The sequence below is a fragment of the Neodiprion pinetum genome, chromosome 7 (assembly GCF_021155775.2).
Source record: "Neodiprion pinetum isolate iyNeoPine1 chromosome 7, iyNeoPine1.2, whole genome shotgun sequence".
In the NCBI taxonomy this organism is placed as follows: Eukaryota; Metazoa; Arthropoda; class Insecta; order Hymenoptera; family Diprionidae; genus Neodiprion; species Neodiprion pinetum.
The window spans coordinates 15880637-15952725 of NC_060238.1; the positions used below are offsets into that span (position 1 = coordinate 15880637).

A 72089-nucleotide genomic window follows, 5' to 3' on the forward strand; every position below is an offset into this window, starting at 1 on the left:
TACATCTTACTCTATTTACTAAGGTTCGGTTCGTTCTTTCATTTAATCCATTTGAAAATGTACAGTTCACTGCTGTGAAAATTAGTGTCATATCTTGTTTTTTTGTGTATTGTTTGAATTGTGCAGAATTTATTCCTGCATATTGGTCTGTTAAAATGGTTGATACTTTGCCATCTTTCAGTACTTTTTTTTTACTAATTTAGCCTTTTGTAGATGATGTCATCGTTATTTTCACATGAGTCACCTATTTTAAGTAATTTTTGATTTTCTTTTATTTCCTCAATTTGTAAGAAGTTTGCTTCATTATCTGCATTCTCATGTGACTCTAGTACAGGATTTCTAGACGGACAATCCGCTTCTATATTTTCTTTTCCTGGGTTATAGACAGTATCAAACTCAAGCTGAGAAATATAGTTCAAAATGTCAATTAGTTCTTGATCATTACTTTTTTTTTATATTAAAGTTTTCTAGAGGCCTATGGTCTGTGAAGATTATAAATTTTTTTTCCGTTAAATAGTATTGCCAATATAGGATGGACTCTTTTATTGCTAGACACTCTATGTATATTGCTTTTTTTTGTCTTCTGCGTCTTTGTCAAATTTCTTGAGAAGAAGAATACTGGTTTCAGTGATGTATCTTCTTGCGGTTGTTTTAAGATTGCTCCCACTCCTTCCATACCGGCATCCGTATACAAGTATATAGGGGCATCTTGGTCAAATATTGCCAGAGCTGGAGCTGAATATGAGTATTCTTTTGTTCTTTCAAAGTTATCTTGACATTGTTTAGACCAGTGGAATTCTATTTTTTTTCTGAGCAAGTTGTGCAATGGGTCCAGTAAGATTGTATGTGTGGTATGTATTCTAAATAAAAATTTATTTTCCCTAGAAATTGTCTTACTAGTTTTCTTGTTTCGGGCACGGGAAAATTCTTTATTGCAATCAAATTATCGTTTATTGGTTTTATATAATTGTTGCCTATTTTGTGGCCTAGGTAGGTTATTTCTTTTAAACCAAATTGGCATTTTTGCTTATTTAACTTGAATCCGTTATCGCTTAGTGCTTTTGGTACTTGCTCCACATGATTCATATGTTCTTCATGAGTTTTGGAATATACTAGTGTATCGTCTATGTAATTTACTGCAAAATTATTCAGTTCATTTTTTCTTATGACACTAGATAAAACTCTCTGAAAAATTGCTGATGCTGACTTTAAAACATATGGTAGACAGTTCCATTGCCAATGGCCATGGTGGGTCACAAACGCTAGTTTGTGTCTGTCTTTTTCACGAACTGGTATCGACCAAAATGCTGAATTTATATCAAGTTTTGTAAAAAACTTGCAGTTTCTAACACGTAGAGTAAGATCCTCAATTCTGAGGAACGGTTTACTTTCTGGCGCCACTTACATATATGTATATATATATTAGGGGTGTGCAGGTACTGAAATTCTTCGGGTCGGATCGGGTCGGGTACGAAAATTTCGGATTACCCGAAAACTTGGGATTACCCGAAACTTTCGGATTACCCAAAGATCTCGATGGACCCGAAAATTCCGGGTTACCCGAAAAACTCGTATTACTAAAATTCCCGAGTTCCTCAGAAATGTTGGGTTTGCCGGAAATTGTGGAGTTTTCGAAAATTTTGCTCGTGGCTGTTTTCGCTTTTCCAAAAATATCGGGATTTCTAACGTGAATAGATTTTCGAAAATTTCGGACTGCTCACAGTTTTTCGATTACTCGAAGATTTCGGGTTTGCCAAAAAACCCTACCCGATGCAAACCCAACCCGAACCCGAGTTCGAGTACCCGAAATTTCGGGTACCCGCACACCCCTAATATATATACATATATATACATACACACACACATATATATATATATATATATATATATATATATATACATATTTTTGTTTATTTATGTCAATATACTGAAAACCCGATTATAGAGGTTAAAAATAAAAAATATCCGTATTCTTAAAGCAGGATTAGCTGAGATTTTAATTTAAAAGGATTTTTGATCTATAATCACCCGCAAATACAATGGCGTTTTCGGATTCCGTCGTCATTTTCATCCAACCTATCGATGTTTCAGACCCATTGTCACATGCGGAATGTCTCAATTTTACAACGACGCCGATATGTTACCAACGTTCTGCCTGCGATAGTTGTTAGCTACGAAGAATTTCTTTTACCGGCGTGGTCAGTTGCTTGGTTGATAATACGCGAAACTGCTAATACCCCCAAACCCGGCCAGACCCGGTAAACTGTTACGAAAAATAACCCAGGGTTGTAAGTCCTTATACATCCTCAGTCAACGTTGATTCTTTGTATGCATACATACGTCTCAGTTCATTTTCACAATTCAATTTTGAATGTAATGTGACGTCGGAACGGTACATGGTGGAAATTTCCAGATGTTAGACACCGGAGTGATTCACACAGCTACAGTTAGACTCACATCAGTAGTTTGGGTCACCAATTACCGATAAAGTATTGAAATACACCGGACAGCGGGCATTCTGTCGCTCTAATCGAACGAACCGAGGAAAGAGTAATTATTGGATAGAAGATTTAATTAATTGGCTTACCTCTTGAGAATACTCTGGATATGATGACTTGCAGCGTAGATTGGTGAGAGGATTTAACGGAATAACTGATTCTAGTATATTTAGATACTTTGATTAACTTGGATTTATTTTATAAGTTCAATATTTCAAGTCACAAAAATGGAATTACTTAGTGTGAGATCTTAAATTAATATGACAAAACGGAGCTGAAAACTCGCTGGACTTTTGGGCAGAGTAACGTTGTATGAAAAGTTTAAATGCAAAAGGCAAAAGGATTTTACCGCGAGACTGTACCGGAACAAGATGACGAATCTGGAGGTAGAAACCAAGAGGACGATCAGGTGATCGGTCGCCGTTTTTATAGGGGTCGATCGTTGCGCAGGACGATCCCCTTCTTTAGATTTTGTCACCTTTTGCGCACCTCCCCCTTTTCCTAGGAATTCTAATTAGGGCACGACATCTTCGCCGCATGCACGCCTGTGATCTTAGTTCTTGAGCTATTACTATATTGCAAGTTTTTACATATGGTATAACGCTGCACTGGTGCGGTGGTGTAGGTGCGGGGTGGTTGTTCTGTAATTTTCCATTCTGCGTGGGCTTTGTTGTTGGGGCGCAAGCCCCCCTTGGCCCCTCGGCTACTGTGCTTCTTTCCGCCGTCTCGTGCTTTCGGCAGCTATTTCCTAATATGGTAATCGCAGCGCGTATGCGCTAGTGGTGACTCATGTTTTATGTTAGTGCGGTGTGCATTTTCGGGGTCACGATGCTCTGAATTCTAGTTCCTGTTTACTTCTTAATATTCTTACTATCCTGTTCGTGACAAAGTCTATATGTCATATTGGTTACTCGTCGTTTGTTAGTTTTATAGCGTGTATCTATATAAAATTGCATATGTATTATAATTGATTACTGTCGTTATTCACCTGGAGTACAATAGCGATTGTTTATGAGACATAGTTGCTGTTTGCTTAACATTATTAGAATCGCGCTGCTGCGAATATTCTTAGGTGTTTGTGTTATAATTATCTTAACAGATTTAGGGTATTTAACAATTTGATAATCCATAGTTTTAGAGCAGGTTTACATGTGTGCTTTCGTATATAATTCTCTTCTGTAATTATTAATTTTTATATTGATATAAATCGGCTTGGAAGCTTCTAGAACGTTTTTCTTATGTTTGTTGGTTGCCTGTCATTGGGCGTTGCCACGTATGCATCTTTGAGTTTATTGCGAGTTGATTTACCTTTAATCGTTTCGTCGGTAAGTTTCCTAATGTGTTCTCTAGATGAAGCTCTGTATGGCTCCACATTGGAGATCTGCATTGCCTTCAAAACGTTGCGCGTGTTGCCTACAATACGGCGTTACGGAGGAAGGTATAGTTCATGCTGGATAATTAGTATTCACGGTTTTGATGGTTTTGCAGTCTCTGGTTTTATGGGTATTGCAGCAGTGCTATCTTTACATTACGTTGGTTATGCATTTATCTATGGTTTTACAGTCTTCTATACTCCAGACTATATGGTATAGCGTAAGTTGCTTATAGTATAGCTCTCAGCTCCGAATGCACAAATGGCATTGTCGAGTGCTATATAATAATTGGATATAATCGTGTTAGTTAATTATGGTGTTAATATGATAGTGATATATAATAACGTATAATAATATTATAGCTCTTTGTAGTGCGAAGATCTCGTAACATGGTTTTTAAGCTTTGTTTAGTGAATGTCATAGTTATTTCCATCTAGGGATATTCCAAATAGTTAGACAGTTGTTTTAATTTCTTATGGTTACAAGATTCTCGTACTTCGAGTTTGGTTAGTTGATAAAAGTAACATGCAGTAATAATAGTCGATAAAACATACGGGCGTTCCGGTCGGATGTTACACCTCCCCCCTTATGCAAGAATGGCGAGCCTCTGCTCGATCATTCTTCCTGACGGTCGTTGGGTGCTGTAGGTTTTTCAATCCATACGGTATTTTGATTGTCCTTGGGGTCCATGGTCGATGTCGAGACGTTTTTTGCAATTGGTGATTGGGTTGCTGGTTTCATGTTTAAATTGGGGTGTATGGGTATCGGCATTCCTTGGGGTGCTTTGTATTCTCCGTTTTCTTCTGTTGTTGGTTTGGTCTGGTTAACGTTTCTCGTGTTGTTTCCGATTGATTCATAATATCGCCTGACCGTAGGTTTTGGCGCTGGTGCTTCTTGCTTGAAGGATCCGGGTATCGGCATTCTTTGGGGTGTTTTGTATCCTCCGTTTCCTTCTGTTGTTGGTTCGGTCTGGTTAACGTTTCTCGCGTTGTTTCCCATTGATTCATAATATCGCCTGACCGTAGGTTTTGGCGCTGGTGCTTCTTGCTTGAAGGATCCGGGTATTGCGTATTCGTGTTTGATTGACATGTCCATGTGTATTTCAGGGATTCCGGAGCAGTGTTTCGGTTTTGGTTGTTCTTGGATCCAGGATATGTCTGAAGGTTTTGGTTGTGGCGGCGGTTTAGTTTGATTGTTAGATGGTCCTTTGGATTCCGTATCATTCTCTTGTTTTTGCCTGGCTAAATGTAAGAGCAGGTTGGTCAGGGAATTCCATATGGCTCCGAGCATGTGAAAGCTGCACCCGTAGGCATTTTTCAGAGCATATCCGTGGATTATTCTGTCGAGGATGAATTTGGTTATTTGGATGGTTACCCAAATTCCGATTCCTCCTGCGGTGAGAGTGCTGAAGCTTACGAACCAACCCCACATCTTTGTCCATGTGTTCTTGGCTATTTTTTGCATTGCTTCTTCAGTTAGGAATTGCATGATAGATAATTGTTGATTTGCTATGGTTTGTCCTGACATTCCTCTTGCCATGTCGTTTAGTATTCCAGATCTCTCTGCTGGGAACATGATATCTCTCAGTCGTTCCAGATCTTCCGAGGAGTAGATTCCGCTGGTTGCTAGGTTATTGGGGTTAATGCATTTCCATGTTGGTGTGGTCAAAGGTTCTATTGTGCCTGGTTTCACTGATTCAGTCAATTCTGGTAGTAGTTTATACCTTTTTTTATCGAGAATGGAACATTACTGGGATGAAAGGGTTACACTCTATCTGCACTCCGGTTTTTAACAACATGCGGCTCTTCGGTGATACAAACATGCTGGTGTTTCCTCTGAATACCGGTAATTCTTGGTAACAGTTCTTCGTCTTTCTAACTTTTACGTCGACTGGTATGCATTTGATTATGTGGATTACTTCTCCTGCTATTGTTGCCATGTAGCCTGGTCCTTTCATTGATTGGTGCGCGAAGTCGTCGGGCGTTAGGGCTGCGGTTGTCAATAAGTTCCGTAAAACTTGTTGTTCCAATTTGCATTTCTGCGAGAGTACGTCTCGGTATAATGCTGACATCTGCATTCTCATATGTCTTTCCACGTATACGAATTTCGAGTTTACATAGGTGAAAATGTCCAAGTTGCTGGTTGCTATGAGTTTTTTGTGAGTGAACGCGTTTTTAGTCGGTTCTTCGATGATGAGTAGTTTCGGGTGTCGGTCCGAATCAATTCGTACCCGCATAATTGTTGACGTCCTTTTTTCGAAAAGGCGAATGTTATGTCTTGAGTGGTAACTGTATATACTTCGTCATAGGTTTCGTCGCTGTTTTCGATTTTTATGGCTCTGCCTTCGTATAAGACGTCGTATCGGTCCAGTTGACAGGAATCCTTTGACAAGGTTTCCCAAACGTGTTTCCCCCTTTATTGTCTACGCAATTACCGTTGCTGAAGTCACATGTTGTTCCAGATCGAAATATGATTTTATTTGAATTTAGGTTTATTTTTTCAGTATATTCGGCTAGGCTGATCTTTACGTATCCTTGGACTATTACGTCGCTCCATGTTCCGTATTCGTCGGAGTATTGTATGCCTTCGCAGCAACTCATCACTGCGATTTCCTTTATCATGAAGATATGATTTTCCCGTGAAATCCTTGAAGGTCTATGATGTACTTCAATCACCATAGTTTCGCATCAGTTCGATTGTCGTTTATTTCGCATTGTGGTAGTTCCCTTGCACACAGGTTAAAGCGTCGTTCTCGTATGGCATCATTTCTTTTAAGGGACTTGTTCGATGTACTTTCTCGTCGTACATTAGCTGTCACTCCCGCATAAGGGTTGGGTGTTTCTTTATTCCTATCTTATTGTTAGATGTATGCTATATATATCCGATGTACTTAACTAAAGGTATCTATGCGCGGCATGATTAGTTATGATACTGGAATTAGTTGATAATGTACCCGACAGTGGGTCTCGTCATGGTTTTAGTTTATTAATTCATCGTCGCCGTTGTTAGGAATTTCGATTGCCAGATTGTCGATTATAAAGTGTTGCTTGACTTTGTAATCTTGATCATCAAAAACTATTGAAAATATATCGCCATCTACGTCTTTGATTATTACTATGCTATTTGGATAATTCCCGTAATGGAAAAGATTGACGGTGGTGTATATATCGCTAACGATGTAGTCGGTATATATGCTGTAATTATAGATTCTTGGTGGCAGGTCATCGTTCCATAACAACTGGCGGGTCCCGCTCTTTACCCAATTTGGCATGATTCTATTGCATATTACGGCAATAATATTACCAGCTCGCCTTATTTCTAAGGTTCGCATATCTGGCTGAAATCTATCGGCGAATATTATGACCAAATTTTCCTGGTTTGCCAAGAGCTTCATCTGCAAAATCGAAATGTTGATATAGTAGTTGAAATCATAGTGTTGATGAGGATTATTAATTGCGAGCGGTTGGGTTTTAGCGGGATTTGTGTGGTTGGGTATGTCTTCTTGGAGTAGGGGAAGCGTGAGTTTTAAAATTTTTGGAGTTTACTCCTTAAGAAACGATTTCAGTTATAAGGCCTGGTACGGAAATTTTGTGTGGGGTAAAATCAAGTGTAACGTTCGGAAGCTTGAGGCGTTAAGTAGAAAGAGACAAACATATATATCTGTAAGCTTGAACGTGCAAAAGAATGAGATGGGATATATTACAGAGCGTATCCTATACTCGGGGTCTCCTCTTTGTGCGATGCTTCGTAGTCTCACTGTATAGTTCACTACCTCTGGTCTGAGAGTTGAATGTGTGCGTACGTTTGTACGTGTGTTGTGTGCCTGCGCATTACGAAGTTCTGCCGCAACTTGTACGCTGCTGCTGAGTACAGGGTATGCATGCTTAGTGCATCCTAGATAATCGCCTGGTAGGTGAAATATATCTGCGCTTGCTCGGATTAAGTTATAGGTATTCTCTTTTTCCTCGGCATTTAAGTGTTCTAATCTCAATAAGGATTCCAAAAGCTCGACCCTGGCCTTGGCTAGGTTGTGGGAACTTTGAACCATAAATAATCGTTTTACAGTCCGACCTCCAAATAAGAAACCCGGCAATAAGAAACTTTCCCCAGTTCCTCACTCGAGCGCTTCCCCCACTCCGACTTGAACTCCGAGCTCGAGATTTTTGTGCGCGAAACCTCTGGTTAAGAAACCAGCCCGAAAGGGAATATTTTGGCGAAATCGAGTGAACGCTGTGGTGTCAATTGATGTGTGGATGCGTACGTGAGTATGTGTGTGTGCGTTTGTGAATGTAACACAAAATTTAAAAGTTTATTTGAATCTTTTTGTATTTATTTGACAGATATATGTGGACGTTGACAAGATTTCATGGAACATAAAAACAGAGAGTAACAAAGAGAGTAAAAGAAAGTTCAGAATCAAGTAAAAAGCTAAATTAAGTAAAAAGTAGAATAATGAAAATTCTATTTTGAATAACCCGAAAAACAATCATAGAATGAAACATATAAACCTCACAAAGGCCAGGTTTCTAATCTAAATGCAAGAGTCGCAATTTTTCGCAATACATTTCGAGTAAAACACAAAGATATTCCTTAATTACGAGGAAAAATGAGGAAATAAGGTAAAAGAGTGTTTTTTCACTAACACAAAACTATACATATTTTGTTAGGTGCTCCGATCTTTTTCCTCCCCTATATTTCCAATCACCTGTGACCTGTGATAATAGTTACCGGTGATTTTTAAATTTTTAATGTGGGTTCGTCTCTTCCATTTTTCTAGCCACCCGTGGCTTGCTTTGAAATTTTCTGGTCCGCCGATTCGAGAGTTTATCACGAGAGCTTGTCGGCATAGCATTGGTCCAGAAACTGCAATGCCTTTGCAACGACAATCAGAAAGCCACATGAATAATTTGGCGTCACGTTCATTTGTTTCTGAAACTTTTTTCAATGTTTTCGAATGGCTCGTTCTGACGGCATTCTTTATTATCTCCTCATTGGATCTCCATTTGCTGAGAACACTTTTATTCAAGCCGTATTTCGCACAGAGTTCTCGAGAGTTCAGGGTTTTACACTCTTCCAAAATTTTCTTCTTTTCTTCAAACGTATATCGATTACGTTTGGTCACAGCAACCTCTTTGTTTAAATTAATATCACTTTGTGGCGGAGATTCCGTAACATTCTCTTCGACTTGTACACTGCAGTCTGATCTCTTACGCTTTTTCAACGTTTCGGTCATTTTAAGACAGTTATGTGATCGAAATTCAGACGTGAAACAAAGATTCGCTAGATAAATGTCCACGCGCAGTCAAAAAAATTTTTGCATGAGCGATGGGAATAACAAGTAGGAATTTGTTCGAGCGTGTTTCCTATTGAGAGGATCGCATGCGGAAAAGAGTGAGAGAGACGGACAGTGTCACTGAGCGCGGAGCGCGCGCCAGGTGGGGGTATGCGATATATACGAAAAACTCTTCCCCTTGGGGGCTTTTGGTTTCTTATTGGGAGGTTGGACTGTATTTTCGGGATATTTATTTCATTAGATCGGTTTGTGTTTTGCGTAAAGATATTCCGTGGGATTGCGCACGTTGTCTTCCTCTTATACTTGTCTCCGACTGTTCTCGTATAGGGTATAAATTTGCGAATTCGCGTAGACTTCTTTATTTCTTGTCTTCTTTTATATTTACTTGTCTCTTGGTTTTTATTGTATTGATTTGCTTTTTCTTTAAATATCGACGTGCGTTCATTTATTACAGCCTTGTTTGCGTTGTCAGTAATATACTGTCCCATTAGTTTGATTTTATTTAATTCACTCGTTGTGGATTCACTCAGGTTTACTATAGAATTATCATTTCTTATGGATTCGTCGGAATATTTATTATTATTTTTCTCGGATTCGTCGGAATTACTTTTACACTTATTGTTCGTAGTTTTATCTTCGTACTTCGCGGGTTCATTGGATTCACTTGGTATTATCGTAGTTTCATTATTATTTTTCATGGATTTATCATTACTTTTTATGGATTCATTGGATTCACTTGGATTCTTCATGGATTTATTGGAATATTTCGTAGATTTATTATCGTTTTTCACAGATTCATTGGATTCACTTGGATTTATCGCATTTTCGTCATTATTTTTCATCGATTTATTGGAATGTTTCGTAGATTTATTATCGTTTTTCACAGATTCATTGGATTCACTTGGATTTATCGCATTTTCGTCATTATTCTTCATGGATTTATTGAAATATTTCGTAGATTTATTATGGTTTTTCACAGATTCATTGGATTCAATTGGATTTATCGCAGATTCGTCGTTATTTTTCATGGATTCATTGGAATATTTCGTAGATTCATTATCGTTTTTCGCGGATTCATTGGATTCATTTGGATTTATCGTGTTTTCGTCATTATTTTTCATCGATTTACTGGAATATTTCGTTGATTTATTATCGTTTTTCATAGATTTATTGGATTCGCTTAGTATTAACGTAGATTCATTATTATTTCTCATGGATTTATCATTATCTTTCGTAGATTCATTGAATTCAATTGGATTTATCGCATACTCATCATTATTTTTCATAGATTTATAGGAATATTTCGTAGATTCATTATCGTTTTTCGTAGATTCATTGGATTCATTTGGATTTATCGCATTTTCGTCATCATTTTTCATCGATTTACTGGAATATTTCGTTGATTTATTATCGTTTTTCATAGATTTATTGGATTCGCTTAGTATTAACGTAGATTCATTATTATTTCTCATGGATTTATTGGAATATTTCGTAGATTCATTATCGTTTTTCACAGATTCATTGTATTCACTTAGATTTGTCGCAGATTCGTCGTTATTTTTCATGGATTCATTGGAATATTTCGTAGATTTATTATCGTTTCTCATAGATTCATTGTATTCACTTAGATTTATCGCAGATTCGTCGTTATTTTTCATGGATTCATTGGAATATTTCGTAGATTTATTATCGTTTTTCATAGATTCATTGGATTCACTTTGTATTAACGTAGATTCATTATTATTTCTCATGGATTTATTGGAATATTTCGTAGATTCATTATCGTTTTTCACAGATTCATTGGGTTCACTTTGATTTATTGCATATTCGTCGTTATTTTTCGTAGATTCATTATCGTTTCTCACAGATTCATTGTATTCACTTAGATTTATCGCAGATTCGTCGTTATTTTTCATGGATTCATTGGAATATTTCGTAGATTTAGTATCGTTTTTCGCAGATTCGTTGGATTCATTGTCGTATTTCATGCATTCGTCGGGATATATTTGATATTTTATGAGTATATTCTTATAATTAACGGTTTCTTTTGCATTCTCACTTTTGATTTTAAAGTTTTGGGTATCTGATTCTAAGGAGTCCTCTGTTCCACTTATTTCTTCCAGGATTTGCGGTGGAATCCTCAGTCTTACTTCCGAGTCTGACGTATTAATTGCATAAAGGTACGCTTTATCATCTCGGTTTGTCACTAACGCGTTCCCTATGTAGACGTTGTCACCTGCGTCTATCAGAGGTACGTACCCTTCGGTTAACTCCGTTTTTTCGAGATCGATACGGATGCCAAGCCGTGTCCTCGATGGAATTACGATAACATCTTCCGGATTTTCGACCTTTTCCTTTCCTTTAAGAGGTTCAGAAATTTCCGTCGTTAAATCGGATTTTGTATAACCGAGACACCCATTAGATTCTACATCCAGGAGCGGTAAAACCTCGGTGCCTGGTTCGGTCTCCGCGAATTTGTCGCAGTTGCCAGTCTGCGCTCTATACGGAGTCGTTTTTTCCTGCCGGTTTGGAAATGGGATTTGTACGTTACCGAATTCTAATGTGCCTTTATCAAAATTTATCTGAGCTCGATTTTCGTTGAAGAACTGGGATCCTATTATTCCGTCCTGTGGGATTGGTAAATTTTCCGGAACTATATGGAATTGAGCTTCGGTTCCTATTACGTTTATGGGAACTTCTCCCATAGTTTCTACGCACGCGGGGACTATTCCGCTAAGATTGAATTTCTTTTGTTCGTTTATTTCGATTTCTGACCTCACACAGTTATTTTTTATAATGTTCAGGTCGGAGCCTGTATCTAACATGAAAGTACTCGGATTTTGTAATTCGCTCGCTTCTAATTTGATCGTAGGGATTATACTCTCTGGATTTATGATCGTGTTGATTGATTTGTTATCGGAATTTTGAGGTGGATCTATATTTATTTGTTCCATATCGCTTTTAGCCAACGTCACTAGTTTTCTATCGGTACGCCCTGTATAATAGATAAGGTGCGGTTGGGTATTTTGAGAGCCTCCGAGGTCGCACCGTCGTTCGGCAGGCTCTCCCCGTTTCCCGAAAATGAGACTCGATTTTCTCGCGGTATTTGATTTGATCTATCATTTTGCTGTTTAATTGGGCATTCGCTGATTAAGTGACCGTAGTTTCTGCAATATCGACAGTGTTCGCGTGGTTGTTCTGTCTGGTATTCGTCAGGTCGGTTCGAATTGTAGGGCTGATAATTTGTTTGCGGAGTATAACGCGTTTGTCTAATTATTTGATTATCGTCGTACTGATTTGGACGCTGGTTTCCCTGCCTGAAATTTGGTTGTGACCTCTGCGGGCTAGGGTCCCTTGAATAAGTTCTTTCACGGTACGAGTTATTGCTGGGGTAAATGTTTCCGCGGTATTGATTGTTCCCTTGATAGCGATTTTCGCGATATTGATTGTTTCTAGGATAACCTTGTTGATTAGGGGAATTCGACCTTCGATTACTGTAATTGTCTCGGTTACTAAAATTCGAAAGTCCCTGTTGCCGATTGGGACGATTTTCTCTTGAATCGTAACCGGGTTGCGGTTGGTAATTTATTTGACGATTTTGATGCTTCGGAAATTGATTTCTCGAGTTAGTATTATTTTGAAGTTGGTGGGTGTTCGAGTTACGTCGAGGATCCGAATAAGCGTCTCTCGAATTATAATTATTCCGATAGTCTGCTCGATTACCTTGGATAACATAAGTTTGATTCCGAGGTTTATGGTGGTCGTAATAGCTTTTATCTGAATTGTATTTATCGTGGTCGTTTGCTCCACATACAACGCAATTATATGGTTGAAACATCGCGTAATTTATTGTAGCGTCCTGAATTGTGCTAGGTTGATCTCCTCGTCTAAGTTGGATTTTAATTTTCTCCTGTTTTTCTATTTTCATCGCCGCGTCGACCAGTTCTTTCAGAGTACCGGGTATTGTGGGGATTTTTCCGTCGATTTCAGGTCTTAATCCGCGCAGAAAAGCGGCTTTGCCGTCGGCTTCGGTATTTCGCGTAAAAATTTCGAAATCATCTTTACGTTGTTCTTGCAGGAATGCCTGTCTTATATTTTCCATCGCTTCGCGTACCCTTGATGCGTACGTCACGACGTCTTCATTCTGTCTTTGGAAAATTTTCCCTAGTTCACCCTGACACAGATTAACGGATTTGGCTGGTCCATAAAGCTCATTTATTCGCGCGGTTAATTCGTCTACGGTATCGAACCGTTCGTTCTCGATCACACGTCGAGCTACTCCCTTGATTTTATTACGTATTATTCGCGCGAGGCTTAATTCAACTTGAGGCGGGACCATTTCGCGTGCATCCTTGCATCCCTGCACAAAACTTCTAACCTGGGACGGATTGCCGTCAAACACCGGGACTGCCTCTAAGGCATCCTTAATTGAGATATAGTGATAAGTCGGTGCGGGTAAGGCGGTTGCGCCTGTACTTGCAACGGGTTCGCTCACCATTTTAAATTCCTGAGGAATCTTAATATGTGTTTGGGATTGGTTTTCCGAATCGGGCGTTTGAATAAGTATTTGAGTGGGTTTTTCTGTTTTTCTCGAGTTCTCCAGAGAATTTTTATTCGTTGCATTAGAATTTTGGCTGGAGATTTGCGGCTGTTCAGGAGTTAGACTTGAGTTTCCCGACGCGTTCGTCTCCTCTAAATTTTCTAATTGTCCTTCAAATAATTGGGTGCCCTGCGTACTAACTTGTGATCTGAGTCGTCGGTCTGAAGGCGGACTATGTACTACGGCTGTGCGTTTTTTATCGGTAGGAGGGTCTTCCTTTCCCATTTAATGTTGGGATTGCACAATCTTTTGTTAATAAGGTTTATTTTAAATTTTAGATCCCGTGTCGGAGAAAAAGGAGGTAGAAATCGTTGGAAGTTTGAACGGGAGGTATTTAGAAATAATCTTTGCCTTTTTCCTAATCTTTGCGTCTTCTTCGCTAATCGTTCTGGGTCGCGTTGGGGGCTCGAACAGCTTATTTCTTTCTTTTATTCGTTCTTCTGTATCTCCCTCGTAATAGCAAATATCTTCAGAAGTTCCGATGGTGTGGTTAGAATTCTGCGGTTTATTGAGATAAGGCTCCTTTACAGAGTCCGGGATTTCGTGCGGATCGCTTAATATAATCGGCTGAGTATATTGTTCCCAAAGCTTCGCTATGGTTCCGCGTTTTCCTCCGTTTATTTCGTTCGATTTTGGGAGCATTCGTTATGAGAACAAAGGGTATTTGTCAGAGGTTTCGATTAAAGGTTGGAATCTTGGTTTGACAGAGTATTTCGATGAAAGCGAGGGATCTCGGTGATACAAGATCCCAGTAGTTGCGATATTGAAGAAATATTTGAATGGGAAATTTCCAGAGCGGATGGAAAAATTCTTGATTGACTCATTGATTTTTAGAATTTTGGCGAGTTAACGGGTATTAAAATTCGGGTTTGTTTAGTCATTTTATTAAATCGAGCGAGATTAGGATGATTTTCAGTTCGTGTCGGTAGCGCGCAAAAATTCCGCCGTCCGTCGGTCGCTACTCGCGTCACAAAAAGTTTTTCGCGATTATAACGTTTGGTTTCCCGGCCGATGCACCAGAAAATTTATTATAATATGTGACGTCGGAACGGTACCTAGTGGAAATCTCCAGATGTTAGACACCGGAAACATTCACACGCAGCTACAGCTAGACTCACATCAGTAGTTTGGGTCACCAATTACCGATTAAGTATTGAAATACACCGGACAACGGGCATTCAGTCGCTCTAATCGAACGAACCGAAGAGGGAGTAATTGTTGGATAAAAGATTTAATTTGGCTTACCTTTTTGAGAATATTCTGGATGTGATAACTTGCAGCGTAGATTGGTGAGAGGTTTTAGCGGAATAACTGACTCTAATATATTTGGATACTTTGATTAACTTTGGTTTATTTTATAAGTTCGATATTTAAAAGTCACAAAGACGGAGTTACACAGTGTAAGATCTTAAACTTAATATGACACAATGGAGTTTAAGCTCGCTGGACTTTTGGGCAGAATAACGTTGTATGAAAGTTTAAATGCAAAAGGCTAAAGGATTTTACCGCGAGACTGTACCGGAACAAGATGACGAATCTGGAGGTAGAAACCAAGAGGACGATCGAGTGATCGGTCGCCGTTTTTATAGGGGTCGATCGTTGCGCAGAACGATCCCCCTCTTTAGTTTCTTGGTCACCTTTGCGCACCTCCCTCTTTTTTCTAGGAACTAATTAGGGCACGACATCCTCGCGCATGCACGCCTGTTATCTTAGTCCATTAGCTATTACTATATTGTAGCTTTTTACGTATGGAATAACGCTGCTTGGTGCGGTGGTGTAGGTGCGTGGACTTTGTTCCGTAATTCTCCAACCTGCGTGAGCTTCTTGTTGAGGCGCCAGCCCCCCTTTGGCCCTCCTCAGTCACTTAACTTCTTCCTGTTTACTTCTTAATGCTTTTTGCTATCTTGCTCGTTACAAAGTCCATATGTCATATTGGTTACCCGTCGTTTGTTAGTTTTATAGCTGTATCTATATAGAATTACATATGTATTATGATCGACTACTGTCGTTATTAACCTGGAGTACAATAGCGATTGTTTATGAAACATAATTTGTTATTTGCTTAACATTATTAGAATCGCGCTGCTGCGAATATCCTTAGTTGTTTGTGTTATAACTATCTTAACAGATTTAGAGTATTTAGTAATTTGATAATTCATAGCTTTAGAGCAGATTTACATGTGTGCTTTTTGTATATAATTCTCTTCTGTAATTGTTAATTCTTATATTGATATAAATCGGCTTGGAAGCTTCTAGAACGTTTTCGTTTCGTCGGTAAGTTTCCTAATGTATTCTCTAGGTAAAGCTCTGTATGGCTCCACATTGGAGATCTGCATTGCCTTCAAAACGTTGCGCGTGTTGCCTACATTACGGCGTTGCGGAAGAAGGTATAGTTCATGCTGGGTAATTAGTATTCACGGTTTTGATGGTTTTGCAGTCTCTGGTTTTATGGGTATTGCAGCAGTGCTATCTTTACATTACGTTGGTTATGCATTTATCTATGGTTTTACAGTCTTCTATACTCCAGGCCATATAGTAAAGCGTATGTTGCTTATAGTATAGCTCTCAGCTCCGAATGCACAAATGGCATTGTCGAGTGTTATATAATAATTGGGTATAATCGTGTTAGTTAATTATGGTGTTAATATGATAGTGATATACAGTAACGTATAATAATATTATAGCTCTCTGTAGTACGAAGATCTCGTAACATGATTTTTAAGCCTTGGCTAGCGAATTTCATAGTTATTTCCATCTAGGGATATTCCAAATAGTTAGACAGTTGGTTTAATTTCTTATGGTTACAAGATTCTCGTACTTCGAGTTTGGTTAGTTGATAAAAGTAACATGCAGTAATAATAGTCGATAAAACATACGGGCGTTCCGGTCGGATGTTACAAAAGTAACATGCAGTAATAATAGACGATAAAACATACGGACGTTCCTGCCGGATGTTACAGTAACTTGATTTGTCCGGATTTCACCCTTATGACGTCACAGGATGTTACACAGGGACGTCACCATCTGGAAATTTGCTCAATGAATTTCCACTGTTGAGCGGAATTCGGTAAGTTTAGGAACGCTTTGCAGTTGAGCGTGCCGCAAAATTTTGCGTAGAGAATAATTTTTAGGTTATCTTAACCGATTGACTGCGAATCAAATCTTCGTGGCCGTAGGGCTTGAGTGGATCCATGTTAATGGTTGGAGAGCAACAGCCGGCTTTATCCCGTTGAATGTAATGAACGGCCATAAAAATCTTCAGTTTTAACACCTGTTATCAATGGTAACGAATAATAATGTTCGTGATTCGCAAGTGCGTGTGATTATCTTGTTTCTCAGAGACAAGTTAATTTTTGAAAATCTTCCAAGAAGTCGACGACGATTTGGTCGCTTGTACAAATAGAATTATACATCAAAGTGGTTGAATAATTTTCTTTTATTATGATATTAACAGTATTTGTTACTTATACAATCTAATTGTACAATTATAATTGTGATGATATGTCACCGTTGTAAAGGCTCTTCCAATATCGATCAAAGTAAGTGATCATTCGTATCTGTTATTTGCATCGTATAAACTCACATAATTGCTCAAATCAAATGTATTTGTTTTGTAACGATGTAGTTTAATCGCAGCACTTGACTTATTCTACAAAACGATCGACCTCTGTTCACACGCTATACATCTTTTCTTCTTCACCCTTTCCTTAGTTTAATATGGCGCCAGGATATCGCTTTAAAATACCAATTGTGCGGAAGTCCTATTTGAAAAAATCCTGCACGGATGATCAGCTATTTGTACATATCAAATTTTCTAGGAAGAGCATAAAAAGGTATAGAACTTAATGAAACTTGATACAGTCTGTGAAGTAGGTCATCTGAAATTATTCACGTACCTTTCTTATACGCATGTATGACAATAATTGCCCTTATTTTATTCTTAGATTTTCCACGAGGCATAAATTTTAAATCACCTGAGATGAGTAAAGAAGTTAACTTGGATAATATGTCGTATTTACGATGTGAAATAAATGGCACCCAATTTCTTCTACAAGCAATACCAAACTACGATAACAGTGTTGCCAATTCAATGCCGCAGGAGAAGGCTGCCAACGGGTACTCAGATGTTTCCCCTTACGAGAATGACGAACATTCAGTTCCGCTAGTCTATTTGGATCGACAAATTTATACCTTTCAAGACGGAGAGTTGAAGGAATTCGATTTTAATAAATATGTCGATCAGTCCAGCAACGCTGAGTCCGTGACAACAGAAAAAGAAGACGAACATGAAAATGCGGATTCAGTTAGATCGCCTGAATATTTGAGGGAAGATGATATTTTGGTTGAACAAATTGATGATGCTGATAATGGCGACAGACAAAATTCTTCGACTAACCATGTCGCTGTTCTTGACGATAAAAAATTCGTTATCGGACTGGACAGTTTGAACGCTAGTGATTTTGCTGAAGTTGTTACTGCTTTCAAGTGTAAAATATGTCCGTATACCACTCAGGATAAAATACAGTTGTTAGAACACTTCGAAAATGTACATATAAATCCAGGAGGACAGGTAAGGAAAACATCTATGGATTTCAGTAAGAATTATAACTTTTCTATCTGGGTTTGTTTTTGAATACTTGTAACTACTCCAATTGCTCAGAATTCACTATTATCTTGGTAACATTTTTAGGTTAACCGTAAGTATAAATTGTGTTTCACATTATTCAGGCACTAACATTTCTTCATTTACAAGCTGTAGCTTTTCTTAATTGAAAAACAAAAACACATATCAATTTTTGCATATTTTGTAGGAAAAGGAACGAAATGAGTTTAAAAATTACGATGATATAAAACTTGTCTATATGTGTGGTGAATGTTCAAGTTGTTTTGAAACAATTGACGAGTGTCGGAATCACATGATACAAGTAATTTTTCATTGAAGTACATTTTTCATCCCATAATAATTATGTTATAGTTTAATTTAAATTTATTCTGTCAATTATATAGTGAACTTTATTTATTTGCAAATCTGTAAATTTGTAATAATCTAGTTTCAGATTTGATAGAAATATTTTATATTCAGGATCACCAACTGATGGATGACGGATCTGATACAGCTGTGAACAACGGTTCTCTCAGTTATCCTCAACAACCTTACTTGGTAAATGGTTACTCAGACGAATGTGGGGAGAATAATGATGGCAAACACAACATTAAAGTATCTAAAATGCTTGGTTCGAGAAAAATCATTGGTAAAAATATGCAAAGGCTCGAAATGAAGGAAAAAAACGTTAAGTAAGTCTGTTAGTTTTTTTTCCGTGTGCAAGAGTTCGTGTAAGATACAAGTCTTAAAGCTTGTAAATTCCATTTGATGCATCGTTAGATTGTCAGTAAATCCAAACGCCATTATATTTTTTTTCCAGATGCATGCACCAAGGCTGCTTATACAAGTTCAGCAACAAAGAACTGATGCATCAACACGCCAACTGCCATATGGATTCACAGCACGCCCATGCATTCAAATGCAATATTTGTAAAGACGTCAAATTTTCTAAATGGAAACCATGCAGCTTGCATTTGTGGAAAGAGCATAAGATTGGTGAGTCGACTTCATTGCACGCTCTTCAGCTTTAGTGCTCATAAAAAATTGAACCATTGTTATTCAGATTACACGCATGTTACCAGGATTATCATCTCAACTGTTACGCTGTTTTTTTTTTTCTTAAAAAAAAAAAAATAACTTTGGACCTTTGTTTCCAGATATTGACCTTCTGTCATGTAAAATGTGTGAAACATACAAAAGTGCAACTATGGTGAAACTTGTCACTCACATGAGAGTACACAGTGAGAATCGTGAATATGAATGTCCAGTATGTGGCAAGTGTTTCAAGCAATCAAGCCAATTACGTAATCATCGCGTAATGCATTTAAATAGAAAATCTAACGAAGCACCTAGGTGGTACACGTCAAAGACTTGCGAATTATGTGGTAAGACATATGCCGATTCAAAATGTCTCAAGAATCACATGCAAGCTGTTCACTCCAAGCTGAGACCTTACGTTTGCAATGTCTGCGGACATTCGAGTGCGCGAAAAGCTATGCTTCAAATGCATTTACGTCAACACACTGGCGACAAACCTTACAGCTGCGACATTTGCGACTATAAAACTGGTGATCATAATTCATTGCGACGACACATAATGCGTCACACAGGTAGTTATTGTATTTGATTATTTATCCATATTTATTATTTACGGTTTTTTTCTGATGTATTCTTGTGTGACCAGAAGCACATTATCTCCCGAACTTTCATAAATTAAATATCATTTCGTGTCTAAATTAATTGCTTGCAAAATATTTAAGATAGATTCTTTATAATGTTCATATTTATTTCTCTACTTATTTATTAATATTTTTTGAATTAAATGTAAAAGTTTTCGATTCTTAACCGGCAATAAAACTGTGGAGTTGAATATAATGTATCGGTCTCAGAAAATTCATTAATTAGTAAAAACTAATCAACTTGATCATCTGATCTCTTTTTTCTCTACCCTTCTTTGACTTCTTATTAAGAAAGTTTCATTTGTTGCAGGTGTAAGACCTTACAAATGTCCCCATTGTTCTTATTCCGCGATTCAGAGCAACAGCTATAAAAACCACCTAAGATCTAAACATCCTTTGCTGGCTGGTGTCTATACTTGCGACTTGTGTCCATTCAAAACGGTGAATAAGGAAAGTTACGTACAGCACGTTGGAAACCACGAAAAGGGACTCATAAAGGCTGCCACTCAAAAAAAAGGTAAGGCGAATTTCAAGGTATCCATTTTAAGGGAATATACCGTTTTCCTCCGAGTATAAGCCGAGGTTTTTAGTCGTTGAGAGCACCTGCCGACACTATTTTCTTCTTATACGCGACCCCGTTTTATTAGTCCAGGAGCCGACCGCACCATATCCTCCCTCATCGAACATACGGCCAAAATGCATATGAATCGATGGGGAATATAGTGGTCAATAGGGTGCCAGGCTTTATAGAGAATTGATCCTGTCCGGAGTGTCAAAAAAATGTCACTTCCGGTCAGTTTTGTGGAGGTTATCTTCCCTCATCGAACATACGATTGAAACTAGTACCAATCGATAGGGGAGGACGAGTACTTGGAGAAAAAACCGGGGTGCCAACCTCCACCCTGTCCGGGGGGGCGGCAGCCACCCCTAAGTGTAGTCGTAAGTAAAGTCGTTCGACTTTTGGGGGTGGCTGCCGCCCTTCCGGACAGGGTGGGGGGTGGCACCCCGGATTTTTCAGGTTCGGGGAGGTTCAACCTTCAATTAAAAAAAAAAAAAAACTCGTATGTTCGATGAGGGAAGTTAAGGACCAAAAAAGCCTACACTTAGGGGTGGCTGCCGCTCCCCCCTGACAGGGTGGGGGTTGGCACCCCGGTTTTTTCTTCAAGTATTCGACCTCCCCTATCGATTGGTACTAGTTTCAATCATATGTTCGATGAGGAAAGATAACCTCGAAAAAACTGACCGGAAGTGACATTTTTTTGACACTCCGGACAGGATCCATTGTCTATAAAGTCTGGCACCCTATTGACCACTATATCGATTCATATGCATTTTGACCGTATGTTCGATGAGGGAAGATATGGTGCAGTCGGCTCCCCGACTATATGTGCGTAATTAAGAAAAACACTGAAATACTGTCTCCGAATTAAGGGTTGTCTTACATGCGAGATCAGCTTATACTCTGAACAATACGCTATTGACGAACAGATACCTGTAATCGTCGGTGATTTTCTAAAATTTATATTTCATCAACCAATCGATTCGGGTTTGTTTTATTCAACTTTACGCAGACTGAGCTTCACTTACATATTTTTTTTTTATTAGAATGAATTAATATAAAGTACTGTTACTGAAAATAACTGGTTAACTATTTTACTCCATAAAATGTTTTTCGGTGCCCAAGATATCACAAAAACGGTTTAGCCAACTTAGTTTAAATTCGAAGACCGTATTCTTGGATAGTTTATCTTTTTTGATGCAGTACGAAAAAAAAAAAATATCAACGAAACCGCAGCTATCTGAAGCTGAAATTTCAGTTCAAGTCCAAAATTTATAACTTTTTTTATTCAACTGAAAAGAAAGATAGGTAATTTAAAAAGAAGATCGTTTACCCAAAAATACTGTTTTCAAAAGCCATAACTTTATAACCATTCGAAAATTGCCTCATTTAACCTCAAATAACCTCAAATAACCTCATTTACATATGTTATGTGCTCATACATTAGTAAGATTTCAGTACTTTTTCAATTAAAAATATTCATTCATTCACGAGATATTGTCAGGAAACGTAGCACAACTGTAAATAAAAATCAGATTTTTCGGAAAGGATTAAAGTATTTAAGAAAATTTGACACATTCAAAAAAATTTCTTTCGCTTTCTCAAAAAAAGACTCCTACTTTTTTTTTATGTAGCTCTCCTGTCACTGAACGACAATATTTTACTTCTTGAAAATTTTCTAATTGTGAGCGCTAGAACAGGGTGAAAAAAAATCAATGAAAATAGAATTGAATATTTCCCCGTTCATTAACCCCTCGTCCGCAGGTGGGTCTTTTAGGGTACAGTTTTCCATGTTAATTGCGGCCACCTTGTTGTCAACGATGTTATGGGAACCATGCAAGCGAAATTCAAGCTCCATCACATACCTAGATGTGTATTGGATGGGTACTGATTTTTTTTTTTTTGCATAAAATTATTTTTGTTAATTTTCAGTATCGTTTTCGGAGTTATTATATTCGAACGAAACTGCTTTTTGCAGAATATTTATGTGCGGTTGATAGAAATACACTGTGATATGTGTACAAAAATCGGGGAATCGTAATATCAAGTGCTTTTTGCACCGACAGGCTGCTCAGTCTCAAGTGTTATAACTTTCACTGTGGTAGGATGTACAGGTTAGTAGTGATCATAAAGTCAAAAGTAATCTTGAATGTCAATAAAAGAGTATAATGTGTTAAGAGTGCGGAAAGTAGGCGATTTCCGATGAGTGTGAAGTTAGGGAAGGGTGGGAAGAGGAATCAGTGCCGTCCCCTATTTTCTATTTTGATGAGATAAACATATATATTTGTCGATGACGAATGAACGGAGTTGACATTGCTTTCTTCTTTTGTTCTGAAGAGTTGGTATTACAACAAGAAGAGGATCTGTCTCTCTTTAGGATTCTCTCGTTAGAGAATCTGATTGCATTGACGTGTCTTTTCCAAATTGAGTATTCTCAATCTCTTTTTAAATGTTTTGTTAATCAAAGTTCGGAGTTTTTTTGTTTATTGATAGCAAATAAAAGGTTTAATATGCGTCCCACATGCAAAACACAAACTTTGCGAGTGATATCTGTACATTCTCATATATATTTATACTTTCGCGTTTACAGCGCGCACGACAGCACACAATGGGCTGAAACGTCAAATTTGAGGACATATTCCTATATCTCATTTTAATTACGGGAAAAAACCTGAAAATCTATTCACGTGTGTTTTCGAGGGTGTAATTAGGCATCTGGAGTTATAATTTTAAAATTCATAATGATGGATTTAATATGGTGGACCAAAGTTTAAGAAGTTACTCGATTTGAATGAAGCTCGGTATTCAGAAGTTTTCGAGGTCGCTGATTACTAATCCAAACTCTAAATTTCAAAATTAAAAATGGCGGATCCAATATGTTGGACCAGAATCTAATCATCACTCGATTTGGATGAAACTTGGTGCTCTTGGGTTTTTTGGGTTGCTGATTACGAATTTCACATCGAATTTCAAGAATTAGAACTTTTCATACCGAATTGTCTGAATTCGACGTTCGAAACGTAATCAACGATCCAAAAAAAATGAAATGAGTACTATTCCAAAATAATTCTTGCTGTACGATGAATTCATATAACAACTCGAGTAAATTTTTTTTTATATAATTATATATAATGTTATACAATCTCATAACGGTCAAGCGATATTAGTGTTTCACCACCCTGAAATCTGGGGTATTTAACTACTGACTGTTCTAGAAACTTGACTATTTTACCAGGGTTGGCATCCGCTATTTAAGTTACTTCCACAACAACATGGAGTTAAGCGCAAAGGGTCGCGCAGAAAACAGAGCAAAAGCATGAGCTGTGCGTATGCCCCTCCGTTACCTGCCTGAAGTATAGTCCATCTCGGCAAAAATTTCATGTTATGTAACCATTAGGAGAAACATAAATGTCTCAATATTAATATTCCAACGCTTTGTTATTAATCAATGCGAAAGCACAGTAGTTTTTTGTATAGGTGACCACAGGGTGATCACCAAAAAGCTTTAATACTTTTGAACGTGAGCCTTAAAGACTCCAATAGTCTTACACCACAAACAGAGCCATATGAAATGACAAACATTAAGTTATTTTCTCGTATATCTTAAGACTATACCAAAACGATACCAGGTTTTGTAAAGAAAAGAATTTTATTGCCGATAAAGTTACTATAAGGAAAATCATCTTATATTGATTTCCTATTTTGTGAGATTTACCTTCACGGATCTGGCGCACGTATTTTTTCACATTAAGGGCGTTGCCTAGCTGGAAAGCGCGGGCTACTCCGCTTCCCACGTTAACCGTGGCGAGAGAGAGAGTAAAGAAACGAGTGAGACGGAGCAGCCGAGCTGTCGCCGAAGTGGGGCGGGTGACGCGGGTTAGCCTCCACCAGCCCTCACAGGCATTCGGTTTCAAATACTTTTAAACAGCCCAGTATGCCGCGCTTGGCACGACGCAGCACCTGATGAATAATAGAAAAAAAAGTAGACTCCTTTCAGATTCCACTTGAAAAACTTACTAGTAATACAGAATTTAATAAGGAACACGAAACTTTTTTTTTTATAATTCGAAAACTTGTCATTAATGAGGTAAAAATCGTCAAACATTTGAATTGTTTATAAAAATTGGGATTTTCAATAATGTTCAACATTGCATTTTTTTTATAGAAGCTTATTCGTTTACCTCCCGAGTGCACTGTAAATGATGTCTTTACGTGGAATAGAACCGGATGTATGCGCGCTCCTTTTGCATCAAAATTGAATGATTGTCTTGTAACTTTCGAAAACAAACATAATTCGGACGAACACCAAAATGCGTATCGATTCTTTGTACCTTTATTTCGTGTGAAAAAAAGTATGAATAGATTGAAAAAATACGAGGTCATTTTTTGATTCACGTGACGTAGAATTCCTTATACGTATGTTGATATAGATATATATTCTTAATATTTGAACGAAAATTATATACACCGGCGTCCGTATTTCTACGCAATGCGATCACGTGACTGGTAATAGTCTAATAGCCGGTATTCATAGTCAGGTTCGATTTGCAGGACTGTCTTGAGCCAGCTCAAAGCATAGCTTGATCGGCTGAGAGCTGTTCCTAATACAGTCTCGAAAATAATACGTAACTATTTATGAATACCGGCCAGACGTCGTCACAGGTCATTTTAAATTGAAAATTGCAAGAATAATTGTTAGCAAATTCATGATATAACAACGAAAATATCATCAATCTCCCAGGTCTCACCACGTGGAGGTCGCTATCAAACAGAGACCCACCTAACCCGTCCGTACCTCCCAACCATGATCGGGTTTGCACCAAACAAATTCAAAATGATAAAAAATAATATAAAATGGTAAAAGTAAAATTAAACTCGTTTAAACTTAATAAACATAATCACGAAATCTGTATGAAAAGGATCTCATAGAAATTAAATTGAAACAGTCTAAGTGAAACATTACAGTAATCTTGATAGAGAAAATTGATATCATAACAAGGCATCGAGCATTGTATACATTATATGGCTAAATAAATTCTATAGGAAGCGCAAACTATGGAAAGTAGTACGTCACGAGTGCAGGTCACAGATAGTAATGAAAAAACAGGCTATAGAATATTTACATAATATATAGGTATACACGCAGTTTGGTCAGACTGCAGAAAGTATTCCTGGAATGAATAATCAGATATATAATTATAACGATATGACTAGCAAATTTTTGGCACAGTAATACACATAACCAACTAAACATAAATCACAGAAATATTGCACGTAAACTATATACAAAGCTATTATATTTATGTACATATGTACAGATATTTATATTACAGTTTTTTGTCGTCTGTCGGTCGTGAATTTACTGTTTCTTACGCGCGGCCTTATCTGGGCTTCGATGATTTGAGGGGGTTCGCGGATTGAGAGTTGTCGGGCGCGTCTAGAATCTACGATCTCGGGTAACAAACAAAAGCGAAAGAAATCTGCTAATTTATTCTCCATTTTTTCGGTCCAGAATTTATCGTCACGTTTTATTTTATCAAAAATCAATCCCTTTGGCGTCCAAACTATAAAATACCACCACTTCCTATTCGTAATATGTAGAAGATCTTGGACCTGATACATGTAATTATGAGAAAGCTCTAACTTGGCTTTTCCTCAATATTAAAATTAATTCTGTATTTATTGAAAAAAAAAAAAAATTAGACGTAGTGGTACATGGCGGGCCTTTTTAAAACAAGCACAAGAAAATACAAGTCGAGCTATATCAATGTTGTAATGGCAATATAAACATGGGCCCGCCAAGTACCACGTACTCCAATTTTTTTTTTTTAATCAAAATTTTTGTTTTTTTTTCTTTGAATTTCAATTTTGATTTCAATTTTTTTTTTGTCATCATTAGTTATAGTATACCAAAATCATCATTAGTTTCTAAATAAATTATACTTGGCAGGAGTATCTGATTTGATAACAGTTTTGTAGGTGGCTCTTTTGTAGGTAATGTATGATTACCCCAGAATTACGACAAGTTTATTTCTAAAAACAAAACACGCATATTTTAGTGGCCTAATACGTACGCGCCGTATTTACTTTGTATGGAAAATTCTGCCAGATACCTTGTAATTTTACCTTGGATACTTAGGTAGTCACAATAAGTGATGAGAATATTCCTTATGATCGACAAAGTGTAAACACTAATACAAATTGCCGAATAGTGATTTCGATCATTTAACCTGAACACGTAACAAATTGATGACATATTTTAGCGACTAATGCAAACCGGGCTAGTACCACACGTCACAATGCATTCTAGTTTATATTTTCGTATGTATAAAAAACTTGGGAATGAATTTATATTGCTATTATGAACAGCAATATCGGCTCTTGAAAGTACCTTCTTACAATTAGATTAAAGCCCTGCGATTGTTCGTACTCAAGTGTTTGAATCTCGAAGTCGGAGAGGATGCGACATCAATCATGTGAATAATTTGATTTACCTAATTTTTTCCTGAAATTTGCCAAAATCTTTATGCCGGGTCGTTTCTCCTTCTTCAAAGACAGGTTCCTTTTCTTCTCAGCCATCGCGGGAATAAATACTGACTCGAAATAATAAAAAACACGGTAGAAAAACACAAGCAAAAATAAAAGCGCGGAACAGTATCCACGTGCCGAGCGACGAGGATTCGAAGGAGGGGAATTGTAGTGGGGGGGTTTGAGTCTACTCTCCTCGCCTGTAATTCGCATGGTCGCCAGCCAACGCGGTCGTGGCGCTAGCAGCCGCCCGCCTTTTGCGCGAAAAATTTGCTGTTTTATGCTTCGTGATTTTCCTTCTCATTTCCTCATTTTTGAAGATAATTAGGTTCTTAGGGAGTCATTTTGAAGATAAAGAATAGATCTGTGTCGCCTGTTTTGCCGAATTTCAAAAAAAAATTCACTGTCCGCTGTGTCTCACTTCAAAGATAACGTAATTTCAAGTACGTTTTTCGCAAATCTGAAAGCGAAATCGAAAATTCGGCAAAATAGGCGACACAGATCTATTCTTTATCTTCAAAATGACCCCCTAAGAACCTGATTATCTTCAAAAATGAGGAAATGAGAAGGGAAATCGTGAGTCTCTGTTCGCGCGCGCTCTTCGAGGCATAGGCAACGCCCTTAAACTCCGCGTGGCAAAGGAATGACGTATCAGTTGTACATAACTGTGATCGATTGGCTTCTTAAACCACTTACATATTCTATTACCTAGAACAGATATAACAGTAACATCATAAACGTTTGCATGTATTTTAATACAGACTCACGTCTATTAGGTCCTCGTTAGCAAAGCTTATCATGGTCACTTCATCAGAACATTAAAGCAGTGTTCACGCGTTTAATATTTTGATTCCTTACATCAATATGGGTTGGACAATGAAATAACATACTGATTGTGAGTATACGACGCAAGGCATATGTGAGGTGTTCTCCGCCAACTCACAATCAGCTACTTTTTTTTACTCTCTCGGATCTGTTCCACAATTGGTTACATAGTAGTACTTCTTAAAGGTACTCTCTGTAAATTTTTTAAGATTTTTTAACTTACTCGTTTCGGAAATGGTTTTTCTTTTATTATGGAAGATTGAAAAAAGTTATGTTTTTCCATGAACTATGGGCTACTCCGCGTCAACCGGATCGGTCATCTCTCAGATATTTTTTTAATTTGGCATGTGGATTGTGTAGAGGGAGTTAGATTTTTTTGCCAAAGCGCGAATCTCATAATGCAAAATTTGATTTTTTATTAACAATAACAAATTAGATTCCCATTTTTTTCAAAAATTCATAACTTCGGCAAAAAATTAGATACAATATTTTTTTTTCAAATTACGGGGGAAGCTCCATAGAATTTAAAAAAAAAATACGAAAAGGTAAAAAAAAGTTTTTATCAATTGTTTATTTAACAATTAATTTTTCAAAGATTTTTAAAACAGTGACTGAGAAGACCAAAAAATTTTTTTAAAATTCTGACATGTTCCTTAAACTGTACTACAACCTGTGAATTAATTCCAGAGGGGTGTTTTTCTTCGTTTTCGAGTAAAAAATCATTAAAGGTGTCGATGCGCATGAAATTGCGGCGCGCCGAATCTCTACGTAATGGCGGGCGGCCAGTTGCCGTCCACCGCTACCCCGCGGTGGCGTCGCAGCGTTATTTTAGAATCATTTTCACGATGTAGGACATGATTGAAGAATCTGAAAAAAATACTGTACCTTCACAAGGCCTGCTCAAAGCGATAAGTGAAGTTTCAAGAATGTGTTTTTCACCGTTTTTTTATTACAGAGATTCAAAATAACGGTTACACACCATGAGAGTGCACATAAATGATAATAATTACATAACTTGCTACTTATTTAAGTACTTATAATCACCCCCGAAGATATGTGGAAGCTGCGAAATGAACGCACTTACAATTATATATTTCATACAAATAAATCGCTTCTTCTATGGATACAATCTATTAATCTTTGATCAAACTGGGCATTAAACTTAGAAATGTGAGCAAAAGTTTTCGTCATAACTTACATGGCTATCTTAGCGCATAGATTTACGGGTGAATGACTCATCAGAGGAAGAGTAAACCCTACATTCTACAGTTTTTATCGACAGAGGTAAAAATGAATGGAATCGTCGAGTGCCTTCGACCGTTATTGCTTGGTTCAATCGCGGCTTCAATAATTTTTCATGTTCTTCATGTTCGCTGTTGCTGCAGAAGTCAAATGTGATATTTTTCAATGCACTCACACTCTATTCGAATAATTGCCTTGGAATCAAAATATGATATTCATCATGATAACCGTCTTCCCAAAAGCGGCCAACGAGGAGAATTTTGCATCCGTCGCTTCACCCTTTTAAGTATACATTTTTTCTTTCAGTCAAATCCCTTGAAACTGGATATGTTAAGGTTTTCGAAGTCATTGATTTCAAAAATGGGGTCAGATTTGAGATATCTTCAAAATTCGAGATCGCAAATCTAATATGTGAGAATAGAATTAATTTTTATGTTAAAACGCAAACAATATGGCGCTCATGGCGCATCAAATTAAGAAACCGCCTGATAAATCGGATTATTTAATTTGCCACCCACGCGTTAAAAATCAAATAGTGATCTGTGTGATTTGTGAAGATGCATATCACATTTCTGAATACGATGAAAAAACAAGACATGTCGGGAAGTTTTTAATAATCTGCTCGAAACATGCACATGTGAATCTAACCTCAAAAGTGAGTGAGAAAACATTGAATGAAAATGCAAAAACAATTATCGCGCAAGTGAAACTACATGAGAAAAAGAAACTACAGGATGAAATGCTTGAAAACATCTCCAGTAACCTTTCAAAAGGTGAGACTAGCAAGCATGACAAAACTCTCCTCGGAGAAGACGAGGGCGTGATATATGCTCTCAAAAATGAAAATGCTCTCCTGAAACAGTTGAACTGTGAGTTACAGGAAAAATGCAAACTCCTGAAAGAATTGAAAGAAGTAAACACAGAAAAAGCAGGAAAATCATACGCAAGCATACTCATTGAAAAAACAAGCATAAATCAACAAGTATCTGACATCATAGTAAAAGCCAAACAATCAGACGAGAATGGACAAACCTACGACACAGTTGTTCAAACTATTTGTGAAGAAACAGCCTTACCAGTGAAACGAGTTTTCAATAAAAAAGACGGCACTACCATTATTAAATGCCAATTTAAAAAGCATACACAAGAAATGCAAGATATTTTGATAGAAAAAATTGGAACAAACTTCGAAATTGAACAAGACAAGCTAAAAAACCCAAGAATGAAACTGGTGGGTATCGAAAATTACATGAACAAGGAAGATCTAGAATTTGACATCAACGAGAGGAATTTTAGTACGCTTGAAACAAAATGCACTGTTCTGGACACATACAAAACAGAAAACACGCAGAAAGCGGCAATAATTGAGGTTACGGCTGAAATCTACACTCTCATCAGGAAGAACAATTACAAGATCTATGTGGGACACCAGTGCTGTAGGGCTTATGATGATCTCAACATGAAACCGTGCATAAAATGCGGAAGGTACGGACATAGCTGGAAAAAATGCGAACTTGAAGTTTACTTGAAATGTGCAGGAAACCATACATTTAGCGCATGCGACCAGGAAACTGTGAAGTGTACGAACTGTATTTACGGGAACTTTAAATACTCAAAACATTGTGACGTCAACCACATGGCGACAGACACTAGTAAATGCGAATATTTGAGATATAAGATCTCGAAGTATATTGGAACCACAGATTACCCAACTAAACCCGACATTCCGAGATATATCGACAACATAGGACCAGACAAACACAAGAGGGCGAGCCAAGCAGCTTCACCAGCAGTGATACGTCACCAGAAGGCGCGGGCAACGTAAATATCAGAAGTAGCGTAGCAGAAGGAAATTTTGTCCCCGGCGGGGACTATCACACAACAGAAGATGAAACGAATGGTGAAGAATACACAGGCACAACATTAGAAGAAGAAATTCCTGATTAATACACACTCAACAAATGCCTTAGAAATAAAAATAACATCATATTTTTATTATTGAACGTAAGAAGCTTGAAATGCAATTTAGAACTATTAGAGACTTTTGTTGAGAGTGTCAAAACCAAGCCTGATATAATAGTTTGCACGGAGTCTTGGAATTTACCACATATTGATAGTAATAACCTGAAAGGGTATAACTTGTACTATAACTATGGTCTGATAAACAAGTCAGATGGAGTGGTTATGTACGTAAAAACAGAGCTACAGCAGGAAAGTATGGTAGAAGTGTTTGGAAATTTAAAAATAATAACAACTACAATAGTAGTGAAAAAAAGAAAGCTCAAGGTATCGGGTATATATAGATGTCACGACTGTGACAAAAGTTTTTTCGTTAATGTAATGAAACAATTTTTAAAAATGCATGCAAAAAATAAAAATTACATAATCCTAGGTGATTTTAATATCGACATTCTAAAATTGGATGACATAGACACAGAAAATTACCTCAACAATTACTTAGGAAATGGGTATACGCCATGCTTCAACAAAATAACAAAGCCCAGTAGATGTGATCCAAATAAGGGGTCATGTATTGATAATATTTTCGTCAAAACCGAAAAAACGTTCATGAGATCTCTAAAACTAACTACCCCATACCCAGACCACTATCCTCTGCTCTTGCAACTCGGGAACGAGGAAGTTCAGGAAGAAAGCAGGGAAACTGAATATACTAACTATAAAAAGTTGAAACTCACTTGTGAAAAGACAGATTGGCGTGAAATAATGAACATCCCTGATCCAAATATGGCTACTAACCATTTGATTTCGTTAATTCAAACAGTCATTCGAGAATCTAGTTTTAAAAAAAAGGGAAATAAACTAAATCCTAGAAAAAGTTGGATCACTCCAGCAATAATACAATCTACTCAAAACAAAATGAAACTATATAAATTATGGAAAGACGAACCAGAGAATATAGATTTGAAATTACAATATACAAATTATGAAAAAAGGTTGAAAAAAATTATACAAACTGCTAAGAACTCTCACGACAACCAAGAGCTGTACGCTAAATTGGGGGACAATAAAAAACTATGGAAATTCATCAATGCAAAAATAAATGGCAGTAAGAAACGAAAGAATAATATTGATTTTTTGAATGTAAATGGGGTAAAAGTAGGGTCAGAAAAAGAAATGGCAAATAGTTTCAACAATTTTTTCAGTACGGTGGGAACATCCCTTGCAAAAAAAATAGTAGCACCAGAAAATCAGATCAGAATGCCTAAATACAACTCGAAAACAGCTTATATAAAACCCACAAGTTGTGGAGAAATTTTCAACACCATCCATGCCCTGAAGCCTAAGGCTGGGGGCGTAGATTGCATAAAAATTACTGTTTTGCAACACATATCCTGGTTCATAAGCCAACCGCTAGAGCACATTTTTAACTTGTGTATCCTGCATTCTGTCTGGCCGAAAGCACTCAAAAAAGCTGAAATCATCCCCATACATAAGGCTGGGGATAAACATCTTGTGCAAAACTATAGACCAATCTCACTTCTGTCTAATATTGCCAAGGTTTTCGAAAAGTTGCTGCACAAAAGACTTTCCAACTTCATCAAGGAAAATGAATTGATCGCTAGCATGCAATACGGTTTTAGACAAGGCAAGGGCACAAAAAATGCGCTGGCTTTCGTCACAAATACACTATCAAAATATAGACAAAACGAATGCCACCATTGTCACTTTCCTGGATTTGGCAAAGGCTTTCGACACCGTAAACTTTGAAATTTTGTTCAGGAAATTATACAGATACGGTATTAGGGGAAAGGCATTGGACATTATCAAAAGCTATCTGACAGATAGAACGCAGGTTGTAAATTTAAATAGCACCAAAAGCAAAGAAACAAAGGTTGAAATGGGAGTGCCGCAAGGTTCAATTTTAGGGCCACTGCTTTTTGTTATATACATAAATGATATTTTCGATGAATTGCCACAAGGGTGTATTGTTTCTTTTGCTGATGATACTTCGATAATTAGCACCGACTCAACTTGGGAGCAAGCAAGACTCAAAATGGTGAATTATTTAGATAAAATTGGAGACTGGCTCAAACATAACAAATTAACTTTAAATGTAGAAAAAACTGTGTTCATCCCTTTTGGGGCTTATCAAGTCAGCATTCCGACAGAGTTCACAATTACCATTAACGGTATGGAAATAAAGAGAGTACAGAGTACAAAGTACTTAGGAGTTATCTTTGATAGTCATCTCAGGTGGAATTTTCAAATAGACCACATTATTAAAAAACCCAGATATTTGCTCTACGTTTTCTGGAGACTATCGCATTTCGCTCATAAAAAAATTCTGGTAATGATGTACCATGCACTTTTTGGAAGTGTAGCTCACTACGGTATAATAGCATGGGGTGGAGCATACGGAAATGTAATGGACTCTCTTGAGAGGGTCCAGCACAGACTATGGAAGATAATTGCACGAACCTCTAAACATCCGCGAGACTTACACATTGGAGTCACTGCTATATCATTATGACGACTTGAAAACCAAATACACCCAATCGGGAAGCAATACTAGAAACAAAACCATTGCTATACCAAAGACCTCCAAAACCATAGGCTTTAAAAATCATGTGATTCAGGGAATAAAGAGCTATAACAGACTCACGCATGAGCTGAAAATATTAGAATGTAGTAAAAAAAATATAAAGAGGCAAATAAAGAGCTACCAAATATCACAAAGAAACTACTCAAGCACCGAAAAACTACAACAAAAATGATCATTTTATTTTATATTCACATTATATTTTATTATATTATTATTGATAAACTTTCTTAGTTATATCTTAAATAACTATTTTGTTATTTTTTTCTACATCTACTTTCGCCAGTCCTGCGCACAGATATGCTAAATGTCTCTGCAGGGTATATATTATTGTCCTTGGGACTATTAGTCTTAAGTCAAGTATGTATATGATGTAAATTGCTGGTTTAAATATATTGGTTTAAATATTAGGCCGTTGTAGGCTTGCACGTGCAGCAAATCTTTTCACAGTTCCACCAATGCCATCACATGGACTTTTTCCATGTGACGTTGCAAAGAAATGCCATTCAGCCTCGACATTAAAGTCGTCAAAATGATGAGTCAAATTAATGAAGTTACTTTTATTTTTATATTGTGCACTAGCACCGTCAGTAAAATAAATCATTTTCTTGATGACTTCACTACCGAAGAACTCAAAAAGCCTGCTGATTAGTTTCTTCTGAAACAGTTGGACCGCGACTGTATTATGTTGTAGATTTTCTGAGATAATAACGAAGCTCTTACGCTTTAAGTCCTCATTTTCAACATAATACACAACAAAAGGATGGATGGTAGCTTGATTGTTATTCCATTGGAAGCTTTGAATTTCATCTTGAACAACAAATGCATAGTTTTCAGCAAAGTCAGCCAAAACTAAGAACTCCCCTGGTTGTAGACGACTTTTTCTGTCTTTCAAATATGCACTTTGCTGTTTAGCGATGAAATCATGTTTCTTGAGGGCTGTCGTCTGTTCCTTTAGTGTCTCGAGGAACGTTTCCGTTTCTTGCGTGATCGTTTCTAAAACAGATCGATCCGTATGAGTCCACCGTTTGTAGCTGATACTTTCTACGAAATTATCGTCGAATAAACTTTCCATTTCATGTGTAACCATATCAAAACTTGGACAACTGCTACAATCACCGAGATAGCACAAAGGATTGGGAGAGTCACACGATATCTGTTTTATCAAATCGTGGTACGTTCTTTTGAATGTCTGACAAATTGAGCTAACCGCCATCAACATAAGTTTCACATTCTGGTGTATTTTGCAAAAACAAACTGTATGTGTTCCTGTTGGTCCAGCTAAAATACACTGCTTTGGGCGGAGTTCCGCGAATTTTGTGAAACCAATTTCATCATTCGGATGCTGTTGCTTGAACGCGGCGTAAGCTTCCTTCAGATCACACAAGCAAGTCGTTTTTGAACCTGATGTTTTGAACCATCCACATCGCGAAGATTGACAAAATATTTCTGACCAGGCATGATCCGACTTATCTCATCAGAACAGTAAAATTCCACTACATGAGAGATAACATCATCACAAAGAGTGCGAGATGGTCTTGGATCTGGGGAGGATCCAAATCCACGCTCACTTTGCAATATTTTAGCTTTACGAGCCATTCTATATGAACAATCAAATTGTAACTCCAATTCTCTGATGGACCAACTACGACGAGTCATTGTGAGATATTTAATTTTGTCCGCGACACAATTCGCGTTGATAAACAATTCATTCATATCACACAACAATTCTTGCCCGATATCATTCTCAAGAAACATTTTCACACTGCTCTGTTCGCTAATTTGTGAAGGTGAATCAAGATCGTCACCACTCGCATAATTATGATTCATATCAATCACCTCGTTTTTATCAGATGGAGTAATTGTGTTGCATTTGTACAATTTTATTCGACAATCCATGCACACACATTCTCCTAGGTCCGGAAACTTTTTCCGTAATGCTGGTGTCACTGACTCTACCAAATTTCACACCCAATTATGGCCAACCCTTTGGAAAGAATTACAGCACCGTTTCACAACTATTGTAGACATTGCTTTCAGATATGAATTACTTGTGTGAAGAATGAGACGATATATTGCACTGATCGATACACTGGTATTCGATTGAATGTTATGCATTTTGAAATGCTCGAAATTTATATTCGTTCAAAATAGTGCTTCACCCACCCAACAACCCTTCTGATTGGTTGAATTCCACCAATGGGGCTAACATAATGCAGGTGCAATTAAATGTACCTGATTTTAGTGAATCTATTTGCCTGAATTCTATTATTTGACATTTGGTGACGTGTCTTCAACTGATTGAAGAATAGAATGACCAAATGACCCCTTCGCGGAATCGAGGTGGTGACCCGAATTACCTGGGTAATAAAGGATTTAGGTGTCGCATGCACAGGTGCAGGTATTCCATATCCTGGAACAACCCTTGACCTGTATCCGTAATTCATGCGTGAATCATAATGCGTCATAACAGATTTTGAATCTCTGTAATAAAAAAACGGTGAAAAACACATTCTTGAAACTTCACTTATCGCTTTGAGCAGGCCTTGTGAAGGCAGAGTATTTTTTTCAGATTCTTCAATCATGTCCTACATCATGAAAATGACTCTAAAATAACGCTGCGACGCCACCGCGGGGTAGTTGAGTCATTACGTTGAGACTCGGCGCGCCGCAATTTCATGCGCATCGATACCTTTAATGATTTTTTACTCGAAAACGAAGAAAAACACCCCTCTGGAATTAATTCACAGGTTGTAGTACAGTTTAAGGAACATGTCAGAATTTTAAAAAAATTTTTTGGTCTTCTCAGTCACTGTTTTAAAAATCTTTAAAAAATTAATTGTTAAATAAACAATTGATAAAAACTTTTTTTTACCTTTTCGTATTTTTTTTTTAAATTCTATGGAGCTTTCCGCGTGATTTGAAAAAAAAAATATTGTATCTAATTTTTTGCCGAAGTTATGAATTTTTGAAAAAAATGGGAGTCTAATTTGTGATTGTTAATAAAAAATGGAATTTTGCATTATGAGATTCGCGCTTTGGCACAAAAATCTAACTCCCCCTACACAATCCACATGCCAAATTAAAAAAATATCTGAGAGATGACTGATCCGGTTGACGCGGAATAGCCCCTATTCAACCTTTAGCTGGCACTATACCTATATTAGTCTAGTCGATAAGCTCAAAATGGTCTAAAATAGAGATATTGCTCTTAAAATTATGTGCGATAGCTCATTGGATTCGGAATGTCGCCTATACAAATGTGCTAAAAAAGTTTATGAGCACATAAAAAATCGCAAAAGTGATAAACAATTAAAGATGAAAAAAAAAGGCATTTCGTTTCTCACCAATATCTCATAGACTATTCATATTTCTGAAATTTTAAAAAAAGATTCTTAAAGAGGAGGAGATTTCCAATAAAAAACTTCTAGCTTCCGGAACTCTATCTCCATTATTTATAATTTTAATTTAACGCTGAAAATGGGTCTCCGCGCTTCGTTTTTAGGTCACGCCCGCAGCGTCAAAAGCGAGTACGACACGTTGATTAATTTTTTTAAGGTATTGAATATTTTTTGAAAATTTGAAAAAATTATGGTGTATTTTGAACACTTCAAAAAATTTATCCTCGTTGGAAATTTTACTTAAAGTTAATTTTTCAACACGTTAAACGATTGTTAAGTAACAAAATTTTTTCCAATTTCCGTGTTCATTGTAAATGAAAAAAAAATGTTTAAATAATTGTCGCAAAAATATTTCGCTTCGTGGAGGCTTTCTTATATACATACTCAACAATATTTTGTTATTTAGTTTTTTATTGGAAATTTCCTCCTCTTTAAGAATCTTATTTTGAAATTTCAGAAGTATGAATAGTCTACGAGATATTGGCGAAAAACGAAATGACGTTTTTTTCATTTCTAATTGTTTATAACTTTTGCAATTTTTTATGTGCTGATAAAATTTTTTAGTACATTTGTCTAGGCGTCATTCCGAATCCAATGAGCTTTCACACATCATTTTAAGAGCAGTATCTCTATTTTAGACCATTTTGAGCATATCGACTAGACTAGATCGTGGACACGTATTTATTTGACATACGAAATAAGAATAAGTTCAACAGACTTGTTTTTGACATTTTCTTATTGCATGTTTTGAAAAATTGTATTCATGTTTACTCGCAAACTGTTTTCGATTCTGAACATTTCGAAAATGATGAAATATTCCCAGTTTTCGACTACCTGTTAATGATGCCACAATGCTACATATTGGCGTAACAATGAAACTTAAAGTACTAGTAACCTTTATATTTTAGAGTGTTTGTTGAGAAGATGAAAAACTACTATGCATATTGCATATTATCTGTCAATTTCAATGGTAAATCAGACAAATAATTTATTCTGGACTACCTCATTAGAAGGGGTTTCAAAAATGTATACATGCACTGTGCTTAATGAATGAGAAAGTTTCAAATACAACGACCTTGTTGGTAATTGGATTATTAATTTATTTCCACAAGTCACTACTATTTTAACGGTTAGATTTGGATAGCCGAGAACTTTCTACCCATCGCTTATGGAACCTGGGGCAGGCTGAGAGAATCCGCCTTTTCTAATATAAATACGAGTATATGAGGTATTCCATGCCAACTCAACCAATGATTGTCCCTCACCATTTTTGATTTTGTTCATAATTTTTCGTATGGTTATCTTAACTTTAAATAGCATTAACTCTGAATCACTTTATTTTTCCCTAGCGGTTATTTTTTTTAATAACTTTCCTAACCTCAAAACGAATACATTCTCCAAAATTCTTCATATGTTCGTTTTTTTGTTTTTAATTTTGTTATTCAGTTGCCATTCCAAGTAAACATGTGATGAATTTATGTACGACCGTGCGAACGACTCCTCCAGCGCTTAGCGGCCAGTACAGAGATTGTACGGCCCCCAACGTAGCCTGAAGGCCCGCGTGAAGCGATTTCCGATGCTCATGCTCGATGATGAGCTGAGTGAATCGATTGCGAGCCGACAAAACCAACTGATGTTTGGCTGCATAGGATAGATTCGAGTTTTTTAGACGGCTACCTACCCGTAATAGTCCCTCGCGATCCAAGAACGGATTTAAGCCGAGTAGACGACTTTCCCGTCCGATTGATCGTTGATCTTCGATATCCGCGGCTTCCTTATGGAAAGTCACGCGTTTAACTCTCTTAACAGTAGTCTTTCTGGACGTTTCTAGCTCTCGTGCCGAAATGGGACCCGACCTTCTTCGATCTGATTCAGACCGTGCATTATGCGCGAAACGAAGACACATTGCAACCGTCTTTAATAGTCGAGCGTAGGATGAGAATCGTTCGGTCATGTCAAACTCCTGTAATACAGTGGCTGCGACAACCGCCTTACGCCGTTCGGGTAATTCTTCGATATTCGCGACTGCCCGGACTACTCTAGGCCACGAAGATTTGTCCTTGTTTAGCCACTGTGGACCGCTCCACCATAGAGCTGAACACCTGAGTGCCTCGCGATTAGTACCACGAGATAGAATGTCCGCAGGGTTATCGTTCGTTTCCACGTGATGCCAACTTTCTATTGTTGTAAGCTCTTGAATTTCTCCAACGCGATTTGCGACGAACGTGTTGAAACTGCGGCTTGGTGATCTGATCCAATCGATGACTATTGTGGCATCGGTCCAACAGTATGTCGCGTGTATCTTTAGCTCCAATATCGGGACAACGTTGTCGATTAATTGTGCCGATAGCTGAACGCCAGACAACTCCAATCTAGGCAAAGATACCGCCTTTAACCCTTATGTTAGTAACCGGGTACCCAGGTACCCACCGCGGTGTATCTGTGTGAATAGCTTAAAGAAAGTTCAATATTTCATTTTAAGCTCTCAAATCGTCGTTTTTTAACTTAAAAGAAAGCTAGTTGTGAGTTCATTTAATTGATTTATTTTTTATTTTTTTTTTTAAATAAGCTTAAACTCCAGACATCGCCCCATTAGCAACCGGGTACCTGGGTACCCACAGTGGAAAGCATAGGAAATAAATTGAATTTAATTTCTATAAATGCATGCAACTAAATTTTATTAAAAAATATTACATTTTTTTTATAATTAATGACATTGAAGGCATTGTACACGATTAACTGAGTGCTCGTCACATACAGGTTGGTGACAATTGGCACAAGCCTTACGTGTCTTTCGCCGTCTTCTTATTGGCAAAGCATTGCAGACATGGCAAGATCCTGTAACCATTTTCCTTCCGGTTTTATCTTTTGGAGTCTCTGGACCAGGATTTACCACGACTGTTTCTGTCAGTGCATGGCCTAAAATACTTTGAATGGCAATCTTTGTTGAGAAATGGCGCATTATTTGTGGATTTGCGGTACGATGTTCAATCATCGGCAATGCTAGTTCTTCACTTAGCTTACGCATAAATTGACGACGTTCTGTCGTTTTTTTGGCAATCATTTTATTATTTTCATAATAAATTATATATGCCGCAAATGAAGAAATGTCTAGCATGTTGAAAAACATTGCCATTGGCCATCTCGAAGATCGTCGTTGGCTGGTGTATCTCCGTAACATTTGGTCCATTGTGTCGACGTCAGCTTTATATTTATTATAAAAATTTATTATTTCTGGTTTTTTTTTTAGCGTCATCACCAACTGATGCATCTGAATGCATTGTAGACATCAGAATGACAGCTTTATTTTTTTTTAGGAACGTAAGAACACATGGTAACCTTTTCGTGAAATCCAAAAACTGTCGAATACTGCTCCCGTGTCTTATTTGCTCCCATAACACTAGGGATGTAAGGTTTATTTTTTTTTACCGTGCCAACAACAGTCATATTCCACGATAACAAATGTTTAGCAACTGGCAGAGTAGTAAAGAAGTTATCCATGCAGATATTTCTACCACTACCTCGGTACGGAGCCGCCAATTCTTTCACTACTCTTTCACCCTGATTCTTTTCTCGAGTGTTATCTGTTTTACCAGTGTACATAATCCCTTTCAAAGGATATGCGTTCTCTGCATCACAAATCCACCAGATCTTTATACCATATTTAGCTGGTTTCGATGGTATATATTGAGTAAACTCAGTACGGCCACGGTATGGATATAGTTGTTCATCAATCGTCAAGTTTGCGGTTGGTTTGTACATCTGAGCTAAATTGGAATTCAACATTGTCCACACATCACGAATTGGAGCTGCCTTGTCTTTTTTTTTACGTTCACTTCGAGTATTACTCTCATCGAATCTCAAAAAACGCAGAATATTATGGAATCTCGCCAATCCCATCGTCGCGCGATACAGTGGATAAGAATTGGAGTGCCACATGTCAAAAGTATGGTCTGTATTTGAATTATTTGCGCCAGCACAAATCAAGATACCGAAGAACGAATAAATTTCGGGTATTGTAACGGGCTTCCATTGATGCTGTGAGTTTGGATGGTCAGCGTTATATTCTTGGAAAATGGTTTCAGCTTTCTTGTTAGTGTGACGGACGATTATATCAACCATTTCGTGAGTAAAAATTTTTTTGAAAGTCTCACTAATTGACAACGTTTCCGTACTGCGATGAGGCCCACTCCGCTGGCGTACAACATTATGAGCTGCGGTCTGATGCTGAGTTGGTGGAGTTTTGTTCCACACTGTCTTATCTTTCGCAAAAAAACTTCCAGATGGTTCTTGAGCTCGTCCTAAAATAATAATAACAACATAAATTAATTATTTAAGAAAAAAAATTAGTATTCCAATCATTGTTACAAACGAATATTTTATTACCTTCAGGCTCAGCAGTTTCTACTTCATTGTCGTCATCCTCACTCTCGCTATTCTCAACCTCTTCTTCTACTGCTGAATTCCCTTCAGCGATTTCTCCTGTATCTTCAGAATCTTCTGATTCGTCATGCCCTGAATTAGCTTTTTGATTTAAAATTTGACGTCTAGCTATATTTGCTGGAATCCAGTCTTCGTCATCACTGTCAGAAACCCCGCTCGAATCACTGTCATGTTCTCCAAGTAGTTTTTTCAAATATTCATTTCTTTCGGTTGCACTTAATCTAATAAATTAAATATTATATGATATAAGTCGTAAATAATTTTATTACACGAAATTGTAATTAAAATATTTATAAATGTTAAATATATGTAACGTTTATTTACCTAGCATATTCAGCTCTCGATAGTTGTTCCATAACTTTATTTTTCACTGTGAAGAGAACACCATAAATTAAACACGTCTGATCTCACCAAAAATCTGTTGCGTACTAAGAAATGCTCGAATCTAGTGCGCGATAGAAAACGAAGAAATAACCTTCAGTTTTTCTCTCTCTCCAACGGCATCTGCTCGGCTCCGAACAATAAAAACCGGCCGACTACCTGGAGTGCCCCAAATACGTTTCAGATGTGATTCACAACTCTACGTTGTTATTATTTTTTTTTTTGTTTACATTGTCACTTACTATTAATATTTCAAGAAAAAAATATTTTGGAAAAAATTTTTTTAATAAAATAAACAAAATTTTTAATACTCAGAATTGTGGGTACCCGGGTACCCGGTTGCTAAAAGACGTCGGTAAAGTTGGTTACTAACATAAGAGTTAAGGGAGCTACCCGAGACTTCGAGCACAATAAACTCGTGCGATGCACACCATTGCGATCGGTAACACGCATGTATACGTATGCTGCGTATGCGCTCTCACAAGCGTCACAGAACCCATGCAGTTCAACGTGACTGCCGGCGTTGGCCTCTACCGCGTTGGGTGGAATTCGAAGTTGATTGAGTTGCTCGATCTGCGATTTGTAAATTTTCCATTCCGTGTGCAATTCCGACGGCAGTGACTCATCCCAGCATAGCTGCAATATCCACAACCTTTGGATAATAATCTTCGCCAGCAAGATGACCGGACCGATGAGACCCAATGAGTCGAAGATTTGTGCGACGCATGACAAGATTGTTCTTTTAGTCACGCGTTGAGTATGACTCGTGTCCATTGATATAATATATTGAAATGCATCGTCGCTCGGGTTCCACTGAATGCCAAGAGTTTTGAAGACAGCTCCCTTATGCAATGAGCGTATCGAACTCATTGTCAACGACTCGGGAATATTGTCGAGCAGCTCCAAGTCATTTGAGGCCCATTTTCGCAGTACGAACCCGCCTTTAACGAGAAGTTTCGTCGTTTCGTTACGAATTTGTATGGCCTCCGGTTTCGAGTTTGCCCCAGTGATTAAATCATCGACATAAAAATCACGCAAAACGATTTTCGATCCAACGGGATAATTTTTTGCTTCTATTTCGGCGAGAGTTCTGAGTGATTTGATCGCCAAAAACGACGTTGGACCCGTTCCATACGTGAGCGTCAACAATTCAAATTCTCTGATTTTCTCGTCCGGGTGATCGCGCCAGACGATCCGCTGCAAAGCCACTTGTCATTCGTCGACGAGTACTTGACGGTACAACTTGGCAATATCGGCGATCATAACATATTTGAACGTCCGAAACCTCACGACGATTGAGAACAAATCTTACTGTAATGCAGTACCGATCATAAGAGCGTCATTGAGCGAAATACCTGAAGTCGTCTTACATGAGGCATCGAAAACAACCCTCAATTTGGTTGTAGAGTTTTCTACCTTAGTTACACAGTGGTGCGGCAGATAGTATTTAGGCATCGTAGCTGAATCATCGCCCTGGACCTCCCTCATGTGTCCCAAGGATTCGTATTCGTGTATGAATTCAGCGTATTCTCTTTTCGATTGAGACGCCTTTTGAGATTTTTGAATCGACCTATTGCCGTGTCCTTGGATAGACCGAGACGAGAAAATTCTTCGGCTTTAATCGGAAGATCATCGTATATGATATTTTATATCAACAAATATTAATAGCCACATACAAACGTCACATGTGTGCATATGTCAACAAGTTTCACACACAAAGTCAAAATATGTGCTATCGCGACGAACTTGAAAATATGTAAATATATTCAAAGGCACACGAAAACAAACAATTCTCGAAATACAGGTGATGAGAAAAATTAATGACATGTAGTCAGGGCGGCTAGGTGGTCTAGTGGAGAAAGTCTCCGGTAAAGCATCTCTAAATACCAGGTTCAATTCCTGGCTCCGTCGTTAATTTTTCAACTCGCCTGAAAATTTCGAAATTGTTCTCTTCAATTTAATCGGAAGCTTGACAATAAATCGTCCTTCTGTATTTCGAATTTTTGCTAGTCGAATCGAAATGCTCCTCACACTTGCGTTCGTCGAGGGACATCTCGCTCTTCCGCGCACCATGCTCGATTTCCCAAAACCGCATCATCATATTGTTTAACTCGTCATTTATATTACTATGCTCAGATTGCACACCGTCGATCCCATGCGAGATTCCGTGCCAACTCCGCCTGCCGCGATCCACCCCAAGTGCGTTTTCTGCCAACATGGCTGAGTTTCCGTAGCCTGTATTTGACCTATACACGTGATTTCCCAAAAAGCCTCTACGCCTATAAGCATATCTATTCTTGATGACTTCAGAAAAACTGGATCAGCTAGCGCGATTCCCGGTGGAATGCGAATGTCAGATTGACTGATAGGGACTGTTGAAATGTCTTGCGTGATCTTACGCAATACGAGGCAATTGAGTTCTGAGTTAAAACCGTTAAAACGAGATTGTAGAATCACCTTAACGGAGCTATGCGTCTCGGCCCTCGGATCTCCCACACCGTTAATCGGTACGCAGGTGGGAAACTGCCTAAGCCCGAGTTTTTTCACGAGATCTGCGATTACAAAGTTCGATTGCGAACCATTATCGAGAAGCACGCGACAAGAATGTATGCCACCCTTGACGTCTCGGATGTGAACCATCGCTGTTGACAATAAAACGTGATGTCCTGCTGAGCTTGCTGCGTGATTTGCGCTTGTTGGCGATGATTGGGCGAGAGCGCGGGACTTCGACGAGCTCGTCTCGGTGCCCTTCGAATGCTGCTTTGTTTCCATGTGAAGCAGAGTATTGTGCTTTTTATTGCATTTTTTGCACGAACCGGCGTTGCACTGTTTAGCTTGATATTCGGTAGAATTCAGGCAATTTGAGCATAGTCTTAGCCCCTTTATTTCCTGAAAGCGCTGATCGACCGAAATCCCGCAAAAATTGCTGCAACGAAATAGTGGGTGATCGCCCTTACAGAAACTGCATGCTACCTTTTCGGTTACTACGTTCGATGACGTAGATCTTTTCGAGACTGTTTTGTCAGTATTATTTGACGACGCTGTACCCGGTGGCCTTCTGTCGACCGCTTCGAGAGCGCGACAACGATGAGAAAGAAAATCGGTTAATTCACTCAGAGTTGGCAAATTCGAGTTCTTTAGACTAGTTTCCCATTCTTTATTCGTGGCCGGTGCCAACTTGCTCGTGATTAAATGAATGATGAGGTCATCCCATGTGTCAGTACAACGCTTCAAGACCTTAAGAGCCCGCAAATGTTTCAGAATCGTATCTAAAAGCTGTCGAAGCTCCACGTGATTTTCTTTGTGCAAAACCGGCTGATCAAAAATGGCCTTGATGTGCTTTTGCACGATCACGCGTTGATTATCGTATCGTTCGTTCAACATTGCCCATGCCTCTACGTAATTCTCAACCGTTAGTTCGAGAGAGCCAATGCCGTCAGCTGCTTCGCCCTTGAGAGCCGCCTTGAAATAATACAGTTTTTGAATCGCTGGTAAAGCCGCATTCTCTTATATCATGGAACAGAATATGTTCGAAAGTTTGACGCTCGACATTGTGCGCAATTTGTTGTTCGTTTGCTGTTTCAAAAAGCTCGATCTCCGATTGAGAGTCCTCGAATGCTTGCCAACATTCGCGAAATTTTGTTTGTCGTTGCCGCAGCTCGACAACCGAAACTTGCCTCTCGCCCAACTCGTCTACAAAAGTTTTTCCACGCGTGCATGCCGATTTTGCTTGAGTTCTTTCCGCCTTTGCAAGACGCTGTGCGGCCTCACCTTCGGCCATGTTAATACGCCCGCTTTTTTTTTTTTTTTTACTGAAGCGATATAAATTTATGGGAGTTGAATGGACTATATTTTTTAGAGAATGGACTGTATTTTTAAGGAATGGGCAACGGAGACTCACCTGACAACCTTTTGATTGTTGTCATTTGCCGTCGCCGTACATCTCGTTTCGTCCTTGGATGAACAACGATGCCCTGCTTCTTTGCTGTCTTATTTCGCACGGTCTTCGAATTACGAGCGTACCTCGTGGTGTTGACGCGAACGAAATTTTCTTCGCTCTCGATAAACAACGCTATAGACATGCAATATTCTTGAATATTTTTTGTTTGAATTGATTCATTTACACGCTTGTACGTGTCACGATGATCGTGTTTGGTACGATCGAAAAATATCCGTTGTCGCACGCACAAGTCACACACACACAAACACGCGTATTTAGCGATAACAGTTCGTTTTATCCGGCTCGAAGGACCAATGTTACGAGCAGCTTTTGTTTAGCCGTGTGCTTGGCACGTTTTTTCTCTTTTATTTGTTACTTTTTTTTTGTAGGTTAATCAAACTCAGTGTTATTGGTTTTGGGTTTCTTTATTTTTTTCTCGCACGTCCATGTGATCAGGCGTCGTGAGATCTCTGGCTGCTGTTACGGCGTAGCAACGGTTTTCGCGAGAGGGGAGAGACCCCAAGCGCGCCTCTGGCGGCTGACAAGTCGTACGAGCGGCAACTTTGAATATCTATACTGGCCAACGGCCTGAACAGAAATGAAGAGGCTTCTAGATAGAAGGGACGAAAAATGAGGTGTGAGTGCGAAGAGGAACTGAGTACGCAACAACAGCAACATGGTACCATGTTTTCCAGTAAATGATTTAGGATCGATTAAAAAATTCGAAAACTGTCCAGCATTGTATGCAATTCGTTCTAAGTTCCCACCTTTTCTTTTTTCTAGACGGCAATAAGCGAATTTAATGTAAGGAACATTCAGACAACGAATTCACAGTGACTGAGCAATCGATTGCACGAAAGACAGAAAAAAGACGATCGAAAAGTTTTCAAAGATGCAGCCTACTACAAATTACTTGCAGGCTATAAGGGACGAAGGGACAACGTAAAATCCATTATGTAGAGTGCTGGATGATTTTGAACCTTCTTTATGAATTTCAAATCATTGACTCAGTAGAATAACATAAAATTGATGTGAATAAATACATCTGATTCATGTGAAATAAAAATAGAAATATACTTTTGGCTTATTCCTCCTGATAAGTTTCGATTTTAATTTATTATCATATTACGCATATATCTTATTACAGTGAAAGTTATAATACTTAGAACTGAGCAGTCTGTCAGTAAAAACAGGAAATTACTCATTATTTTTTTCTTTTAAAATTTTTCTTCCGAAACATCTAATTCGCCGATTTTTGCACGTATTCCACAGTGTGATCCTATCAACTGCATATAGGAATTTTATGAAAAGTTGTTTTGTTCAAAAAACTAATGATTCCGAACCAGACGAAGAAATTTACCAAAAACCATTTTTCCTATGGGATATTCGTTCGTATCCAAAATCGTATAGTAAAAAAAAAAAATCAACACCCTTTCAACATTCACTTGTTATGCAGCTAGAATTTCGCTTGCTTGGTTTCCTCAAGAAACGGAGAATTATTAAGATTCATTATTATTGTTATTATTATTTTTTGCCCTGTTCCACCACTTGGAAAATACTCAAAACATATATGTCGTATTTTAGTTATAGAAATATAACTAACAAAAAATAGAGTGGTATTCTTCCGAGACAGCCGAAAATTTTGTATGGAATAATTCAAAAATTTTATAAACACTTTTTACAGTCCAAAAATTATACTTTGTTTTTAAAGTTATACTACTTGGTAGTGTACAACTTGCGTTTAGGCGGAACAAACCAGTCAAATAGTTTGTGAGACAAAAAATATTTTCGAATTTTTGTTTTTTGACAGTGCCACGCGAATGAATCAATATTTTTACATGAAAATTTACTTAGAGCTTACTTACCTATGAGTACGCAATAGATTTGAATGAAGATAAGGTCGGAGCGGGGTAGTTCTCGTATAGTCATCCGGCAATGTGCCTTGAAGTAACATCATGCTAACACCTATCATTGAACAAGAAGGTTGATGCCATTAGCTATAGCCACCTGTTGATGGATTCTGATTTTAAAAACAAAAATTAAATGAAGCTTGACGTATACCTACCGACACGGTGTCTGTCGCCTCCGGAATAGGTAACCGAAGTGACACGGTCAATTTAGGTTGACGATAGTTTAGATAAAGTAGGGATCTGGTAACTACAAGCTTTATTCGCTCGCTAGCCTCGCATTTTGCCCGCACTCGAGTTAACGGATCCCTATATTACCCAAGCTATCGTCAAATTAAATTGAACGTGTCACTTTAATTTCTTATTCCGGGGCGACAGATTCCGTCTTTGTGGGTGTACAGATGTTATACTTTTAAATAAAACAAACCTAGATCGAATTGAATAATTGGTTGTCGAGTTATGAATTCTCAAAATTCACTCTCTTTTTCAGCGGTTTACTTGTATGTACCATCGTAATTATGTTTTCATTTATACTAAATAACAAATTTTGTTTTCTCTACGAATAAGGTGACGAGAACGTGGAGGTATTTCCGGGTAACATAGCTGCGGCTCAATTGATCTACAGTTGTCTTGGCGCATTTTCGAAAGACGGTAAAACAATCGAGGCGAATTTAATGACATCGTCGACGTCCGCGGATGGCACATCGCAGACCATTACGATTCAAATACCGTCGAAAGATTTGGAAGGTACATTGCCCACGAGTGAGCACGTTTCTAAGAGCGGGAGTTTGACGATGGATCAAGAAGACGACGAGACGATGCATTGCTTCTTGGCAATCCCTAGGGAAGAAGAAGAGAACATAGACACCGGGGGCATAACTATTCCTGCAGAACCGGAAGCGGCTATTGACACAGCAATGGATGTAGTGATTTGAATGTGGTTACACAAGTAGATAAAAATGGAAACGAAAATATATGCTGTATTCTAAAATCGACGGTTAGATTATGAAAACGAAAAAGATGTTTTTAATAAACTGTGAGCTTTATATTCAAATAAAAAAAATGATGAAACTGTATATTTTCGTAAACAACGTAAATCCTAAATATTTGAGATTGCATTCATTCGCAGAAAAATTGGCAACTACTCCTATGGTTTATTCGATGACTCAAATCGCACCATGTACTAAGAAATTCTCTTTGAGTTAAATTTATTGTTAGACACAATTACAAGATATCTTACTGGTTTCAGTCCAGAAAAGTTCGTGTATAAAAAACTTCAAATAATTTTCAATATTTTAGTGATATTGACACTCAACTCACGTTCATAATATGTTCAGAATTTGAATAAGAATCAGCGGTCATTTGTCAACATGATCTTGTTACGTTCTTTAAACTCTAGACTCTTCAAGCATTAATTTTTTCAACTCTACAACATGAAGACTTCCGTTCAACTTGAACCTTTTGGAAAACTAATCAAAACAAGTGAAACTATGGCTTTAAAATTTGCATCGTAACACTTGATTATAATTATGAGATTTTAGTGGATAAGTGGATAATTTATCAAGGAAAACCTCGGTGGAAAAAATTTCTATATTCCTAGACGTTTTGGGAAAGAGAGAACAAGATCGTATTCTCAGGCACTCCTTTAGTGTACGAAGTATACTAGAGAAAGCCTTACGCGTTTGCTTTCCTGTCTAATATCTGTTCAGAGGTATACTTCTTAAACCACCTGGACGACAGAAGTACACAGCCAGTTTTCGGATAGTCAGTAGTTTACTTCAACCTGCCTAATCAGTCGGAAGCTTGATTAGAAGTTCATGGTTCACACGATATGCATTCACGTGTTTTTTTTTTAGAATGTGTGTCCATCCGAAGCGATACATACTAAACCACTTATACGACACAGGTCCAGGTCGTTTTCGAATCGCCAATAGTTTACTTCAACCTTCTTAGTCAGTCAGAACCTTGATTTGAAGTTCATGGCTCACACTACATGTGTTTGTGTTTTTCTGAAAGTGTATGTCCGTATGTTAAACAAATTGTAATACGGTGATCCGCAGATAGGTAATTGGATTATTGGCGCCCCATTTCAACACATCCAGTCAGTAAAAACTTTGCTCTGAACCTCAGGGTTTAAACGAGGGTAAAGGCTTGGATGTCGAATCTCGTATTTCATGTAAAAGTTAAAAGTAACTTCAGATATGTTCAGTGGAACCTAGTAAATATAGTATACTAGAGAGTATATTACTTTAATACTGATATTTAACCTTTCTTTTCCACATTATTTCATGAACACACACGGTTTGGAATATTTTTCCAACGCATTGCTACATGCTCATCATCAAACATGTTGATAATTATTTTTATTGAGTAGTAGAAACATGAGAAGTTACACAGTCGAGAAAAAAAATCTTATAGAACTTATGACAGCACGAAATATCTTTGTCCGTCGATTGAAGATGTATAAAAACACACAGATCTATGCAAAGTTGGCCTGCGAGCTTCGGATTTCTTCTTGAAGGCTTTTACGACAAATGATTGCTCTCGAATTATTCTTAATTGCTCTCTAATTTTTATTATTTGCTCCCATACGGTTTTCGAGAAAATCAAAAAGAAGAAAATTGCATTTCCGGGTGCCACCAGGTGTCGTAACTACTTGAATACGCCCGCCTAACTCAAAGTAGGTAAGCCCATAGACACTGATATATAAATACACTGGAGTGGATATTATCTTATACCCAACGTGTAAGCTCGGCATTCAATTGACCAGCTGAATTTCCGCCATCTTGTAGGATAAGTTGTCACAAAAACCGCGCCAGAGTAGTAATACAAGGAGAGTTTTGGATACAAATTCCCACTTCACCGACACAGCCGTGGCGACAAACTTTTTCGAGAGAGGGGGGGTTATCACCACCGAGACTGACGTTATCACAACCTTCATCCGCTCTGCGCTATGTGTTACCACCGTATCGATCATCAGAGAAAACATCTGTTTTGCGCTCTGCGTTACCATCGTTTGATTGAATTTTCGTTGGTATTAACAGTCAATGATGACAAGATCCCATTCATGGAATGATGCTTTTATTAACGACATTTCAGCAGGACCCCGCCTACCATTACCAGGTTTCTTAAAAAAATATTATACAGAGAATTACAAAAAATTGGCTAATTTGAATTTAACGTATTTTACACTTTCAACTTTCGATTAAAATTATTTATATACATAAATGCCATTATTTGTTGCAGTTGTTATGTTGTCATAAAATAGAAAAATATTATACACTCACATTTTTAGACATTCCTTAGCTTAACAGCTGTTTCTTACATGGACTTATAGAAGGAAGTGAACTATCCGTCTGTCAAATTGACCTGCTTAATGTTAGTTATCATAACAATGATATTGTAACAACGGGGGGAAATTACGAAAGATCTAAGAGAATCAAAGAGTTCTCTGTGCGATTTAAGCGAACGCCGAGCCAAAGAAGTCTCACGAACAAGGAATATTTAGAAAGAAAATAGATGTATTTGGACACAAGCTCTCTTTTTAAAGTCTAGAGACTGACTGTTTTTAAAATAATATCGGTTGACGCAGCAACCTTATTCTTTTTAAAGACATAAGAGGTTTATAAACGTCTTTTATCTATGATGACTACTAGATCATTTAAAAGGGGACAAAACGGGTGATTTCACCCTTTGTAACATTACTCCCCCTCGAGGAAAAGAGTCGACCCGACTCGGAAAAGATAAACAATTACAAAAAATGTGATCTAGCAGTCAGTGCTCGAAGGTGAGTTGGAGCTGTGGCTCTAAAAATTAAAGAACTCCCTTTTTTACTATCTGGCATTTGCCCACAGTCTCAAGGTAAACCACAGAAAACCTTGAGCAGATAGTTGAGCATTAAATAATCTCAAAAATTTATGTGCAATGTTTTATAAAGGTTAGTGTTATTGAGTGTTATGTGGCTTCATGAATTCAAAGTTATCAGCAATGGCCCAGATTGATGTCGGAAAGAAATTCAATCTTCTTCATGAAGGATCCCTCCGAAACAGGTTCGGATGAAAACATCGAAGCGGGAACCGACAATTCCAGGACCAAATAAGATAAAAACAGACTTCTCTTCATAGGAAATAAGGAAATAGTGGGGTGACTGATCCTAATCTTCTTTAGAAATAGTTCACCCTAGAGTTTTTGAAAGGACAAATGTGAGTGAAGGTATAACAATTCAAATTCACTAAGTGAATTTGGGAGAATACTTGAATAAAATAAATTGAATATGTATTCAAAAGAAAAGAAACGATCTTATCTGATTCATTTCTGCGTCCTTCTTCAAAATCAGGCCACCAGTCATCTTCAGGAATCGGGGAAAGATTGGATGGGAAAAGGCTGTGTCAAGTAACCTGAAAAGTACTCACAAAAACTGACATATGGATTAGAAAAATAAGAGAGGATCGACCAAATGCTCACTACTTCAATCAAGCGCAGAACCGAAACACTCTTCAAGCCAAAGAAATCGATGTATCAAAATTTCTCGAATCGAACAACATCGAACTAACCTTAACCTGTCAACGAACTTTCTAACCTTCAGAGAGCTACTGAAACGATGCTCTCGACTGATAAGGAGCTAAGCGATCCAGATGAACGACTTTAGATTTCGAACGAGGGGAACGTCTAATTCTAAAAACAACGTCGTTAATCCGGTCAACAATAAAATAAGGACCTTCCCAATTACTTTGGAGTTTGGGACAACGCCCTTGTTGCCGACGAGGTTGAAATAACCAAACTGAATCTCCCTTCTCAAATTTTAAATTTCTAGCTCTAATATCATAACGATCCTTAGTCTTATCGGAGACCATACGAATTCTTTCCCTAGCGAATTCATGAACCTCGTCCAATTTTTGACGGAAAAGGGAATTAAAATACACCTGGGACGAAGCCACGGAAGGATTGACACCCTTTTCTAAATCTGACGGAAGTCGAAGATCCCGACCTGTCAACATCATAGCTGGAGAAAAACCGGTAGTGTCGTGAATTGCAGAGCGATACGATAAAAGAAATAAGGGAATCCACTCATCCCAATCTTTCTGATCCTGATCAACGAAAGAAGAAAGATAACGAAGAAGCGTCCTATTCAATCTTTCTACCATTCCATCAGACTGCGGATGCAAAGCGGTGGTACGAGTTTTTCTAATCCCTAAAATTTGAAGGAACTCCTTCATCAAATTTGACTCAAAATTTCGACCCTGATCTGTGTGTAATTCAAGAGGAGCTCCATAACGACAGACGAATTCTCGAACGAAAGCTCGAGCAACGGTGCTAGCTTCTTGATTCGGAATTGGGACTACTTCTAACCACTTTGTAAAATAATCTGCTATCACCAGGGCATACCGATTTCCTGACCTAGAAAGAGGAAGAGGGCCTAGGATATCCATTGCGACTCTTTCAAATAGAGCTCCTACGTTATATATTTCAAGAGAGCTCTTCCCTTTTTCACGAGGTCCCTTCTTGGCTAAACAAACCGTGCAAGTTCTACGCCAATTTTCAACGTCAGCTCGACAGTGAGCCCAAAAATACCTTTCTCTGATCCTACCTAAAGTCTTATTAGAAGCGAAATGGCCACCGACAGGTGAATCATGAAAGCTTGACAAAATCTCGGTTATCTTTTCTCTAGGAACCAGAAGCTGCCAACGAACCGACCTGGAGTCAGGTGATTCCCATTTCCTATAAAGCAACTGATCGAGGAGAAACAAGGAGTCCCACTGCGCCCAGTAAATTTTCAAAGACTGACTCATAGAAGATATTTCTTCCCACTGAGGCCTGACTCCTGTGGATTTCCAATTCCGAACTAGGAGAAGATCTGAATCTTTCCCCTGGGCGATGATCCAGTCTTCTTTATTTTCAACGAGAAAAATTTGACGAACGTTAAGCGAGGGATCTAGCTGTTTATTTAAACGAGAGCACTGTTTGCAATCGTCCCCGCACGGACGACGAGAAAGTGCATCAGCATTACCATGCAGAACTCCGGGACGGTGTTTAATTTCGAAGTCATATTGACCTAACCTCTCCAACCATCGAGCTACTTGGCTTTCAGGTGATTTGAACGAAAGAAGCCAAGTTAAGGAAGCATTGTCTGTTCGAATCAAAAATTTCCTTCCATAAAGATCATGATGGAAATGGCAAATAGATTTTACCATCGCTAATAATTCCCTACGGGTAACACAATAATTGCGTTCCGGTTTAGACAAAACCCGACTGAAATAACTAATAACGCGCTCTTGATTATCCTGAATTTGAGACAAAACCCCACCTATACCACAGAGAGAAGCGTCAGAATCTACGATGAATTGAGAATCGGTGATGGGATAAGCTAATATCGGTGACGAAGTTAATAATTTTTTAAGGAGAACAAAAGCTCCTTCGCATTCGGGAGTCCAATCGAAAACAACTTGAATTCCTGTAAGAGCATGGAGGGGTCTCGCTATACAAGCAAAGCCCTTAACGAAACGTCTGTAATAAGTACAAAGTCCTAAGAAACTTGAAAACTTTTCTTTTGAATCGGGACGAGGCCAATTCAAGACCTTTTCCATTTTAGAAGGATCTGTCTTAACACCTTCCGCTGAAACGACGTGTCCGAGAAAAGATACTTCCTTTTTGAAAAAATGACATTTTTTGGGACTCATTTTTAGACCAGCTTGGAATAAACGACTAAAAACCTGCTTAAGATTTTCCAATACCTCATCAAAAGTCTTACCAAACACAATGATGTCATCGAGATAAACTAAACAAATCTTGCTAGTCAGACCTTGAAGGGCGAATTCCATCGCTCTTTCGAAGGTAGCTGGTGCATTACAAAGGCCAAAAGGCATAACTTTAAATTGCCAAAGTCCACCTAACCCTGTGACCAAAGCTGTTTTCGCTTTGTCTAACGGATTCATTTCGACTTGCCAATAACCACTCTGTAAATCAATCGTAGAGAACCAACGGGCACCAGAAATTAAATCAAGGGTATCTCCTATCTGAGGAAGCGGATATGCATCTTTCTTGGTGATCTCGTTCAACTTCCTATAATCTATACAAAACCTCTTGGAACCATCTTTTTTATTGACTAAGACAATGGGAGAAGCCCACGGACTAGAAGACGGCTCAATAACATCTGCTGTTCTCATATCCTCTACTAATTTTTCAACTTCCCTGCGACCGTTTAAAGGAAGCCGTCTAGCTGCCTGTTTAATCGGAGCGTTATTCCCTACATCTATCGAATGCTTAGCTATGGTATATCTCCCGATGTCGGCAGAGTCTTTAGCAAAAGTCTCTTTAAAATCGTTAAAAAGGCAAACGAGACTGTTAGTCTGAGCGATATCTAAATCTTTAGAAGACCTAGTAAAGAGTTCCGTGAGATAAGAAGGAACGACTAAAGAGTCCGACACATGTTCTAAAACGCGCAAAGACGAGAGGGTTTCTTTCTGTTCAGAAGACTTGATAAACCTAGACGTTTCGAGGTTGATTTTACGGTAACCAGAACAGAGAGTCGAATCCCCGGTAGAAATGACGCACTTGTGAGCGGAAAGAAAATCTACGCCTAAAATGCCTTCATCTTCTATATCAGCTACTAGAACTTCATGTGGGGATTGAACACAATCTGCTACTGTTACCTGCACGACCATCTTACCTACTACAGGGGTAGTTGCTCCGGTAGCAGTGCGAATAGACACAGAAGGAATAATTGAAGCAAGAGACGAAATCATATCAGGACGAACAACGGAAATTTCGGCTCCAGTATCTATCACCCACAAACAACTTAGTCCGTTAACGGAACCTTTAGCATATAGGCCGGTACGACGCAGGCCTCTAACCACGAACTGTGAAGCAATAGGGCTAAGGAACTTGGAAGAAACCGATGATATCCGCCCTTTCGAAACATCGGTAGCTAGTTTCCCGAATTCTGAGGAACAGAAGGTTGTGCTGCCCAAACCGGATTAGAGGGAGCCCTTTTGGAGGCATTTTTGCGCCACGAATCTTCCGCAGTCTTCAACTGACGGTCGAGTTTAAAACAATTCTTCGCGATATGTCCTCTTATGCCGCAAAACTGGCACTCTGAGACAGGCCGATTGAAGTTTGATCTATTGTAACGAGAGAAACCACTATTTTTCCTTCCTGGAAGAGAATCTGAGCTAGGCTGATTGACTGAAGGACGGGACGAAGAATTTTCTGAAGGTTCAGCTTGGCTCAAACGATGAAGTTGACGCGAACCCAAATCCGCCTCGTTTATGGCTTCTAATTCCAAGCCCTTCATAATTGCTTCATGTAGAGAAGTTGGAGCTGCGAGCCTCAGATGATACCGAAGCTCCGGATTCCGAATCGCATTAATGAATTTCGCCCGAGCTATCTGATCTCTAGCTTTTTCTGCACAATCAGTAAGAGAATGTCGAGCGAGACGTTCGATGTCATTTCCGAGAGAGGCTAAATCTTCCTTGGGCCCTTGACGTCTATTTTCGAACTGAGTAAAATAAAGTTTGGAAAGATGTTCTTCGCCAAACCGGAGTTTAAGAGCCGCACAAATGCTGTCGAAATTTTCAGAATCCGAATCTGAAAGCGATCCAAGAACTACCAAAGCCGGACCAGACAAAGACGCTGTCAAATTAGCTGCTTTCTGGGACGGATTCCAACCATTAACCTTACTAATCATGTTAAACTGACGTTCGTATAGACTCCAAGCAGACGAACCGTCATACGAACCGGGCTTCAAATTCGATTGTTTCGAGGGCAACTCTAAAATACTCGCGGGAGGTATAGAGACCTGATTGAGTCCGAACGAGCTCTGAGTCTGCGGAGGGAGAACATTGACAGTTCCGCGCGATTTTAAAAAGGCCAAGAACTCTGACTGAATATCTACGCTAGGATGAGACGACGCGACAGGAGGCTCAACTACTTCCGAAATATCACGTGACGGAACATCGTGGCATCGCGGAAAAGAGCTAACCTGAGCTTGTCGCGAGACATGAACAGGTGGAAAATTTGTAGCAACAGGGGGAATTTCGCCTCCCCCATAAATAGCGTCAGACCTTGATTGATCCGGAATTGAATGAATGGAGGTCCTCCTTGCCGGGACCGGGACTGAAGGAAGAGAAGTCCTTCTACCTGGGGATGGAACTGGACGTATCGGGAATTCCTGCGGCCGCTCCTGAAGCTTCTGCACACCTTGCAGGATCCCGATCAACGCCTGGGACACGATTTCTTGTTGTTGACGCTGTTGCGAGAGGAGTTCGTGCAGAAGATTCTGCTGTTCTTGTTGCTGCTGTTGTAGCAGTTGTTGATGTTGTTGTTGCTGTTGTTGATGTTGTTGTTGCTGTTGTTGATGTTGTTCTTGCTGCTGAATCTGACGCATCAGCAAATCTTGGTTTCCCTGGATGAGCTCTGCCAAGAGAGCTAGTTGGGGCTGGGGCTGAACCTCAGCTTCCGAACGACGAGAAACGAGAGGAAACGCTGATTCAGGAGAGCGCTGGCACGACGAAACGCGTCCGGCAGCTCGTCGCTCCGCGCGTGATGCTCTCAACGTAGGAGTTCGTTGCATTATTTTGAATACTTCTTTACACTCAAAATCCACTCAAATGGCACAGAAGAGATCCCGCTTCTGACACCAATGTAACAACGGGGGGAAATTACGAAAGATCTAAGAGAATCAAAGAGTTCTCTGTGCGATTTAAGCGAATGCCGAGCCAAAGAAGTCTCACGAACAAGGAATATTTAGAAAGAAAATAGATGTATTTGGACACAAGCTCTCTTTTTAAAGTCTAGAGACTGACTGTTTTTACAATAATATCGGTTGACGCAGCAACCTTATTCTTTTTAAAGACATAAGAGGTTTATAAACGTCTTTTATCTATGATGACTAATAGATCATTTAAAAGGGGACAAAACGGGTGATTTCACCCTTTGTAACAATATAATGTCATATATTTATCTGTGTGATTGTTATTATACTGGACACTTTGTTTGCATGACCTTCAACAACGTATGTTTTTTGCGATATTATGAAATGTCGAATAATATTATTCTTGGATATGAAGGTCGTGAACATCAAAACACTTTTTTTGTGTTAACGTTTCAGCCCGGATGGGGGCCCTCCTCAGAACAATTTATTTAGAACATCTGTCACGAACAGAAATTATAAAATAATGTACAACTAAGTTATAACAAAATTGAATGTGAAAGGTTTAGATAATAAGCAGGGATGTTCGTGCTAATATAAATGAGAGGAATTACCTGATGATGAACTGACACTTTCAAATAACGAAGAAAAGGAACCAACTAGTATTTAGTGAATGCGTGTTAGAATGACCGAGTAAAACACAAAAGTTCATTTTTTAATTTAATTATTCATCGATCAGTTCCAACAATAACAATGATGCATCTGGTGCTCAAGTTAATCAAAAAAACTTTGTTTCCATCCCATACGTTGCGGGTTTGTTTGAGTCACTCAACAGAATATTCTCCAAGTATGAAATCCAATTTGTGGGTAAAAGTGCACATGATCTATCCTCTATGTTTGACTCTGGTAAGGACCCTTTACCCCCGTGTACGCGTTCTTGTGTAGTCTACAAAATTCCCTGCAACCAATGCAACATGTCCTACATAGGTCAAACAAGTAGGCAACTACACACCAGGATAACTGAACATAAACGCAATAACCATGAACATGAGGATAATTATACTGCACTGACTAGGCATGCCATCGATTTTGACCATTCATTCAATTATTCTCAAGCCAGCATTATAGATGTTGAACCATTGTACTACAATAGGTTATTGTTAGAAATGTGCAATATTGTTGCACATCCCAATTCTGTCAATCGAAGACAAGATATTGAACATCTGAGTACTATTTACACCTCTGTTATACACCCATCGTAACTATCTATTACCGACTGAGCTTGCTCTCGATTTTACCTTCTTAACATTTTCTGATTTCTACTTAACCCGTTGACTCTGTGCTTGCTCTGATAATGACTGATATCGGTTTCCCCCCACTACACACTTGACGTTCCAAACGTTCAAAAGTGCTCCAGACTCGAAACCTAGAACGGTCGTTGTGTGTTTTTATTCAATTAACAACCAGGATGAATGCTTGGGAGTTTCGTATCGCTGTCGTAGTGTTTTTTAAAAAATGAACTTTTGTGTTTTACTCGGTCATTCTAACACGCATTCACTAAATACTAGTTGGTTCCTTTTCTTTGTTATTTGAAAGTGTCAGTTCATCATCAGGTAATTCCTCTCATTTATATTAGCACGAACATCCCTGCTTATTACCTAAACCTTTCACATTCAATTTTGTTATAACTTAGTTGTACATTATTTTATAATTTCTGTTCGTGACAGATGTTCTAAATAAATTGTTCTGAGGAGGGCCCCCATCCGGGCTGAAACGTTAACACAAAAAAAGTGTTTTGATGTTCACGACCTTCATATCCAAGAATAATATTATTCGACATTTCATAATATCGCAAAAAACATACGTTGTTAAAGGTCATGCAAACAAAGTGTCCAGTATAATAACAATCACACAGATAAATATATGACATTATATCATTGTTATGATAACTAACATTAAGCAGGTCAATTTGACAGACGGATAGTTCACTTCCTTCTATAACTCCATGTAAGACACAGCTGTTAAGCTAAGGAATGTCTAAAAATGTGAGTGTATAATATTTTTCTATTTTATGACAACATAACAACTATAACAAATAATGGCATTTATGTATATAAATAATTTTAATCGAAAGTTGAAAGTGTAAAATATGTTAAATTCAAATTAGCCAATTTTTTGTAATTCTCTGTATAATATTTTTTTAAGAAACCTGATGATGGTAGGCGGGGTCCTGCCGAAACGTCGTAAATAAAAGCATCATTTCATGAATTGCATCTTGTCATCATTGACTGTTAATACGACCGAAAATTCAATCGTAGAAGAAACACAGTCACGAAATTCAAACCTCAGTTACCATCGTTGTTGATAAAATTATCTAAATTCGAGTTACTTTTTTTTATTATCATCGGTAAAAATCTCACGCTCTACCATTACCAACATGCATCGAGCAAGATCCAGACGTAGATTCGACTCACGCAGGTTGACAAGAATCGGCTTCTAGAAGGTTCTTCCACCATGAGTCAGCGAGGGGAGCGTGATGTTACGAGGTTAGCAGAGACGAATTCGCAGAATTTTGGAAAGTAAACGGTTCTTAGAATCGTCAGAAAAGTTGTGACACAACGTTGAGAGGCTCGCGTCGATCGGAAAAGCGTCGTAAGTTCTGGATCCACACTTGCATAGATGCTGAAATAGCAGACAACAAACGGATCGTTTGACAAATTGTGACACGACGTCAACCGGCCTGCGTCAATCGGCGGAACGTCAAAGATTGTAAATCCGCACCTGCATCGACGACGAATTCGCAGAACACAAATGGATCATCTGACAAGTATCGACATGATGTTGAGCGACCTGTGTCGATCGGCGAAACGTTGAAGGTTCTAGAACCACACCTACTGCGACCCTGAACGAATTCTCGGAATTTACGAAGACAAATAGTGCTCGGAATCGTTTGACGAGTACCAATATGACGTCGAGCGGCCCTCGTCGATCCGCGAAACGTTGAATTCTGAAAAGTTATATCCTGAATCTGAGAAAATGTGTGTTTTAAGAATAATGGTTGAGATTGCGGAAAGAAGATTTTATTTAAATAACTTACGATTACGGTTAACATAGATTCATAATGTTGGTATAAAAGTGATAACATATGAGTTTCTTATGCGATAGTTTCATGACAAAGCTCTACTCTTTTATGTTTCGATAAAAAATTCGGCAAAAAAAAATATGTTTGTAGTAGCACAATTCGGACATAATAACCTATGATGGTGATCACATTCAAGTGTAGTGTCCAGCATCTTGTTCAACCCGTAATAGTCACACCTCCAATTGTGACGTAAAAGTCATTGGGGGTGTAATCAACCCCGCTCACTTTGGAGAGTAAGAAATAATTGAAAAATTGAAAAAAAAAAATACTGCAATGTATTTTCAACCCTTGTGTGTAAGACCATGCCGAATATTTTCAAGTCGTGTCATTATTAATATAAAAAGAAAATGTTGAAAAAAAAATTCAGAAAAAAAAACTTTTCACAAAAAATCATGCAGAAATTTGAATTTTCCATTAAAAAAAGAAAGAAAAAATCGTTTCATAAACCTGAAATAGCATACTTTCAGGTGGGAATGATCAAATTAGCGACCGTTCCAAAAACCATATTTATTTGAACCCCAGATTTTCGAGCCCTCTTGCTCGAGCGGCTGTCTCAATCGAACTAACGGGCCCTCTCTAATAAAACCGACGAGGCTCCCTTCTAGAAGTTCCAAACTACCTACAGATGGCGATACATGTCCCATTTTCTCAAAATTTCTGGAAGGTATGGCACGTCGAAAAACAGTCGGGGTTGATTTCACCCCGTGTGATTATTAAGGGTTAACATCTACACACTACAGTCTCCTTACATCGTGCATGCAGAAAAGAAATCCTTACTCATACATAAATCGGGCACAGGAAAACAAATTTGAACTCACTGGTGATGAGAGAAATTAACGACAACAGAGTCAGGGCGGCTAGGTGGTCTAGTGGAGTAAGTCTCCGGTAAAGCATCTCTAGATACCAGGTTCGATTCCTGGCTCCGTCGTTAATTTTTCAAATTCACCAGTTTGTCAAATTTCATATTTCAACAAAATTCTCTCGTAGATTAATGATTTGCACACCAGCATCTCATTTATTGGACGGCATTGCCGTCTTACGGGCTTCTCATCGGAAGCAAAGGATTCAAAAAGGGTAAACATAACATCTACACACTACAGTCTCCTTATATCGTGCATGCAGAGAAGAAATTCTTACTCATTAAGGGTTAACCTTTGTAACGAAAAACGTCCCAGGTCCGTCAAATCGATGACTTCAACTTATGTTCATGTAGAATGTTCTCTAACCATTTTGTCTTTCCCAATCCCTTTACGTGAACTTTCGAAGCATTACGTAGTGCTTCACATCTCAGGATGAGAGCAAGCTTGTCGAAAGGTACATCACCGCTACTCCAAGATAGCCCATAGTAATTACGTGTATCCACGAATTTTAGCTTTTGAAATGAGCAGATAAACAATCCCAGTCGTATGGTGGTTCGAAAAGGTAAACTGACGAATAAGTTTCGACGTTTAGAGATGAAACCGCCAACTCTTTTAGTGTGAAACCGAGACACGATCTTTTGAATCCTTGAATCGTGAAACATACTTGACCAAAATGCTGCAATCTGCTCGGGTTTACACCAACTTTCTCACCCCACCACTTAGTAGGTTACATTCAATTATACAGTCATGTGAAATTAAATAGTATGCAGATGTACCAGCCGGAAAGTTATTCTTAGCCTCGATTTCGATACGAATATCAGCAGGTCCAGATACAAGGGCTTTGTTTTGTTTAAAACAGTCGATGAAAATCAAAGGTTCGTATTGCAGAAATTCACTCTTCGTCAATAAAGGCTCAGTGTCCTTGCCGTAAGACGTAGCTTGAAAGTTGATGTACATCTCGTAGAGCAATACGAAGCGATAGTGACTCATGTCCATGTTTTTCGATTCGTTTGAAAACCGAGTACAACAAATCGTGGTTTCTTCAATTGGGTGGACGTTTTCACAGCCCAAACATGTTTCGTGTTAGCAGGTAGTCAAGGATATTCGCACACCTCCTAGCTACGGAAGCTCATGGAAACAGGTGAATCTTTTTCGATGAAATTCAACAACGAAATTTTTCGTTGATCAGACGGCTTCACATGTGGTACTAACCATTCCAGTTGTTCTAAAACGATTCTAAAATCTTCATCTTGAGTTGAACGATAGCATTCAAATCAATTTTAGATATTGTAAGAATAAGCTCATGCTTCGCGTTAACGATAATTTTGCGATAGTCTTCAGCGAAACCCAACATCATGCTTAAGGGAATAACTACATCAAAGTTACCACCAGCATCGGTTAATCTTTTCGTTTTTGCGACATCGATCCATCCAGCATTTTCCATAAACCAACTCTGACTAGGGCTCAGTGAAGCGAAACCCTTTAACAAGCTGGTTTAAAGTATCGTACATGGCTGTGTCGCAATTTGTTACCTGCTCTTAAGCCCTCAATCTCTTGTAAATGTGCAAGCTCTCCGATAAATCTTCACTCGATTTTATTCCCAGCCTCATCATATAGAATCTTAAAGGCACCCAAACAATTCCTGATTAATTTGAGCATATAACAAGCGTCAAAAATTACGTGTATCCGATATTCAGATATGGCGTGTGGAAAGTTAGGCTGCGGATGAGGCATCTTAAAACTGGTACCTAACAATTGCACCAGGGCAAAGTGTTCACTAGGCCCATCTGAAGTTAGGGAGACCACGTGAACGGTAATTTCATGTAATTTTATCAATGCATCAGTGGCCAAACTGCACAATGATTCTGATCCGATGCCATTCAGGAGAAAATGTCCAACTGGTAATTTCCAATGATTATCAATAGCAACTATCAACAAAACAAGGACATCTTTGGCTTCTTTTATTAGATCATCAATCGACTCCAAATTAGTACCAAAATCCACATAACCTCTAATACTACCATCTCTGTTTCGCTGAATTCCTTTTTTTATTCCCATTTCATCGAGTATCAGACCACAGAATACCTCCTTGTTATTAGTTCTTTCACTGTCCAGTTTTATTTGTAAAGGAGCAAAACTTTCGCCGTAAAGCTAGGTTCACAGTTTATGCTTTGATACCTGTATCGTAACATACGAGGATCAGTCAGGGGTAAATTAAAGTTTTTTCCTACAAAATTATAAGCCTTTGCCGAATAGAAGTGAAGTGTCAAAGCAAAATAACGAAGTGCAGGCAGATAATTTTTTCTTGTGATACGTACTTTACCATTTTTAGCAGCACGTCCAATTAGTTCCGAAACACCTTCGGCCGGTATCGATTCCAAGGAACTCAATGCATTTTCAGATACTAACCTTTCATTCCGAAGTTTGGTAATGATGTGTTGCAAAGATGTTACTGGTTTTTTCAAGCGACCTATGTATTCTATCTGTGTTTGTATAAATTTTTTTTTCACATACAGTACGTCCCTGGTTTGAAGCAGGTTCTTTCTAGTGGTCTTCGGAGTATCTGTGTAGTGATGATCATCTGAGACTGTCTTTGAACTTCTCGACATATCAATGCGTACGCTCGTTAGTGTCGACGGAGTACATAGGTTATCTCTAGAGTCAACTAAATATAATTTTTGAATTGAATTAAGATTCGTATTTCCTCCATGGTTCTATAAAAAGTGGTACACTGAGTAATATTTTCACATACTATTACTCGAACTGAGAAGGTTAGTACTCAAACTGAGACGATTACTATCAGTTTCTATGGCGTTGGCATTCTCGTTTGTTACATCTACGGAGACAACAAAATCTAGGAGTCAATTACACTGAACAGAAGACAAAAAAAAAACATCATAGGTAAACCTAACAACATTCAAGAATTATACAATTACCTGAATTAATGGCTCATTAATATCATGTAACTTAGGGACAACGAATCTGAGACGGTTAATTTTTCGCAGAAGACAGTTAGATTGGTAACACAGAGAAACCTATAGTGCCATAGTGGACGAGCGCGAAACAAACTGAATCTCAAAAAAAGTAACGTAACCCATGACCGTCGAATCTAACCTTAGAATACTGCTGGGATAATGACTTGTTCAATCCAACATCCAATTTCACGCTCGGCTGACTGTAGCGCTGTAGATTTCTCCGTGTTGCCAGCATAACTGTCTAGTGTAAAAAATTAGCCGTCTCAGATTCATTGTTCCCAAGTGAAATTCGGTTGTATTTACTGTGAAAGACAATAGCTCATCAAGATCATGTACTTTGGTTACATTCACTGTGGTAGGACGATGGGATTTATCCTAAGATTCGGTCTGCTGCAACTTTTCACCTACAGATAACGGTTACTAATAAATAACAACAATGGAAATGCACAGATATGTGCTATAAACGATTTTTCTGTAACCGAACACCTTATAATCTTTACGTAATTAATCGCTCCGACGGCATTGACGCAATAGTGCATCAAGAAATCAACGTGTCTTTATGCAAGCTGAGCTGTCTCTGACCTACAAGGGGTTAATAGTTCAAGATCTTACTAAATAAAGTTGGGATACTACCTTTTTATAGAGTTATATAATTTTTACTTTTCTTCCAAAAGCAGGAGGGTTCAAAGTGGTCAGAATATAGAAATCTATCATTTCATGGAGCCCACGTTCCAACGTTCATATTCGCTATCCACTGCTTCATAGAATCGTGTTCATTCAATGGGAACTAACATAACAAACGAAGCTTAAGTTGATTTATTCCCACCTTATGTTGCATTGAGGAAGGGTACTCACCTGAAAAATGAATAGCCATGTCCATATTCCCTTAATCGGTGGCAAGATGAACACTCCGATTTTGAGTCGTAGAATTTAATTGGTACACTGTTCTTTTTCAACGTCATTTGGAAACCTGTCCTGTTAAAGTAGTCATTTGTGAGATGAGCTGAATACAATGTGCTATTTTGGTTTGGCTTCCAGTCCTTCCTCTTCATTTCTTTTAACCACTGCTGAAGGCGGCACACATCTTTCAGCGTAAATCTTCATATCGAATTATAATTCAATCACTGAGTCAATAGTACCTGATTTCTCAATTTCAATTATAATAAAATCGGTTTATAATTCACATATTTTGAATTTTTACTTCCACGATTCGGACGCTATAATACTCGTTCAATATAATTTGTAAATAATTGGTATTCTGACATAACCTCTACAAGTTATCATTTGCAGAACGCTTCAGCGTTGAATACTCACTTGTGAAATAATCGTGCGCAATTCTTTTTTTTTTCTTTGTTTTTTGTACTGCAAAAAACTCATCTACTCATTATGGTCTCAATAACTGTCACTATAATTTTCCATCTTGACAACAATTGAAATTACTGTTAATTGCCCACGCTCACGTAAACTTTGATTATATATATATACATATATTGTAACGCTAATTTTTGCTACCCTTAGATGAGGACTTATCGTTGAAACTGGCGCGATTCTCCACTTATAGTACAGGCGAATAAGGCATGTAATCGACTGACTCCTGTTCTTTTCAAGAACAGGTTCGCCGATTTTTTCATAGGCAGATTCGACCTCAATCAATGAGCCCTTGATTTTGCCGCTATATCAGTTTAACAGCTGATTTTTTATAAAAATGTGGAAAAGAAAATCGAATTTTAATTTTTAATTTTTTTCTATCGGCGTGAGGAAAAAATGTTTCATATAAAAGTAGTATGTCTCAGCTTCGTGTATGAGAAAAAAAAAATTTGATTTAGAAAATAATTTTTAATTTCGCGGCAAAATGTAAAAAACCACCAACTTTTTTTTTTTTTTTTAATTTCAATCCAGTTTCCCTAATTATAAATTTAAACCTTCGAAACTCACACGTCGCGTGTGAAATTAGTACTTCAAAAACCAGTCCAAAAATTATTCGATTATCTCGTACATTATGGCAACACATAGCGATTTTCGAAAAAACTTTGGGTACCAATAGAATCCGACATAATGGGGTTACAGCGTAAAAAAATAATTCTCGTAGTACTTACAGATATGGAGATTACTAATGCGATTGAAAACAATTTTTTTTCCATCGACAAAGGTCGAAAAAAAAAGAAAGAAAATTTTTCCTACTTAACAAATAGGATTATTGCTGAAATTATTGATTTACGAAAAACATTTTTTAATATTGTTATTTCTGTTTTTGAGACGAAAAATTAGAAACAAAAAAAACCTCTTCATCTTTATTCGAACCGGAGTTACATTTGTTTTACTTATTTGCGATTTATTATCAATGTTAATAATATTAAGATTTGAAGAAACATACTATCTCTTCCATACCTCAAGGGTCAACCATGAATTTTTTCATTCAGATTTGAGCTCTATTTTTATCAAAATTAATTAGTGAACCGAGGCAAACGCGAGGTGTCGCATCCCAGCAGCGCGGCAACGTGAAACGGCGGCGCGGTGACGCGGTGGGCATACGAGAGCGGGCGGTCGAACGGTAGTTGTCAAATGAATATCTCCGGTAAAAATTATCGTAGAAGAATATTTTTTTTTTTTCAAACAAATTACTTTTTTCTCAGCAATCGGAATATGTCATTAGTTTCTTATTTGTATTAATGTTTTGTTTTTTTCAATTTAATGATTTTTTTTAAATTTATTTTTCTTTTTTTTCGTCTATTCTTTCATTTTTTTCATCTTTTTTTCAATCATAGCAAGTAATTAGATTAAAAAAAAAAGAAATCCTTCTACGACAATTTTGCCGGAGATATTGCGATATAAAAGACAAAAAAAAGAAAAAAAAATATTGATCAAAATAAAAAACGAATTGAATATTCCAATAGCTGGGAAAAAAATAATTAGTTTGTGTTACGTCCGTGAGTAGAGTATACTCCTGAGCGGTAGGAGTAAATAGGTTGGCTTCGCTTTTATGTTTTCGGTCAACCGGAATCAGGATGAGGATTGAATAACCTTGGGTATGTTTCATAAATCGATTATATGTTTATTGCGTCGAAGTTGAAATATTTGTAGGAATGAATTGTGCTGTGCGAAAGATGTATAAGAAGTCTAGATGTGAAGTTGTTAAGAGTTAGAAAAGGAGTGTCGCTAGAGACTTGAAACGTACGGGATCCAGAAAAGGTGTGAAGATGCTGAAGGGAGGGAATGGAATCAGTTGAGTAAGCGCGATAGTGAATAGCGTGACACTAGGTAGAGATAAGAGGACAGGACAGAGACCATGAGATTCATATAAGAACGGTGGGAAAGTTAGCGAGTAGGAAAAATAGAGAAGTGGTATGCTGGACGTAACATTTGAAAAAAAAAAATTCTTCTAAGATAATTTTTACCGGAGTTATTCATTTAACAACTACCGTTTGACCGCCCGCTCTCGTATGCCCCCCACCGCGTCACCGCGCCGCCGTTTCACGTTGCCGCGCTGCTGGGATGCGACGCCTCGCGTTTGCCTCGATTAACTAATTAATTTTAATAAAAATAGAGCTCAAATCAGAATGAAAAAATTCATGGTCAATCCTTGAGGCATGGACGAGATATAGTATTTTTTTCAAATCGTAATATTATTAAAATTTAATTGATAATAAATCGCAAATAAGTAAAACAAGTGTAACTCCGGTTCGAATAAAGATGAAGTTTTTTTTTTTCAATTTTTCGTCTCAAAAACAGAAATAACAATATTACAAAATGTTTTTCGTAAATCAATAATTTCAGCAATAATCCTATTTGTTAAGTAGGGAAAATTTTCTTTATTTTTTTTTTGACCTTTGTCGATGGAAAAAAAATTGTTTTCAATCGCATTAGTAATCTCCATATCTGTAAGTACTACGAGAATTTTTTTTTCACGCTGTAACCCCATTATGTCGGATTCTATTGGTACCCAAAGTTTTTTCGAAAATCGCTATTTGTTGCCATAATGTACGAGATAATCGAATAATTTTTGGACTGGTTTTTGAAGCACTAATTTCACACGCGACATGTGAGTTTCGAAGGTTTAAATTTATAGTTTCTTCTCTGCATGCACGATGTATAAGGAGACTCTAGTGTGTAGATGTTGTGTTTACCCTTTTTGAATCCTCGCTTCCGATGAGAAGCCCGTGAGACAAGCAATGCCGTCTATTGAATGATATGCGGATGTGCAAATCATTTATCTACGAGAGAATATTTGTTGAAAGAATGTAAATTCGAAAAATTGGTGATTTCGAAAAATTAACGACGGAGCCAGGAATCGAACCTGGCGTCTGGAGATGCTTGACCGGAGCCTTACTCCACTAGACCACCTAGCCGCCCTGACTCTGTTGTCGTTAATTTCTCTCATCACCAGTGAGTTCGAATTTGTTTTCCTGTCAAGCATCTCTAGACGCCAGGTTCGATTCCTGGCTCCGTCGTTAATTTTTCGAATTCACATTCTTTCGACAAATATTCTCTCGTAGATAAATGATTTGCACATCCGCATATCATTCAATAGACGGCATTGCTTGTGTTACGGGCTTCTCATCGGAAGCGAGGATTCAAAAAGGGTAAACACAACGTCTACACACTAGAGTCTCCTTATACATCGTGCATGCAGAGAAGAAACTTCTTATTCACACATAAACCGGGCACAGGAAAACAAATTCGAACTCACTGTTGATGAGAGAAATTAACAACAACAGAGTCAGGGTGGCTAGGTGGTCTAGTGGAGTAAGGCTCCGGTCAAGCATCTCTAGACGCCAGGTTCGATTCCTGGCTCCGTCGTTAATTTTTCGAATTCACATTCTTTCGACAAATATTCTCTCGTAGATAAATGATTTGCACATCCGCATATCATTCAATAGACGGCATTGCTTGTGTTACGGGCTTCTCATCGGAAGCGAGGATTCAAAAAGGGTAAACACAACGTCTACACACTAGAGTCTCCTTATACATCGTGCATGCAGAGAAGAAACTTCTTATTCACACATAAACCGGGCACAGGAAAACAAATTCGAACTCACTGTTGATGAGAGAAATTAACAACAACAGAGTCAGGGTGGCTAGGTGGTCTAGTGGAGTAAGGCTCCGGTCAAGCATCTCTAGACGCCAGGTTCGATTCCTGGCTCCGTCGTTAATTTTTCGAAATCACCAATTTTTCTAATTTAAATTCTTTCGTTTAAATTTATAATTAAGGAAACTGGATTGAAATTTAAAAAAAAAAAATGGCTGGTTTTTTACATTCTGCGGCCAAATTAAAAATTATTTTATAAATCAAAATTTATTTTCTTATACACGAAGATGAGACATACTACTCTTATATGAAACATTTTTTCCTCACGCCGATAGAAAAAAATTAAAAATTAAAATTTGATTTTTTTTCCACATTTTTATAAACAATCAGCTGTTAAACTGATATGGCGGCAAAATCAAGGGCTTATTGGTGAGGTCGAATCTGCCTACGAAAAAATCGGCGAAACTGTTCTCAAAAAGAACAGGAGTCAATGCTTACTCGGCTGGACTATTATTCTGAACTACTAAATTGTAACAAAATGAAAGATGTTGGGCGACAGATGCTTCAGCGTCGAATTTCAAACAACAATACGAAACCATACGATAAATAACTAGAGAACCCGTTGTACGGATGGCTAGACTCAGGTACTCACACGAACTGATAGAATGGCGCTATTCGAGGCAGCTAACAATAATTAAAGAATTAAAGAAAAAAAGGATAAACTCAATTCATGGAAAATTAACAGGTCAATCAGTCTTATATTGTCGATTAGGTTTACACATTCAAGTCAGTCAAGTTAGAATGCAAAAGATAACAAGGATCACTAAGCAAAAATGGGTCACCAGATTTTCGATAGAATAAAATCAAAACGGTAGCTTTAAATAAGAGACGATAGTTAACAGAGAGAGTTGAACGTAGGTTGGGTGAGGCAATATAATGAAAAAATTTACTTAAGACTACACGTCACTGGGCGACATGATTTCACCCAATTTCCAAAGAATGACACTGAGAATTATTATTCTGTTAATTTATAGCAAGAGTGAAAACTTTATAGTAAATCGATAGACAACCAAGTGACGATAGCTCAGACGGTAGTGACAAAAGAGTAAGACAGACGTTACCATAGATTTCAATTAATATGAAAGATTAAAATTTATTAACAATTTACGAAATCGGTAGCTTATCCGGGAGAATAAGGACTGCAAAATACGAGAGAAAACTTGAGAGAGGGTTATTCGTAGACAATAGAATTATTGTTTTACAATATTTAGAAATTTTATACGTTTGTGAAAGAAATCTTGAAACATAAATTTTCGAGAGAACATAAAACTATGAGAAAGTGAGAGATTCAGAGACGAGTTTGCAAAATGAAGAAATACACTAAATACACCTTATTATGATAAAATTAACGATAATGGGCAGAACCTGAATTAGCAATGAATTACGGTATAGCAGAGAAATGCAAAGAATAACAAGTGAAAACAATACAGAATTGCCAATAGCTATAGAAAAAGTACGGTAGTGTTTAGCGGCTGAATCTATGCTCGGTTATACTCCAAGGAACTCGATTTATGATACAATAGGCACAATATAAATAAAATATAAGCAGTACAAGAAATAAAATATAATAAGCACTAACATAGAAAATTAAAAAGAAAGCGAAGCAAAATAGCTCACGATACAGTAGAATTTTACAGAAGCAGACTAATAGAAATTTACAGATAATCCGAGAAATTCAGAAATACAAAAGAATTACTTAATTGGTAGTTACCAGGTCACTCAAAAGCACGGAATTAATCAATTATTGAAACCATGCAGCCACACGGCAGCTTAACGCAACTCAGAGTCGTGGACCATGATTCACACAAAAACTGGCATCACATGATGCAACCAAGAATGACAAATACGATAAAAACGAAAATAGAAATTATAAGCAATGATACAATACAAAGGCAGAAGCCTCACCTTAGCTGGTGACTTCAGGAACACAACACTGAATTTAAATTATAGACTGAATCCAAATGAAATCATGCAGGCCAGCGGACATGATGTTCCAGAATCGTTCGGCGTTGAAATATGTTATTCCCCATACAAACTGAGCGAACACGTATTTTTTTGTTTACCCTGAAAAAATTATCCAAGTCCGATATCGATTTTTTAAGGTTTAAAAATAAAAAACGTTTTTCGCCAATTTGAGGAGCCAAATATTCGAAAAATAGCCGCCAAATCCGTAATTCTCGAGCTTTTTCGATGATTCTTGTTTCATTTGATCGAGAATTTCGTACTCTGTCGAGGAAAAAAAAGTTCCAAAAATTTTGAAAATTGCCGAAAATATCGACGTTTTTGGAAAATATAAAAAATCACTTTCCTCAAAAACCCCATTGTTTTTTCCTCAAAATTTAATATGTTTTTCGGGGTGATATGGAATACTTACCCTATCAATAGCAACTGGTATTTTTTCTTGCTTTTCGAGTAATTGACTATTTTATTCTCTGAATTCCTGCATTTAGTACATACAAAATGCAGAAGATTTTGTAAGATACTTCAAAACGTACACTTCAGCCATAAATTTGATACTACTATCAACTGAAGATTTAGCCGAGTTCC

The 72089-nt window shown here is 37.9% G+C and overlaps 1 protein-coding gene across 3 annotated transcripts; it reads left to right on the forward strand.

Annotated features, from left to right (window-relative positions):
- Positions 1 to 16845: 16845 nt before the first annotated feature.
- On the forward strand, positions 16846 to 48925 carry LOC124223019 (zinc finger protein 569). 3 transcript variants are annotated; one of them, XM_046634605.2, is made up of 9 exons: positions 16846 to 17303; positions 17476 to 17597; positions 17709 to 18334; positions 18576 to 18689; positions 18848 to 19059; positions 19188 to 19363; positions 19525 to 19977; positions 20357 to 20563; positions 48401 to 48924. In XM_046634605.2, the coding sequence occupies exons 3-9, from the start codon at positions 17744 to 17746 to the stop codon at positions 48766 to 48768; spliced, it is 2121 nt and encodes a 706-aa protein (XP_046490561.1). In that variant the 5' UTR covers positions 16846 to 17303; positions 17476 to 17597; positions 17709 to 17743; the 3' UTR covers positions 48769 to 48924. The 3 variants fall into 3 exon arrangements, with proteins under 3 accessions (XP_046490561.1, XP_046490562.1, XP_046490563.1); XM_046634606.2 differs by having other exon boundaries at positions 16846 to 17047; XM_046634607.2 differs by lacking the exon at positions 18576 to 18689 and having other exon boundaries at positions 48401 to 48925.
- The last annotated feature ends 23164 nt before the right edge of the window (positions 48926 to 72089 follow it).

Bases quoted from the DNA above. Each gene is read 5' to 3' on its own strand.
- LOC124223019 (XM_046634605.2), top strand. From the start codon at position 17,744: ATGAGTAAAGAAGTTAACTTGGATAATATGTCGTATTTACGATGTGAA. The intron at 19,364-19,524 runs GTGAGTCGACTT...CTTTGTTTCCAG, and splicing joins GTGGAAAGAGCATAAGATTG to ATATTGACCTTCTGTCATGT. The intron at 19,978-20,356 runs GTAGTTATTGTA...CATTTGTTGCAG, and splicing joins ACACATAATGCGTCACACAG to GTGTAAGACCTTACAAATGT.